General features: G+C 42.4%; 5 protein-coding genes across 8 annotated transcripts; 3 read left to right on the forward strand and 2 right to left on the reverse strand.

Annotated features, from left to right (window-relative positions):
- Positions 1-3255: 3255 nt before the first annotated feature.
- LOC115200435 (phospholipid phosphatase 1-like) lies at positions 3256-11307 on the forward strand. The gene is made up of 7 exons (XM_029763515.1): positions 3256-3389; positions 3552-3719; positions 9502-9653; positions 9818-10101; positions 10262-10319; positions 10439-10615; positions 10844-11307. The coding sequence occupies exons 1-7, from the start codon at positions 3374-3376 to the stop codon at positions 10964-10966; spliced, it is 978 nt and encodes a 325-aa protein (XP_029619375.1). The 5' UTR covers positions 3256-3373; the 3' UTR covers positions 10967-11307.
- A 10541-nt stretch (positions 11308-21848) lies between these two features.
- Positions 21849-29337, reverse strand: LOC115200436 (ATP synthase subunit alpha, mitochondrial-like). Its single transcript, XM_029763516.1, has 11 exons — positions 29185-29337; positions 28419-28497; positions 27868-28037; positions 27576-27749; positions 27164-27330; positions 23634-23934; positions 23272-23496; positions 23075-23182; positions 22811-22955; positions 22555-22705; positions 21849-22422 (listed from the first exon to the last, which is right to left on the reverse strand). Exons 1-11 carry the CDS (start codon positions 29242-29244, stop codon positions 22344-22346), a joined length of 1659 nt encoding a protein of 552 aa, XP_029619376.1. The 5' UTR covers positions 29245-29337; the 3' UTR covers positions 21849-22343.
- Positions 29338-29432: 95 nt separating this feature from the next.
- Positions 29433-38817, forward strand: LOC115200437 (E3 ubiquitin-protein ligase RNF165). 4 transcript variants are annotated; one of them, XM_029763520.1, is made up of 8 exons: positions 29433-29756; positions 34546-34892; positions 35161-35261; positions 36313-36442; positions 36713-36817; positions 37156-37251; positions 37837-37940; positions 38075-38817. In XM_029763520.1, exons 1-8 carry the CDS (start codon positions 29696-29698, stop codon positions 38190-38192), a joined length of 1062 nt encoding a protein of 353 aa, XP_029619380.1. In that variant the 5' UTR covers positions 29433-29695; the 3' UTR covers positions 38193-38817. The 4 variants fall into 4 exon arrangements, with proteins under 4 accessions (XP_029619380.1, XP_029619379.1, XP_029619378.1 ...); XM_029763518.1 differs by lacking the exon at positions 29433-29756 and having other exon boundaries at positions 34745-34867; positions 35154-35261; XM_029763517.1 differs by lacking the exon at positions 29433-29756 and having other exon boundaries at positions 34753-34867; positions 35151-35261.
- Positions 38818-43468: 4651 nt separating this feature from the next.
- On the reverse strand, positions 43469-44798 carry LOC115199641 (lipoxygenase homology domain-containing protein 1-like). Its single transcript, XM_029761958.1, has 3 exons — positions 44575-44798; positions 44296-44473; positions 43469-44040 (listed from the first exon to the last, which is right to left on the reverse strand). Exons 2-3 carry the CDS (start codon positions 44365-44367, stop codon positions 43849-43851), a joined length of 264 nt encoding a protein of 87 aa, XP_029617818.1. The 5' UTR covers positions 44368-44473; positions 44575-44798; the 3' UTR covers positions 43469-43848.
- A 5631-nt stretch (positions 44799-50429) lies between these two features.
- LOC115200439 (60S ribosomal protein L37) lies at positions 50430-56640 on the forward strand. Its single transcript, XM_029763521.1, has 4 exons — positions 50430-50537; positions 51051-51186; positions 51541-51625; positions 56537-56640. The coding sequence occupies exons 1-4, from the start codon at positions 50535-50537 to the stop codon at positions 56601-56603; spliced, it is 291 nt and encodes a 96-aa protein (XP_029619381.1). The 5' UTR covers positions 50430-50534; the 3' UTR covers positions 56604-56640.
- The last annotated feature ends 4308 nt before the right edge of the window (positions 56641-60948 follow it).

Genomic DNA, 60948 nt, shown 5'->3' on the forward strand with positions numbered 1-60948 from the left:
CAATTAATGAACATGCACAGGTTAAGACACTAACAGCAGGTAGGCAATTAAGGTCACAGTTATGAAAACTTCAGGACACTAAAGAGGCCTTTCTACTGACTCTGAAAAACACCAAAAGAAAGATGCCCAGGGTCCCTGCTCATCTGCGTGAACGTGTGTGTGTGAGAGCGAGAGAGAGAGAGAGAGAGACACCTAAGACAGTGCTACAGAGAGACAGGACGGACAGCTGATCGTCCTCGCCGTGGCAGACCATGAGTAACAACACCTGCACAGGATCAGTACATCTGAACATCCCACCTGCGGGACAGGTACAGGATGGCAACAACAACTGCCCGAGTTACACCAGGAATGCACAATCCCTCCATCTGTCCTCAGACTGTCCGCCATAGGCTGGGAGAGTCTGGACTGATGGCTTGTAGGCCTGTTGTAATTAAAATAAAATAAAAATGTCACCTTTATTTAACTAGGCAAGTCAGTTAAGAACAAATTATTATTTACAAGGACGGCCTACCCCGGCCAAACCCAGACATTTTGTGTGCTGCCCTATGGGACTCCCAATCACGGCCAGATGTGATGCAGCCTGGATTCAAACCAGGTACTGCAGTGACACCTCTTGCACTGAGATGCAGTGTCTTAGACCAGTGCGCCACTCAGGAGCCCAAGGCAGGTCCTCACCAGACATCACCGGTAACAACGTCGCTTATGGGCACAAATCCACCGTTGCTGGACCAGACAGGACTGGCGAAATGTGCTCTTCACTGACGAGTCGCGGTTTTGTCTCACCAGGTGTGATGGTAAAATTTGCGTTTATCGTCGAAGGAATGAGCGTTACACCAAAGCCTATACTCTGGAGTGGGATCGATTTGCAGGTGGAGGGTCCGTCGTGGTCTGGGGCGGCGTGTCAAAGCATCATCAGACTGAGCTTGTTGTCATTGCAGGCAATCTCAACGCTGTGCGTTACAGGGAAGACATCCTCCTCCCTCATGTGGTACCCTTCCTGCAGGCTCATCCTGACATGACCCTCCAGCATGACAATGCCACCAGCCATACTGCTCGTTCTGTGCGTGATTTCCTGCAAGACAGGAATGTCAGTGTTCTGCCATGGCCAGCGAAGAGCCCAGATATCAATCCCATTGAGCACATCTGGGACCTGTTGGATTGGAGGGTGAGGGCTAGGGCTATTCCCAACAGAAATGTCCGGGAACTTGCAGGTGCCTTGGTGGAAGAATGGGGTAACATCTCACAGCAAGAACTGGCAAATCTGGTGCAGTCCATGAGGAGGAGATGCACTGCAGTACTTAATGCAGCTGGTGGCCACACCAGATACTGACTGTTACTTTTGATTTTGACCCCCCCCCCCCCCCCCCCTTTGTTCTGGGACACATTATTCAATTTATGTTAGTCACATGTCTGTGGAACTTGTTCAGTTTATGTCTCAGTTGAATCTTGTTATGTTCATACAAATATTTACACATGTTAAGTTTGCTGAAAATAAACGCAGTTGACAGTGAGAGGACATTTTTTTTTTTTTAGTTTATAAGCAGACAATGAAAGCTCTTACAATATTCAATGATTACATTTCTCTAAAACAGGCTATAGGCTACATGTACACCACCAAGTCAGAACCGTAGGCAAAGAGTGAGTGAGGCACATGGGCACATGGGCAACTAACAGTGTACAACAGAACATACACTTAGTATTGCTTTCTTAGCTATCTCCCTGGCTTATTACATAATTTATGCAGCAGCATACAAGGCATTTTTGGACTCACTTGAACAGGAAGGGGGCGCGGAGGTCCATTGTGGGCAAATTTTGGCATCAAAGTCTGGCATTCTCTAGATTTATGGTGCTTTCAAGACATCTGGAAAGTCGTAAAAGAACAAGGTTGAATCATGATGATTTCAGTGATCATCAGGTCAGAGCTCAAGAAAGAGGCCCGAGTTCCAGATATACAACTTCGAGTTGGATGACGATCAAAATGTATTTTCCCAGTCAGAGCTAGTTTTTTTCAGAGTTTTCATGTATCTTAAACTCACTGAAGTCAGATTTCCCAGTTCTGAGTTTACAGTTGTTTTGAGTGCAGCAGAAGTCATGCTGGATTGACAGCCTGGCCAATATTGAATGTTTATGTTTTCAATCTTGGAAAAGAGACCCTTAAACCCAGACTTGGAACCACAAACCCACTCCGCTGTATAGCAGGCTAGTGATCGCTTTGCAAACCACTCATTGTTGAATTTGCGATTTCCAATGTTTATGTCCAATGGCCGATGAGCACCGATACGTTTTATCAATAATTTCGCTTCATTATTTATCTTCATATGACAAGGATTAAAAAGCATTTGTCAGTAGATTGTCGACTTCATTCATAATGATGAATGCAAGCTTGCTAGCTAAGATTTTGATAGTATGAGACCAATCAAAGCTATTGTAGATATAACGTGAATTGATGTAATTTTATCTGTGGCCAATGACCTTGAGCCTTCTTGGATGGGCACTTCTAATGTAACTCTATGGCAGCATCCAATAGGCTTGAATTTTCGAACTCTATCCTTAGATTTGGCGGTGATGTAGTGTCCCCACGAGTGACAGAATACTGAGCCAATCCCGTCGCAACTAGAGAACATTACCCAATCACGGCGCAACCAGAGAACATTACCAACACCTACACTCCGTATTTTCCGCTGGCTGGCCCATCACCACAGAAAGCACTGAGCTAGGCTGAAACACCTGCATTTTGGAGTTGACTTACTCAAGAAAGCAAAAAAGAGACTAAGTTTGTATGCAGCTTTATTATTTGTTATTTTTTTTACATTGTTTGCAAACTGATATGTGACACATATTAACGTCAAAATAGCATGCAAAACAGGGAAAAAAGGTGGGGCACTGTCACATTCCAATGCTAAAACCGGGGGGACAAAAGCGCAATTTCAGAATGTGGGGGGGGACATTTCCCCCCTCCCCAGTGAAACTTGCGTCCCTGTAAAAATGGATGGAAAAAAATGTACACCCCTGTTATCATCATCCTTCTATTAAGAATTGGTTAACATAATCAGAGTAAATGAATTGATCATGTTGGGTGCTGTTCCATTGAACACTTTTCACACCCTCTAGCCGTGGAGTTTCCAATAATAGCAACAGTGACGTAACCTTAACTTTCCTATAGCAAAGGGGAGGGGATGGAGCGAGTCGAGCATCGGGCGACGGCTGTCGTATTTCACTAGCAAGCACACGATAGGCTCTTCACCTGACTCCGCCGCCCATCATTATCACAACTGGAAGCCTGCCTGTGTTATTTCCGGAGCATCGTACGAGACGGGCCAGAAGATTATGAGCGCCTTTCGCTGAAAAAATCAGTTTATTATGAAGTTGGGCTATGACAATTTTAAAGGGTAAGGGATTGAAAACATAAAGGGTTTAGGAGTAGTTTATAAACTAGACTGTATACGGATTCCCCTGGGTTAACAGAAACAGTTTTGTTTGACCTATTTTTTTGGTTTAGGCTAAGACCTACAATATTAAAAACGACGTTTTTAATTGTTTTCTACAAATAGCCAGGCATGTTCGACAGATAGACTGTCTCTCATCTCGCCGGAAGAAAGCCGACAGCAGCCGAACGCTCACGAGTTTACGGATTTGTCAGACAGAAGTCCCGAGACGCAACATGTTTGAAACTGGCAGAATCCCACTCGTCCTTCTCGACCTTACCTGCCTTATCCTCGGTATGTAGCCTACGTACTATACAGTTGTTGTTGACAGTGTCATGGCCTATAGTTCCCTTTTCTTTGAGAAGTTATTCTGCACTAGCCAACTGCAGCCTAAACACCAGTCCCATCTCTTTATTACAACTGTATTGCAAATATGCTTTGCTAAGTTTGTGAATGAATGGGTGTCCTATTTTGCGGCTGATTCATTCCATTGCTCATCCACCAGAGATAGGCAACACAGCTGTGGTCAGTACCACTGTTATAATAGCATACAAGACAACACACAGTAAGACTATAATATAATAACCAGGAGTTTTTCTTTACCATGTCATGACCAGGAAATATCTTTGTGCTCTAGTTTTAGCTAGGCTTATAACCTAACATATCATGCAGAGGAAAGTCACCACTTCTGTTTTTCTGGGGAAACGATACCAATAACCTATATTGTATGAGATCATTCAGACCAGCACAGTTTATTTGAATATAACCTTCTGGTTGTGTATTAAACAAGCGAGTCAGAGGGGTTCAGTTATTACATTTAACCAGTAGTTCCCCTCAGTAATCCCTTATTGATGTCACCTGTTAAATCCACTTTTGTCGGTGTAGATGAAGGGGAGGAGGCAGGTATCCTAGTTAGAGCGTTGGGCTAGTAACCAAAAGGTTGCAGGATCGAATCCACAAGCTGACAAGGTAAAAAATCTGTCGTTCTGCCCCTGAACAAGGCAGGGGCACCCACTGTTCCCTGGTGGGCAGTCATTGCAAATAAGAATTTGATCTTAACTGACTTGCCTAGTTAAATAAAGTAAAAAAAACAAGGATTTTTAAGCCTTGAGACATGGATTGTGTGTGTGCCATTCAGAGGATGAATGGGCAAGACAAGTGCCTTTGAACATGGTATGGCGCCAGGTGCACTGGTTTGAGTGTGTCAAGAACTGCAACGCTGCTGGGTTTTTCACACTCAAAAGTTTCCCGTGTGTATCATGAATGGTCCACCACCCAAAGGACATCCAGCCAAAACTTGACACAACTGTGGGAAGCATTGGAGTCAACAGGGGCCAGCATCCCTGTGGAATGCTTTCGATGCCCTGTAGAGTCCATGCCCTGCAAATTTAGCCTGTTCTAAGGGAAAAAGGGTTTGTGACCAAAACATTTTTTGGGGGAATGTTTTGTACACTCAGTGTCTGTCTAAAGTGAGTGATTCTCAAATTGGGGTACATTTCTGTGTCCCTCGACTGCAAAGATGGAGTCTTCAGGGGTGGACTTAGTGATTTGGAGGCCTCAGGCAGAAGCCTGCCTTTCATTGAGGATGTGTATCCTACCACGGAGGAGTTTTGAAATCTTCCACACCCCCTTAGAATCAGGTTTTGTTTTGTCAGAGGATAAAAACATGCACACATTTTAAAACAATATACTACTTATTACAGTTCCTGTGCATTGTTTCACATTATATGGTTGCAAACGTGACTTTCATTTAAATGAAGCTGCAGCAATGAGAAAAGTAAAGGAAGAAGATTACATTTGAACAGAAAAATGACCCACAATGTCTTCAGAATGTATTCAGACCCCTTAATGACCGACGGTGGCATCAGAAAGTATTCAGACCCCTTAATGACCTACGGTGTCTTCAGAATGTATTCAGACCCCTTAATGACCGACGGTGGCATCAGAAAGTATTCAGACCCCTTAATGACCTACGGTGTCTTCAGAATGTATTCAGACCCCTTAATGACCGACGGTGGCATCAGAAAGTATTCAGACCCCTTAATGACCTACAGTGGCTTCAGAATGTATTCAGACCCCTTAGTGACCTACAGTGGCTTCAGAAAGAATTCAGACCCCTTAATGACCTACAGTGGCTTCAGAATGTATTCAGACCCCTTAATGACCTACGGTGGCTTCAGAAAGTATTCAGACCCCTTAATGACCTACAGTGGCTTCAGAATGTATTCAGACCCCTTAATGACCGACGGTGGCATCAGAAAGTATTCAGACCCCTTAATGACCTACGGTGTCTTCAGAATGTATTCAGACCCCTTAATGACCGACGGTGGCATCAGAATGTATTCAGACCCCTTAATGACTTACAGTGGCTTCAGAATGTATTCAGACCCCTTAATGACCTACGGTGGCTTCAGAAAGTATTCAGACCCCTTTTAATGACCTACAGTGGCTTCAGAAAGTATTCAGACCCCTTAATGACCTACAGTGACTTAATGACCTACAGTGGCTTCAGAAAGTATTCAGACCCCTTACTGACCTACAGTGGCTTCAGAATGTATTCAGACCCCTTAATGACCTACGGTGGCTTCAGAATGTATTCAGACCCCTTAGTGACCTACAGTGGCTTCAGAAAGTATTCAGACCCCTTAATGACCTACAGTGGCTTCAGAATATATTCAGACCCCTTAATGACCTACGGTGGCTTCAGAATGTATTCAGACCCCTTGACTTTTTAAACATTTTGTTGTGTTACAACCTGAATTAAAAATGGATTAAATTGAGATGTTGTGCCACTGGCCTACACACAATACCCCATAATGTCAAAGTGGAATTATGTTTTTACAAATTAATTAAAAATGAAAACCAGAAATGTCTTGAGTCAATAAGTATTCAACCAATTGTTATGGCACGCCTAAATAAGTTAATGAGTAAAAGTATGCTTAACAAGTAACATAATAAGTTGCATGGACTCACTCTGTGCGCAATAATAGTGTTTAACATGATTTTTGAATGACTACCTCGTCTGTGTACCCCACACATACTATTATCTGTAAGGTCCCTCAGTTGAGCAGTGAATTTCAAACACAGATTCAACCAAAAAGACCAGGGAGGTTTCCATCGCCTTACAAAGAAAGGCACCGATTGGTAGATGGGTACAAAAAAAGGAGACATTGAATATCCCTTTGAGCAAGGGGAAGTTATTAATTACATTTTGGATTGTGTCAATACACCCAGTCACTACAAATATACAGGCATCCTTCCTAACTCAGTTGCCAGAGAGGAAGGAAACCACTCAGGGATTTCACCATGAGGCCAATAGTGACTTTAAAACAGTTACAGTTTAATGGCTGTGAACAACATTGTAGTTAATCCACTTTACTAACCTAATTGCCAGAGTGAAAAGAAGGAATCCTGTACAAAATAAAAAATATTCCAAAACATGCATCCTGTTTGCAATAAGGCACTAAAGTAAAACTGCTAAAAATGTGGCAAAGAAATGTACTTTATGTTCTGAATACAAAGTGCTATGTTTGGGGCAAATCCAACACAACACATCGTTGAGTACCACTCTTCATATTTTCAAGCATGGTGGTGGCTGCATCATGTTATGGGTATGCTTGTCATCGGCATGGACAAGGGAGTTTTTTTTATGATGAAAAGAAACGGAATACAGCTAAGCACAGGCAAAATCCTAGAGGAAAACCTGGTTTGGTCTGCTTTCCAACAGACACTGGGAGAGAAATTCACCTTTCAGCAGGACAATAACCTAAAACACAAGGCCAAATATACAATGAAGTTGTTTATCAAGATGACATTGAATGTTCCTGAGTGGCATAGTTACAGCTTTGACTTAAATCGTCTTGACAATCTATGGCAAGACTTGAGAATGTCTGTCTAGCAATGATCAACAACCAACTTGACAGAGCTTGAAGAATTTTTAAAATAACAATGTGCAAATATTGTACAATCAAGGTGGACTTACGTAATCAAGAATTATTAGTGTTTTATTTTTCATTCATTTTTTTTCTTCCACTTTGACATGACAGAGTATTTTGTGTAGTTCATTGACAAAAAATTACAATTAAATCCAGCATAGCATCTGTGGGCTTCAAGTGGAAAAATTATGCTTTTTAACATTTTTATTATGTCCAGCTCACAAAGTGTGGCCTGAGGCAACGTGTGGCCTGAGGCAATTGCCTCTTCCGCCTAGTGGTAAGTCCGCAACTGGTGTTGATCTAAACTCGGTTTGGATCTGGGTCTTGATACTCTGGGTAAGGGTCTTGGTCACATGTAATGGTTTTCGACAAGACCATTGTTTTTGTAGTCTCTGAACTCATGTGGTCAACACTGAGTACGATGTCTTGACAAGACTTGTCAGAGTTATGTGACTAAGTAGTTGTGAGTCAACACAAAAGTGGCAGGGAACCTTGCTTTTTAAAATATGGAAGCAGGAGGGAGAACATTTCTTATTTTGGGGATGTTTTAAGATAGATGGCCATCTCTGCTCAATGACATAAACAAACTTGTTTCTCTCATAATATAGTAGTGTCATGCTGTCATTCGTTACACAAAATCACATAATCACAAAATCCTGCAACATCTTTAGTTACACAGAAAAAATTAGCAAAAACAGATAACAACTCAAACCTCTTAAAACCCGTGTTTTGGTGATTACCCTTTTGCCACATCCCTATATTTCACATCATGGTCCTTAGAATGAAGCTAAAAGGATGGTAAGTGTGTGCCTACGAGTGACTTGGAGTTAGCGGCTAGTGTAGCACTTTTAAAACCCTTTGAGCAATGTTCTATGCTGAAGTTGTTCTGGATCTTTTTTCACTCTTTGTGATCAATTAGATGCAGTCAGAAGGTTTAACAAAGGATGACATATGGTGTCCATACTCCCCAACATAACAGGACAAGCTCTAATCAAAGACCTGTGACTGCTAGTTATCTCATTTTGGCTGGAATCTGCCAACGGAGTGCGACGCAGTGGAATGTGCCCTACTGGCCAGAATCTGGCCAGAGGGTGGAATAGATAGCTAATTGAAGCACTCCTATTCACGTAGACTCTAATGCTTAGAACAATTGCTGGTTGTGTAACCTGCGTGATTCAAACAGCAAATGTAGTATCTGTGAAGTTTGGAAGTGGGAATAGAAGGATATTTTAAGAAACAGCAAACCTATTTTGAACTTACAACAAACTCTGTTAAAGATAGAAGCTGATGAAGTGCGCTGTGCTATGGAAACAGTGGGCCGTACGAGTGGATGTCGCCTTCTGCAGTGTGCAAATGAATGATACAAGAGAGAGGGCTTACCTTGAGAGATAGAAAGAGATATCAGGACATGGAATTCTACTGCTACTCTTTTGAACTTATTTTTCAGCATTTGCTTTCATTGTCTGCATTCCCCACTCCTGGGCCACAGCAGCACCCCTGCTGACTCTTCTATATCTTTCTGTTAGTGTTGTTGAGAATGCCAGGCTTCTGACATTGGTTACCAATGGGTAATATCCCATTGGTGTCACATTGGATAGTTCATTTCTCTTGGTAAAGGCCTGATGTTGTGGACAGTGAATAAGAGGAGCGAGATAGAAATCAGATGAGAGCAGAGCAGTGTGAGAAAGTGATCCTAACTGTTAGAGGTCAGTTAGACTGTGTACCTGAGTGAGTCTGACTGACATTATTAGAAGCATTTAGACATCCATGCCAGCATCTCCATGACAACTCTGTCAAATCATGTTATCGTTGAAGTGCTGTTCACTCACATCCTGGACTCTATTAGTTATTTAGGAGACTCTACCTCCTTCATTATATTGACTTTTACCTTCATTTGTTAACTTGGCCATGGCTGGGCTATGTGGTAAGGTGAGAGGGAGGGAGAGAAATGGACTAACCAAATCAAGTGAAAACATGAACAAGCACGCTTTATTTGGTTATTGTTTTGTATCAGGTTTTGCCTAGCAAATTCATTTCTCCTGTGACTTTTGATAAAAACATTTGGTCAAAAGCTTGTTGTACAGAATTACAAAAGTTAGTTTGAACAAGGAGACTATTGCTGATTATCTTTCTCTCTCCAGTGGGACTTCCCTTTGCGATCCTCACCCCTCAGCACAATCCCTTCAAAAGGGGTTTCTTCTGTAATGATGAGTCCATCAGATACCCCCTGAAAGAGGACACCATATCCTATCAGTTACTGGGGGGAGTCATGATCCCTTTCACACTGATTGTGGTAAGTCATTACCTCTGCCCTGTTCTCAGATATTCTCTTCAAAATGTCATCAACATATCAGGCATGTGTGTTTTAAAGGTTTGTGGTAAAACTGCAATTATATGAGAGAATATGTTAACATATTCAATTGACCTCAGTTAAAGATGACTTTCTTGCTGTTACAGGTAGTCAGTGGTGAGTGCCTTGGCGTCTATATGACTCGTGTCAAAACCAAATCGTCCTTGGGGACTAACTACGTGGCGCGCATTTATAAAGCAGTGGCCTGCTTCCTATTCGGGGCTGCTGCTAGCCAATCACTGACGGATATTGCCAAGTACTCGATTGGTCGACTGCGGCCCCACTTCCTGGCTGTGTGTAAGCCTGTGTGGGACCGTATCAACTGCAGGGCCGGAGGCTACATCGAGAACTTCACCTGTACCGGGGACAAGGACATGGTAGATGAGGCCAGGTACAGTAAGGGCTCCGAGGGTTATATCTCAAAGCCTTGGATACATCCCAAGAGAAGGCATTGCTACAAAATCAAAATGGAAAAACTCTAAACTGGGAAATGCAAGCTGTTTGCCATGCTGTAGCTTCCCCTAACCTCTTTTGTCTTTTTGTTTTTACAGACTTTCCTTCTTTTCTGGTCACTCATCTTTTTCTATGTACTGTATGCTGTTCCTTGCAGTAAGTATAGTAGATAATTGTTACATACAGTACATACAGGGAGGCTACAACAGTTCCTTCGTCCCTGAGCAATATCTCCCTTTCATGATGTTGATGGTGTCCTTCTTTTCCTCTTGTAGCTGTACGTCCAGGCCAGACTGCAGACAGAGTGGGCCAGGCTCCTCAGACCCACCATACAGTTCTTCCTGATTGCAATGTCCGTCTACGTGGGACTGTCGCGCATCTCTGACTACAAACACCACTGGAGTGACGTACTTACTGGCCTCCTGCAGGGGGCGATAGTCGCAATACTCACAGTGGGTAGCTAGCTATAGGCTATGCTTTAATACAGCAATGAACACGCTACCACCAAGGGCACTGGCATAATTAGGATAAAAACATAAAGGAATTAGCAAACAAACCTTTTATTCTCATTCCCATAGAGACAACATCACACACATTCATGGTTGTATCACCATAAGTCGTTTTCTCAGTTTCTGTCTCCATTGTATAAAAAAAGAATGTCCTCTGCTCTACCAACACAGGTGTTCTATGCGTCCGACTTCTTCAAGAGGCCTGTTGATCCAGTAGAGATACAAGAGGAGACGTCCGAAACCAGTCTCCAGGACAACCCAGATAATGAGAACCAATATGGAAGCACAGAGTGAAGCTTTGGCAACAACATGGACTTACTGTAGCAGACAACGCATGGAGGACTAGTAGCATGCTAAGCTAGCTACTACTACCTGCCATCCGCTACGGAGGACTATGGTTATTTATTTCAATGCATTGCAGTTCATTGGCTGTTGTGGTGGTCACTTTGCCTGAGCCTTGAAGACAGCTGCTAGCCCTCTCAGAGACAATGATCTTGCCTAGGCTGTCTCCTTTGGTTGGGTGTGTTGAGCTAATGATCCGTGGATTGGGTTTCTGGTCTTTGTGCATTTACGCTGCGAGGTCTGAGTTTGTTGGAGCTGTTGTGTTTGCGTTGGTTTGAAGCTTTTGTTTGAAATGAATGAAATCCCAGTTGTTACAGTGAGCAGAGTGTCCATGTGTGCAGCAGTGGAGGCTGCTGAGGGGAGGATGGCTCATTATAATGGCTGGAATGGTTTTCATGTGTTTGATACCATTCCCTTCACTCCATTCCAGCCATTCTAATGAGCCATCCTCCCCTCAGCAGCCTCCATTGGTGTGCAGCCAGGCCAATAATACATTTTACACCTGTGAGCCCTTACTGTCCCAAAGCTTAAATGAAAGCCAGGAGACTTATTGAAATCTGAAATGATGTACTATGTACTGTATATATTTTTTAATACTGCCTTAGCCAGATTGTTGCTGCTACTTGCTCAAAGCTCCCTGCAAACTCCTAACAAATGTGTCCAATAGTAGAAATCATGATGGCAACTACACAAATTAACTTTTTTACAGTTTGTTGTATCTTTTTTGATGTACTGTTGTAAAAACTCTTTCTGTGATCTGAGATAAAGAAAGATGGCATTCCATTTGGCTTCTTTGGTATGAGGAAAAGTGCTGTGTCTGAGACACATTTTGTAAACTGTAGAAATATGTGCATTGTTTTTGTGAGATCATCAGGGACAGAAACTACCCATACAGAAAGGCCAAACCCATACCTGTCAAATAGCCTGGGTAGGCTGCTTTTTGTTATTTATTCAACCTTTAATTAACCAGGATGTCCCATTGACATAAAGGGTCTCTTTTTGAAATGAGAGTTAAGTGGGGCCTCTGGGCCGCAGAGGCTCAGGAGGGAAGGCAGGGTGAGGTCTGAACACAAGGAACATATTCCTAATGACTGCTCAAAAGCCACAATGCAGACTAGAGTCGTAGGCTACTCACTGGAAATATTTGTGTTCTGTCTCTCTCAGTTGTTCAACCCTTTTCCCAATGTGGGTGTGTCCTCACCTGTCAGCCACACACATGTAAACTATGGACATGCAAATGAGAACGAAATCACATTCTTATGTAACTTGCACCATAATTCACCTTAGTCCTTTAAGTAACATCTGCTGTCGGTGCTTAGTTGCTGTCCAGTAAAAACGTGTTTTACGTAAATTACCGCTCAACCAGTGAGGTACTACCATTTTTACTGTCTGTATAAGCAATAGGCTTTCAGTATGGCCTGCTCTCTGCAATTATTACCTGTTGAGTACTCAGAGAAGGACATTATAGCATGGTTTGGATAACAGCATGATCACCTGCTAGGAATCAATTTTAACAATGTCTTCATGCCATGTCTAATTACAGAGCGTTATAAGGTTGAGGGATTTCTGCTTTAGGTCTCTCCTCTACCCTGTACATGACTTTCAAGTCCCATTACTTTTCCTGGCCCTGTGATCTGACCAGGAAACACTCTGGGCCCTAAAGGAGGCCCAGATTTTCTCCATTGTGATTTTGCTCTGAAAAGAGATCACTTGTATTTTGTGTGACAGTAGGAGCCACTTGGTTCCTTCCAGCCTACCAGGCATGTTATATTCCTCTGTGAATCAATATGTTCTATTCCTCTGTGAATCAATATGTTCTAAAGGACTACTTTGGTCTCTAACCAAAGTAGAGCTTAATACTAAAGATTAATGGGGGACCTGTCCAGAGAATGACAACTTACAAACACATGATTTTAATAATATTGAAAAGATATTATTACATTTTTCTGATTCAATGTTGTCATGAGACTACAAAGGGAAATATACTGCATACAACATCTAAGATATTGAATAGAAGGAAACGTCATGTTCATCGTGTAATGTTCATGTGAAATGATCACATGACAAATACATTTATGTTCATGTGACTTTTGCATATGGAAAGTGACTATAAAAGCTGGTATAGTTTAGTTGATTTAATAGAAGGTCAAAACAGCTGATCTCATGCCTCAGTGCATGTCTGAGAAAGATCTAGGATGAAATACAACACTACTATATCTCTCTAGAAGATGAACCAGTTAAGTTTTAAGTGTTCCATGTATTACATGGTATAACACATTAATTACATGGTTAATAAAGTATGTGTGAAATGTGCAAAGTGGTATAAATATGCTGTTTTTATTACTGGACTAATTGAAATCCCAGGTGCAGGGTACTAAATGCAAAAAACCATACATTTCCACTGGCTTTTTGTATTTTATGTTGGACTCACTCATGGTAAATTTTGATTCGATTTTTTTATATATACCCAGCATCACCTTAGTACGAAATGCAGCTATGTCTGACACCGGGATGCCTCTTTTGGTTTTTCCTTCGTCACACATTGTTGTTCTGACCCGGATAATAGTGGTACACACGGCTGGGAACGAGACTATTTTGACCCAGACAATAGTCCTCTTTGACAGAAGCCCCATTCAAACTGTCACATGTTGCTCTCTCCCTCTTGCCAAGCAATGAGTGATGCTTTGGGTGATGCATTCTACAACGGAAGTGTTCAAATGAATCAACTAGGGACATTCTCTAAAATACTTAATGTTTAGAACAGTTTGAGGGCAAAAGTAAATAATAAAATACCAGACATTTTTCATGTTTGCTGTATAGATGATATTGCCTGCACTCCTGAAGTGAAGTCAACCAGAAGATCAACTACATGTTGATACAAGAGTAGCTAAGATGGGGAGAAGTATGACTCTGCTCTGCATTCTTAACAACACCATCAACAAGGCAGGTCCTACAGACCCTAGTTTTGTCGCACCTGGACTACTGTTCAGTCGTGTGGTCAAGTGCCACAAAGAGGGACCTCAATATTACTACAGGGAGGCACAGCTGGCCCTTAAATGTACACAGAGAGCTAACATTAATAATATGCATGTCAATCTCCCATGGCTCAAAGCAGAGGAGAATTTGACTTCATCACTACTTGTTTTTGTAAGAAGTGTTGACATGCTGAATGCACCGAGCTGTCTGTTTAAACTACTAGCACACAGCTCGGACACCCATGCATACCCCACAAGACAAGCCACCAGAGGTCTCCTCACAATCCCCAAGTCCAAAACAGACTATGGGATGCGCACAGTACTACATAGAGCCATGATTACATGGAACACTATTCCACATCAGAATACTGATTCAAGCAGTAGAATCAGATTGAAAAAAGCAGCTAGTAGGGATCCCTAATAAATACAAATACAAAACTACCACTTAGTCTGGCTACCTGTCTTTTTAGCTAACATTCCACTCCTATAATTTACTAAATGACAGGAGTGGCACTGGAAAGGAGTGGAATGTTAGCCAGGCTAACTACCACCCTCTGGTGGAGAAAAGTAGCATTGCAGTAGGTGGTTATACAGAGGCAAATCAAATTTATTTTTCCCATACACATGGTTAGCAGGTGTTAATGCAAGTGTAGCGAAATGCTTGTGCTTCTAGTTCCGACCATGCAATAATATCTAACAAGTAATCTACCAATTCCACAACAACTACATGTTAGCTTGTTAGCACCGGCCTTCTAACTGTCTGAATCGCCGTGTCCCCAGTCAGCCCAACCAATCACTGGACCCATATGTTCACTTGGCTAAGCATGCCTCTCTCTAATATCAATATGCCTCGTCCATTACTGTGCTGGTTAGTGATTACTGTCTTATATCACTGTAGAGCCTCTAGCCCTGCTCAATATGCCTTAACCAACCATGTTGTTCCACCTCCTACATATGCGATGACATCACCTGGTTTAAACGTCTCTAGAGACTATATCTCTCTCATCATTACTCAATGCCTAGGTTTACCTCCAATGTACTCACATCCTACCTTACCTTTGTCTGTACACTATGCCTTGAATCTATGCTATCATGCCCAGAAACCTGCTCCTTTTACTCTCTGTTCCGAACGTGCTAGACGGCCAGTTTGTATAGCCTTTAGCCGTACCTTTATCCTACTTCTCCTCTGTTCCTCTGGTGATGTGGAGGTTAATCCAGGTCCTGAGGTGCCTAGCTCCACTCCCACTCCCCAGGTGCTCTCATTTGTTGACTTCTGTAACCGTAAAAGCCTTGGTTTCATGCATGTTAACATTAGAAGCCTACTCCCTAAGTTTGTTTTACTCACTGCTTTAGCACACTCTGCCAACCCGGATGTCTTAGCCGGGTCTGAATCCTGGCTTAGGAAAACCACCAAAAACCCGGAATTCTCCATTGCTAACTATAACATTTTCCGCCAAGATAGAACTGCCAAAGGGAGCGGTGTTGCTATCTACTGCAAAGATAGCCTGCAGAGTTCTGTATTACTATCCAAGTCTGTACCCAAACAATTCGAGCTTCTACTTCTAAAAATGCACCTTTCCAGAAACAAGTCTCTCACTGTTGCCGCTTGCTATAGACCTCCCTCTGCCCCCAGCTGTGCCCTCGATACCATATGTGAATTGATTGCCCCCCATCTATCTTCTGAGCTCGTGCTACTAGGTGACCTAAACTGGGACATGCTTAACACCCCGGCCATCCTACAATCTAAGCTTGATGCCCTCAATCTCACACAAATTATCAATGAACCTACCAGGTACAATCCCAAATCCGTAAACACGGGCACCCTCATAGATGTCATCCTAACTAACTCACCCTCCAAATACACCTCTGTTGTTTTCAATCAAGATCTCAGCGATCACTGCCTCATTGCCTGCATCCGTAATGGGTCTGCGACCAAACGACCACCCCTCATCACTGTCAAACGCTCCCTAAAACACTTCTACGAGCAGGCCTTTCTAATCGACATGGCCGGTGTATCCTGGAATGACATTGACCCCTACCCCGGTAAACTGCCCGGCACCCTCCACAGCAACCCGCCAAAGATCCCACCATTTCTCCTTCACCCAAATCCAGATAGCTGATGTCCTGAAAAAGCTGCAAAATCTGGACCCATACAAATCAGCCAGGCTAGACAATCTGGACCCTCTCTTTCTAAAATTATCTGCCGAAATTGTTGCAACCCCTTTTACTAGCTTGTTCAACCTCTCTTTCGTATCGTCTAAGATTCCCAAAGATTGGAAAGCTGCCGCGGTCATCCCCCTCTTCAAAGGGGGTGACACTCTAGACCCAAACGGCTACAGACCTATATCTATCCTACCCTGTCTTTCTAAGGTCTTTGAAAGCCAAGTTAACAAACAGATTTCCGACCATTTCGAATCCCACCGTACCTTCTCCGCTATGCAATCTGGTTTCAGAGCTGGTCATGGGTGCACCTCAGCCACGCTCAAGGTCCTAAACGACATCATAACCGCCATGGATAAGAGACATTACTGTGCAGCCGTCTTCATCGACCTGGCCAAGGCTTTCGACTCTGTCAATCACCACATTCTTATTGGCAGACTCGACAGCCTTGGTTTCTCAAATGATTGCCTCGCCTGGTTAACCAACTACTTCTCTGATAGAGTTCAGTGTGTCAAATCGGAGGGCCTGTTGTCCGGACCTCTGGCAGTCTCTATGGGGGTGCCACAGGGTTCAATTCTCGGGCCAACTCTCTTCTCTGTATACATCAATGATGTCGCTCTTGCTGCTGGTGATTCTCTGATCCACCTCTACGCAGACGACACCATTCTGTATACTTCTGGCCCCTCTTTGGACACTGTGTTAACTAACCTCCAGACGAGCTTCAATGCCATACAACTCTCCTTCCGTGGCCTCCAACTGCTCTTAAACGCAGGTAAAACTAAATGCATGCTATTCAATCGATCACTGCCCGCACCTGCTCGCCCGTCTAGCATCACTACTCTGGGCGGCTCTGACTTAGAATATGTGGACAACTACAAATACCTAGGTGTCTGGTTAGACTGTAAACTCTCCTTCAAGGCTCACATTAAGCATCTCCAATCCAAAATTAAATCTAGAATCGGCTTCCTATATCGCAACAAAGCATCCTTCACTCATGCTGCCAAACATACACTCGTAAAACTGACCATCCTACCGATCCTCGACTTCGGTGATGTCATCTATAAAATAGCCTCCAACACTCTACTCAACAAACTGGATGCAGTCTATCACAGTGCCATCCGTTTTGTCACCAAAGCCCCATACACTACCCACCATTGCGACCTGTACGCTCTCGTTGGTTGGCCCTCGCTTCATACTCATCGCCAAACCCACTGGCTACAGGTTATCTACAAGTCTCTGCTAGGTAAAGCCCCGCCTTATCTCAGCTCACTGGTCACCATAGCAGCACCCACCCGTAGCACGCGCTCCTGCAGGTATATCTCACTGGTCACCCCCAAAGCCAATTCCTCCTTTGGTCGTCTTTCCTTCCAGTACTCTGCTGCCAATGACTGGAACGAACTGCAAAAATCTCTGAAGCTGGAGACTCATATCTCCCTCACTAGCTTTAAGCACCAGCTGTCAGAGCAGCTCACAGATCACTGCACCTGTACATAGCCCATCTGTAAACAGCCCATCTATCTACCTACCTCATCCCCATACTGTATTTATTTATTTATCTTGCTCCTTTGCACCCCAGTATCTCTACTTGCACATTCATCTTCTGCACACCTACCATTCCAGTGTTTAATTGCTATATTGTAATTACTTCGCCACCATGGCCTATTTATTGTCTTAACTTACCTCATTTGCACTCACTGTATATATACACTTTTTGTTTTCTTTTGTTCTACTGTATTATTGACTGTATGTTTTGTTTATTCCATGTGTAACTATGTGTTGTTGTATGTGTCGAATTGCTACGCTTTATCTTGGCCAGGTCGCAGTTGCAAATGAGAACTTGTTCTCAACTAGCCTACCTGGTTAAATAAAGGTGAAATAATAAAATAAAAAAAATAAAAGTACACACAAGTGTAAAGGAATGAATACGAATTTGTACATAAAAATATATAAATGAGTGATGGCCGAACGGCATAGGCAAGATGTAATAGATGGTATGGAGTACAGTATATACATATGAGATGAGTATTGTAGGGTATGAAAACATATAAAGCAGCATTGTTTAAGGTGGCTAGTGATACATTACAGCAGGGTGGTATAGGGTACAGTATATACATATGAGATGAGTAATGTAGGTTATGAAAACATTATATAAAGTGGCATTGTTTAAAGTGACTAGTGATTCATCTAATACATCAAGATGGCAAGATGCAGTAGATGGTATAGCGTACAGTATATACATATGAGATGAAAAATGTAGGTTATGTAAACATTATCTAATATAAATAACAAAGTGGCAAGTGATAAATTGATCAAATCAATTTTCCAATTATTAAAGTAGCTTGAGATGAGTCAGTATGTTGGCAGCAGCCACTCAATGTTAATGATGGATGTTTAACAGTCTGATCGCCTTGAGATAGAAGCTGTTTTTCAGTCTCTCGGTTCCAGCTTTGATGCACCTGTACTGACCTCGCCTTATGGATGTTAGCGGGGTGAACAGGCAGTGGCTCGGGTGGTTGCTGTCCTTGATGATCTTTTTGGCCTTCCTGTGACATCGGATGGTGTAGGTGTCCTGGAGGGCAGGTAGTTTGCACCCGGTGATGCGCTGTGCAGACCTCACTACCCTCTGGAGAGCCTTCCGGTTATGGGCGGAGCAGTTGCCGTACCAGGCGGTGATACAGCCCGACAGGATGTTCTCGATTGTGCACCTGTAAAGGTTTGTGAGTTTTTTTGTGACAAGCCGAATTTCTTCAGCCTCCTGAGGTTGAAGAGGCGCTGCTGCGCCTTCTTCACCACGCTGTCTGTGTGGGTGGACCATTTCAGTTTGTCCGTGATGTGTACGCCGTGGAACTTAAAACTCTCCAACCTCTCCACTACTGTCCCGTCAATGTAGATAGGGGGCTGCTCCCTCTGCTGTTTCCTGAAGTCCACGATCATCTCCTTTGTTTTGTTGACATTGAGTACGAGGTTATTTTCCTGACACCACACTCCGAGGGCCCTCACCTCCTCCCTGTAGGCCGTCTCGTCGTTGTTGGTAATCAAGCCTACCACTGTAGTGTCTGCAAACTTGCTGATTGAGTTGGATGCGTGCATGGCCACGCAGTCATGGGTGAACAGGGAGTACAGGAAAGGGCTGAGAACGCACCCTTGTGGGGACCCAGTGTTGAGGATCAGCGGGGTGGAGATGTTGTTACCTACCCTCACCACCTGGGGGCGGCCCGTCAGGAAGTCCAGGACCCAGTTGCACAGGGCGGGGTCGAGACCCAGGGTCTCAAGCTTAATGACGAGATTGGAGGGTACTATGGTGTTAAATGCTGAGCTGTAATCGATGAACAGCATTCTTACATAGGTAATCCTCTTGTCCAGATGGGTTAGGGCAGTGTGCAGTGTGATGGCGATGACCTCAGCAAAGGATTTGACAGATTCCATGTTCAAGAGTAAAACTGCATCTTATTCAAAACATTTGGAATGCAAGGTCAAATAAGAGTAATACAGTTCTCACAATGTGCTGACTAGGACTTGCCATGTTGAATGAATCAAAATGAAAGCAGAGCCGTATTGGTCCAGATTAATGTGCAAAGAGCTGTACTAGATATGGGAAATGTGATAGCAAGAGCTTTACAATAAATGTGGATACCTTTACTTCCATTGTATCAAACAAGTAACACCCACCATTCCTGCTTTACAGAAATGTTTACACATGAGCCCTGACAGGAACTACTCAATAGACATTGCAGCAACGGTATTTAACCCTTGTGTGGTGTACGGGTCTGTGGGACCCATTTTCAATGTTTACTAAAAGAGAAATGATACAATGAATGAGACTCATTGGCCTTGTAAAATAACACATTTTCATTGAGTGTACACTGTGCACCCCCATACACATTTATATTACATATGTGGTGTTCGGGTCCACTGGACCCGAGTGTAAAAAAAGTGTGGAAAAGTGTGTCTGTAGGTGAAAACAAGGAAAAATTCAACAAAAAGGTTTACTGTATGCCTTCACTCTGTCTTCCTCCTCCCTGTGCCTGCTGTTTCAACATAGCACCAAGAACCTGTCTGTCTCCCTGCCTGTCTGCCTGTCTTCCGATTTTCTCGCACTCTTTACCCTTTGTAGTGTGTGAAACTACACATTGACTTGCGGGAACCTGCACAATGTTATTACAATACATAATTTCAATACATTATTTGTATACATTGTAAAAAATCCTATATTTTCCCACAATCTACCCCAGCCAGGTGCAAATTGGGGGAGGGACACAACAAATAAATAGCTTTGCATGTGTGGCTCCTCACCATCAGTCAGTATGGCAAAAATAGTCTCTACTCTGAGGGCCTCTTGCAGAGAGAGAAGCTAGTGTGGAAGGAGCGTCTTCTACTTTGGAGGTGAAGAATTTTCCAAATATGAGGATCATGTCGCTGTCAATTCGGAGTCTGACAGTGAGTTGGAAGAAGAGGATGAGATTGACCTTCAGCCAGACCCAGGACCAGCCCGTCAGCAGCCCTGCGCCCAACATTACTGTTGATGAGCAGCTTATGCCATTTATGGGCCGCTGCCCCTTCAGGCAGCACATACCGTCTAAACCAGCAAAATATGGAATCAAGATCTGGGCTGCCTGTGATGCTGCTTCATCATATGCGTGGAACTTGCAAATGTATACGGGGAAGCCAGATGGAGGAGCCCCTGAGAACAACCAAGGACAGGAGCTCCTCAAAAGGAAGCTGGCGATGGTAGGAACAGCACAAAAAACAAGCCAGAACTCTCACCTCAGCTGTTGAATACACGGAACAGGACCAGCAATTCCTCTAAGTTCGTGTTCCCGGCCGACACGTCCCTAGTGGCCAGGAACATCAAAAAATAAATCATAATGGATCACAATTCCACAAAAGGAGGGGTGGACAATTTAGACAAGCTGGTGACTGGCTACAGCTGCAAAAAAAAGAACCCTACGCTGGCCACTTGTGATATTTAACATCGTGGCATTGGTAAGACCTCAAATCCAGAGGAAGCAACATATCCCAAGGACCCCAGCTTCTGCAGCCATCATGAGGATGCTGGTGCCCCATCTGCCCGACCAACAGAAGCAACAACTCCAATACCAGAAGTATATGTGTGTGTCTGACTCTCCTACCTTGGCCTGCTGTAACTATGTGAGTTCAGGAATGTTACTAACATCTCACTAAGTGTTTTCATCATTCTAGATTGGAGCCGGTAGCAACAAGAAGCGCTGCGATGTGTGTGGACCCAAGGACAGAAACACACAGTACACATGCATCAAGTGAAAGAAATAGATTTGCAACAGTTAAATTCTGTCCCTCGTGTGTAGACCAGCCTTAATGCGTTTTTAATGGGGCTCATTTAATATTTCCATAAAATACTATGTAAAATTTGTTCAGTTCAAAGCAATAATCAAGTGATGAAAACTTAATTTATATTTGTTCAAGATAAACATGATTTATTCCACCCATGTCCTAAGTATAATAGATTGTTTTTGTAAACTAAAGTGCTGCTGATAAATGTGATCTAGTAGAGTTGAATGGCTAATATTAACCATGTATGCTGTCTATATTGCTGTAAGTCAACATCTAAGTATTAAGTAATTTTACATAAATTGTTTTGGCTGTATTATTTTAACCCAGTAATGTTGTGGGTCCAGACCTGCTAACATTGGGTGAATAATAACATGAACACCACACAAGGGTTCAAAGCCATAGATTTATTTTAATCAATTCTGAAATGCGCCATTGTTGACTGAATGTGCTGCATCTTTCACGAGGCGCAAGAATGACAATTCATGTCCTGTTAAATCGATATATTTTGAGACCACCATGTTTTTATTCTGACAAGATGAAAGTGAAATTCATGAACAAAGTTAAGATACTGTATTTAGGGTAGTTTCAGTATATTAAGACCCCCAGTGGGTGAAACATCACTGCAACAGAACAGAATGCAGGGATTCTCCTTTATTTCTCACATGATAATTTATACCCTTCCAAGTACAAAAACTGCTGGACCTGCACACCCTACCATAAAGTCACATTTTACCACAGCTCTCCAGGGTTGTAAAATTTTATTTCTTCTTTGGAGAAATCTGTACATGGAGGTTCTGGTCTTCAGTAGTTCACATATAATATTAGGACAACGGGGGCAGAGACCAGTAGCAAGCACACTGAAGGACCAGGAGCAGTTTCACACATTACTCAAAGCTGGACAGGAAGGTCAACACAATCTCCTTCAGTTTGGCATCAGCTGTCGGTGAGATCATGCCATCAGTCCTGGAAAGAAACAAGGGCGTCCCATCAGTTCAGATGAAGTGTATATCAACACGTTACCATTTTAACATAAACCACTGTTGACTTGTAACTCAGATCATTCTGGTAGTACTCTGGTGGTCCCATGTGTGTTACCTGATTGTGGTGAGCAGGTCCTGGTGTTGGCTGAGGATGTGCCCAAGGAAGGCCTTCTCAAACCTGGTGATCTTGGAAGGGTCCAACTTGTCCAAGTGACCTCTGACACCAGCGTAGATGACGGTCACCTGCTCCTCAATGGCCATTGGGCCTACGGGAGGGAAAGAAATACATTTAAAAAATAATAATAATAATTGTGGGCCTTGCGGACAACAAAAATGTCAAACTTTCTTAGCATACTGGTGGCGACACTCACAGTACTGTCCCTGCTTAAGCAGCTCGGTGAGACGGACGCCCCTGTTGAGCAGCTGCTGGGTGGCAGCGTCCAGGTCGGAGCCGAACTGGGCGAAAGCAGCGACCTCACGGTACTGGGCCAGCTCCAGCTTCATGGTACCAGCCACCTACACAGAAAGGACCAATTACATCATGGATTTAGGAGACCGATTCAAGTGAAAGAAAATATACTGTGGGCCAACTGATGAAATGCAAGGACAGTCTCCTTCAGATCCACAGTTCGTACCTGCTTCATGGCCTTGGTCTGGGCAGCTGATCCAACTCTGGACACAGACAGACCCACGTTGATGGCTGGCCGGATACCTTTGTAGAACAACTCAGTCTCCAAGAAGATCTGCCGGGGAGAGAGCACACCCCTGTTTAGGGATTACATTCATCTTTGACATGTTGACTGGAAATAACGTTCATCCACATCACACCCACCTGTCCGTCAGTGATTGAGATGACGTTGGTGGGGATGTAGGCAGACACATCTCCGGCTTGGGTCTCAATGACTGGCAGAGCGGTCAGGGAGCCACCGCCAAAGTTGTCGTGCATCTTGGCGGCCCTCTCCAGCAGACGGGAGTGCAGGTAGAACACATCACCGGGGTAGGCCTCACGACCGGGGGGACGACGCAGCAGCAGGGACATCTGACGGTAGGCTACAGCCTGGAGAGTAGGGAGGGGAGAGAAATCAGATGGTGAACATGGATGTAGTCACTGTGCGAGCCCAGTTCCATGATTTTTTCCTCCATGAAGTAGCATCACACTCAAGACTCCACTCAGCCCCAACTTCCCCTTCTCACCTGCTTGGACAAATCATCATAGATGATGAGGCCATGCTTGCCATTGTCCCTGAAGAACTCTCCCATGGAGCAGCCCGAGTAGGGGGCCAAGTACTGCAGGGGAGCAGCATCAGAGGCTGTAGCAGAAACCACAATGGTGTATTTCATAGCATCGGCATCAGTCAACCTCTTCACCAGCTGTGCCACAGTGGATCTCTTCTGGCCAATGGCAACGTAGATACAGTAGAGCTTCTTCTTCTCATCTTTGCCTTCGTTGAAACGTCGCTGGTTGATGATGGTGTCAATGGCAATCGCAGTTTTTCTGTTAGATTGGAAAATAAGGAATTTGTATTAGATTACTGTGCTGGTATACTTGTACTTTGGAGCATCTGGGGAATCAAATCTGAAAAGAGGCAGCAGTAGAATGGAAAGTTGACTCATATTTACATTTACATTTAAGTCATTTAGCAGACGCTCTTATCATAGCTAATAATTACTGCAATTATAAAGGCATGGTTTCTAAGTAGAATGAGAGGCAGAAGCAATTGGTTGAAATTAGAAGTCGACGGATTAATTATGGCCCACTTCCAAGTTTTCATAACAATCGGTTTTTGGACGCCAATTATGGCCGATTACATTGCATTCCACGAGGAAACTGCGTGGCAGGCTGACCACCTGTTATGCGAGTGCAGCACGGAGTCAAGGTAAGTTGCTAGCTAGCAGATTTTTTTTTTTAAAGTTCTCTCTTCACATAATCACAAGTTAACCTAGTAATATCAACCATGTGTAGTTAACTAGCTTGTCCTGCGTTGCAAATAATCAATGAAGTGCCTGTTAATTTATCATCGAATCACAGCCAACTTCGCCAAACAGGGGATGATTTAACAAAAGCACAACCGTGAAAAAAGCACAATCGTTGCATTAATGTACCTAACCATAAACATCAATGCCTTTCTTAAAATCAATACACAGAAGTAAACATTTTTAAACCTGCATATTTAGTTAAAAGAAATTCATGTTAGGCAATATTAACTAGGGAAATTGTGTCACTGCTCATTGCAAGGAGAGTCAGGGTATATTCAACAGTTTGGGCTGCCTGGCTCACTGCAAACTCATTTGCCAGAATTTTACATAATTATGACTAACATTGAAGGTTGTGCAATGTAACACAATATTTAGACTTAGGGATGCCACCCATTATATAAAATACGGAACTGTTCCGTATTTCACTGAAAGAATAAACGTTTTGTTTTCGAAATGAGTTCCCGAATTTGACCATATTACTGACCAAAGGCTCGTATTTCTGTGTTTATTATATTATAATTGGGTCTATGATTTGATAGAGCAGTCTGAGCGGTGGTAGGCAGCAGCAGGCTCGTAAGCATTCATTCAAACTTTACTGCGTTTGCCAGCAGCTCTTAGCAATGCTTGCTTCACAGCGCTGTTTATGACTTCAAGCCAATCAACTCCCGAGATTAGGCTGGCAATACTAAAGGTGCCAATTAGAACATCTCATAGTCAAAGGTATATGAAACACAAATGGTAGAGAGAGAAATAGTCGACGCGTTATAATTCCTATAATAACTACAACCTAAAACTTCTTAGCTGGGAATATTGAACCACCAGCTTTCATATGTTCTCATGTTCTGAGCAAGGAACTTACCCAATGGTAGCTTTTTTACATGGCACATATTGCACTTTTACTTTCTTCTCCAACAGTGTGTTTTTGCATTATTTAAACCAAATTGAACATGTTTCATTATTTATTTATGTATTAAGTTAAAATCAGTGTAATTGAGTATTGTTGTAATTGTCATTATTACACACAAAATAAAATACGATTAATCGGCCGAATTTTGTTTATCGGCTTTTTTCGTTCCTCCAATAATCGGTATCGCCGTTGAAAAATCATAATCGGTCGACCTCTAGTTGAAATAGTCTACTACCCTCTTGGAAAAAGCTAATTAAATTAGCATGGTGGAACATTAACACAACTGTTTATTTATTATACATTAAACATCCATATTCTTAGAGGTCGACCGATTGTGATTTTTCAACACCGATACCGATTGTTGGAGGAACGAAAAAAGCCGATAATGATTAACCGGACGATTTTTATATATTTGTAATAATGACAATTACAACAATACTGAAAGAACACTTATTTTACCTTAATATAATACATCAATAAAATAAATTTAGCCTCGATAACTAATGAAACATGTTCAATCTGGTTTAAATAATGCAAAAACAGTGTTGGGGAAGAAAGTAAAGTGCAATATGTGCCATGTAAAAAAGCTAACGTTTAAGTTCCTTGCTCAGAACATGAGAACATATGAAAGCTGTTGGTTCCTTTTAACATGAGTCTTCAATATTCCCAGTTAAGAAGTTTTAGGTTGTAGTTATTATAGGACTATTTCTCTCTATACCATTTGTATTTCATATACCTTTGACTATTGGATGTTCTTATAGGCACTATAGTATTGCCAGCCTAATCTCGGGAGTTGATAGGCTTGAAGTCATAAACAGTGCTGTGCTTCAAGTATTGCAAATAGATGCTGGCAAACGCAAGAAAGTGATGTTTGAATGAACGCTTACAAGCCTGCTGCTGCCTACCACCGCTCAGTCAGACTGCTCTATCAAATCAAAGACTTAATTATAATAAACACACAGAAATACGAGCCTTAGGTCATTAATATGGTTAAATACGGAAATTATAATTTCGAAAACTAAAATTTTATTCTTTCAGTGAAATACAGAACCGTTCAGTATTTTATTGAACGGGTGGCATCCAGAAGTGTAAATATTGCTGTTTCATTGCACAACCTTCAATGTTATATCATAATTCTGTGAAATTCAGGCAAATTAATAACGGTCTTTGTTAGGAAGAAATGATCTTCACACAGTTCACAACGAGCCAGGCAGCCCAAACTGCTGCATATACCCTGACTCTGCTTGCACTGAACGCAAGAGAAGTGACACAACTGCTCTAGTTAATATTGCCTGCTAACACAAATGTATTTTACCTAAATGTGCAGGTTTAAAAAAATATATACTTGTGTATTGATTTTAAGAAAGGCATTGATGTTTGTGGTTAGGTACATTGGTGCAACGAGAGTGCTTTTTCATGAATGCGCTTGTTAAATCATCCCGTTTGGCGAAGTAGGCTGTGATTCGATGATAAATTAACCGGCACCCCATTGATTATTTGCAACGCAGGACAGGCTAGTTAAACTAGTAATATCATCAACCATGTGTATTTAACTAGTGATTATGTTAAGATTGATTGTTTTTTATAAGATAAATGTAATGCTAGCTAGCAACTTACCTTGGCTCCTTGCTACACTCGCGTAAAAAGGTGGTCAGCCTGCCACATAGTCTCCTCATGGAGTGCAATGTAATCGGCATCCAAAAATGCAGATTACCGATTGTTATGAAAATTTGAAAATCGGCCCTGCCGATTAATTAGACGTCCTCTATTCTCAATCCCGTTAGCCCTACTAAAGGAATAGAGGTATTTTCAATGATGGCATCTGGCCATCTGTGTTTACCCAGTCTGCCGGTCACCGATGATCAGCTCACGCTGGCCACGCCCAATGGGCACCAGGCTGTCCACAGCCTTGATGCCAGTCTGCATCGGTTCCTTCACAGAGATACGGGGGATGATGCCAGGGGCCTTCAGACCCACACGCCTACGGATGCTAGACCCAAGAGGACCCTGAGGGACAGGGAAGGGTTAATGCCATTCTGATCAGACCTGATATGCCCAGGCTGTAGTCAGCCTCTAGTCACAACCCAAGGACTCGGCCTAGATCCGAAAGGATCAGACAGGAGATCCTGTTTCTTATGTGGTTTGAGTATAAAAATAAATTTCTATTTCACATTAATTCTCAATGGACAAAAGTCCTATTCTAATAATAACTGGAACTTGAAATGAACTACACTATTTATTTTTTACAACACCTTTCCATCGATGGCATTGCCCAATGCATCCACCACGCGACCCAGCAACTCTTCACCAACTGGCACGTCCACGATGGCACCAGTCCTCTTCACGATGTCGCCCTCTTTGATCAGCTTGTCATTACCGAACACCACAACACCAACATTGTCAGGCTCCAAGTTCAGAGACATACCCTGGAAAAGAGGATAGAAGACAATGTTAAAATTATGCTGACGACAGTGGTTAGATTGAACAGAAGCTCTTTCAATGCAACATGGTTCAGTTAAATTGATAAACTGCCTAGATCTGCACCTTGAGCCCTGAGGAGAACTCCACCATCTCCTCAGCCTGAACATTCCTGAGACCGTACACTCTGGCAATACCATCACCGATGGAGAGCACACGGCCAGTCTCCTCCAGATCAGCACTTGTGTCAGCCCCCAGGATCTTCTCCTCCAAGATTGAGGACACCTCAGCCGTGCCTGGGAGAAAGAAACCGCTCATCAAAATATGGACTCAACATTAACAGTCAACATAACTCCTCGTGTTCGTCAGTATAATATAGCCATAGAGGAATCCCTTTTATATGTTCGTACAGGGGGAAATAGCAGCAATAGATTAGGAGCTGAGTGTGACATTAAAAAAAATAACCCACCCCAAACAGATGTTGCCAAAAGATTACAGAGCCTTGACTATTTTACAAGGCATTTTGTAGCACTGCACCTTCAAGTCTACATCCTGATGCCCGTGCTCATTAAAATAGGTACTTGTGGCAAAACAGGATTTCTGACCCAAATAGTAAGTGTCATTAACTAAAGGTAATTCGTTGAGTCAATCATTGAGCATCCATTCGCTTTACGCACCAGTCTTTGCAGCAAGACATGGTCTGTGTGTGTGGAGGTGATTCAGTCCTACACTGGCGGCGGCAACATTCTTGGACACCTAGAATGAATGAAAGCATGGTCAGTTATTGTTCAAGACTAGTGCTATTGTACTGATGAAATGGGAAATAAATCGCAATGTATATTGGAATCGCTCGCTGCGTTACAATGAACTGAAATCAAAACATGACATATGCCCCGAGGCATTAGCCCAAACGTTGTTAGCTAGCTAGGTTGTCCGCAAAATGTCCTCTCTTTTGACAGCTGGCATTTGAATAATCCAATGCCAGTTAAACCACCACTACAAAAACGTATTTCAAAGCAAGTAACTACACTATAGTTACCTAATTATAATTGTATGAACTTGTTCTGTGCAAGGCGGAGCATTCTGTATGTAAAAGACCCTGACCTTCACAGAACTTAGCTGACTAACGGATAGCATATTCAACTAACGTTACCTAGCACAGCCATTTTACCGGACCGTAGTGTAGATGAAGTGCATTCATTGAAAGGGAAAAACTAAATTAAATGTGCAATGAATGAGTTATAAAAACAGCAATGTAACGTTATCAAATAAATATCAAGACAGCAGGTCGAGTGGCATGAGTTGCCTTGCTGGGTCATGGCGTTCTAGACGAGCGTGTGAAGGTGGAGGCCTGTAGGCCTACCCTTCATACACCCACTACATTCACATTTCAATTCGTGCAATGCAAATTGTCTTATATTCAACAACCAAATCAATACTCACAAATCCAGCCCGTCTGGGCAGGCTTCTTGCCAGAGCCGCTGCAACTCGCACTGATAACATCTCTAACGGGCGAATGTGACTTGTCCTCCACCACCTGCAAAGACCAGCTAGTTTTACTTAGAGGGTGTCCTATGTATGCGAATGACCTGAAAAAAAAGAGCTTCGTTCTTCTTCATTTTATGTCATCCGTGATGACAGCCTGTCATTTCAAATCATTACTGCCATCTACTGTAGCGGAGTTCACGTTTCAGCTGCTATGTATGAGTGGTACAATAGCGTCCACTAGCGATCATAGTGGGCCTGACATTTTGGGATGGGGATTCGGCACAACCTAGAGGCCATGTGTGGTACTTAATATTTCCTAAGCGTGAAAATACTGATCCATCGACGCTTTGTCAACGAAGCAGTTGCCTGTCAGCTCAGTGCTAGAACTGCTTGAATGTAGGTTGGAACGGACCATCTACATGGGCTATATCTCTCATCAACCCAGCGGCAAGACAAGGATCCAAGAATGGTTTTAGTGCATGTCGGATATCTGGTTCTTCCTGTATTTGGCTCAGTAAGAAATAGAGGTATTTATATATATTTATCTTTAACAATTACGTATGCCCTGTTCATCTTAATATCGCGAAAGCTGCTCGAAAATCTCTTAGGATCCATTCCAACACTAGCAAGCGACTGTGTTGTTGTCCTAGCTAGTTGGCTACCAAACAGCTGTTCCGTTCTATATAAAGCTAATGGTAGCTAACTAGGACAAAACAGTATGTTTGCCATACAAGGCTATTATGTTCTCATTCGCTTTCGAAACATTTTATTAATAATTGCACGACCATATTACACATGTTGGTAGTATGGGTCTGATCGTATATAAAAAACATAGCTGTCAATAGCTATCTGAAAAGGCTAACTAACGTTAGCTATCTAATTTATATGGACGCGCGTTGACCGATGCTATTTAGCTAACTAACGCTAGCTACCTTTTAAACGTAAAGCTATTTCTGGACATGATATTGTAGTAAGTCAGTTCTATTTCAATACATACTTATAAGCACACCCATTGAAATTAATGGCAATGGTGAAATGTCAGAGAGGAATGCGTGAAACGCGTTCAAACTTGTTTGAAGGTTAGTTAGCTGGTTGCAAAGTGCTAGCTCGGTCTCTTTGTAGGGAGAATATATTTAATCCCAGGATGTCATTTGAAGATCATCTTTACTGCTTGCCAAGAGGATTTTATGACTAATTCAATTAGCTAGCTAGCTAAAGAATGTTTGCTATATTTCAACTACTAGCTAACAAACAGGCAAAATTGTCATATTTGAAAATGTCAGGATGATCTTTAAAAACTCCTAACGTTAGCTAATTTAGCTAGCTATGTAGGTTGTTTTTCCAATCTGGTCTGAGCGTTTCGTATTCTGTATTTACAGTAAATCCGATACATATTTAGTATGATATGTTATGTATTTTGTGCAAAAGTATATGTTATGAATTATAGCTAACGTTAGCTAGGCCAGGAGGTTGGGGAATGGTTAGCTAACATGCAAAGTAGCTAGTTGTGATGAGATTCTAACTCACCGTATACGCCCACCCGACCAACCAACAAACTTTCGTTTTTTATTTAAGTAATCGTATGTCTTATTTAACCAAACGTAACATATCATACTAATTTAAGTGTCCCTGATTTACCTTTACTATGTTATGTCTCGTCTATGAGACCAGGCTGATCCACCAGTTGATTTTAGACAGTCATTTCCCATTGATTCAGTATCAAAACATACTTAATTAAGCAATAAGGCACGAGGGTGTGCGGTATATGGCCAACATACCACGGCTACGGGCTGTTCATAACCCTGACGCAACGCGGAGTGCCTGGATACAGCCCTTAGCCGTGCAGTGGTATATTGGCCGTATACCACAACCCCCCCGAGGTACCTTATTGCTATTATAAACTGGTTACCAAAGTAATTAGAGCAGTAACAAGAAATATTTTGTCATACCCATTGTATATGGTCTGATATACCACGGCTGTCAGCCAATCAGCTTTCAGGGCGTGAACCACCCAGTTTATGAAGTTGCATAAACTGTCTAGGCTACAGTGTAGTGTATTAAGTTCATACAGTGGCATCAATTATTTCACATTGTGCTTTTATTTCTGTTCTTATTTCCTGTTTCATAGTTTCGAGGCTGGCTCTACATTCTGCATTTATCAGATCTTTGTCGTCCCTCCCATTGTGTAGCTAATGATCATCTGCTGCTGCTGTGTGGTGTGGCGTGGCCTCTGCCTGTTCTCTGCATTTAGCTGTATTGAATCCCTTCTTCATTTCCTCTTTCCATCAGAAGACGACATTGGTGTATATATATATATAACAACAACAAAAATGTATCATTCAACCATAGAGTATATGTGGATAAACTAAAACAAATAGCTAACACCTATAGAATAACTTTTTGTCTTTGTTAAGTTGTTGTAGAGAACTCATTTTTAGCTCTTAAAGAGAATCAAATGTATGTCATTGTGTACCTCCCATTCAGTCTTGATTATGACAACAGCCTACTGTAAATCCCTGTAAAGTGGATACATTTTGCATGGATTCTATTTCTGCACTGCTTTACTGAACACCAGAATTTGGCTAATTTTCTTTTTTTTCCCCCATGGAAAATGCATTGTACAAAGGTAGCTAAATAATAGTATATTTTTGCTCCAATTGGCATTTTTTTTACATGTACAATTACATGTAAAGCTTATGCATTGTCATATTTCATTGAATATGATCACACACACAATTATAATTATCTGAGTGATTTCAAAATGGACAACACCAACATTTTATAAATACTGGTACACTTCACCTCTGCCCAACAACCTGTCCTAACCACCTCCATTTGTGTAACCCTTTTGTTCTTCTTGAAAATGTAAATCTTTGAAACACTGAATTATCAGGCCTTTTGCTCACTAAAGCCAAAACCAAATCGCAATGCTATAAGTGTAGATACTCTCACTGGTTGTTCACTTCCCAATGAGCCTCCCCACTAACAAAAGTACAAAATGCTATCCATTTCACAGGGATGCTTATCTCCTGCACTGCTACAGTAAACCTTCTAGCAGAGTAATAACGTATTTTATTGTTTGGTTGTGGTCTCTCTTTACCTTTTTGTTCTGGTAATGGTACTTTCAATGCATGGTCACATTATGATTCATATGATTTTGTTTTTTTTACATTGAATAGTAAATTCCAATGTAATCTTTCTGTAGTAAAGATGTAGCCAACCACATCTGCTCATTAGATGCTGCTTCTGTTCTTATTAACCCTATATGGAGCATGGTGGGCCTTGCCTTCAGTCAATGTTGTTTATTTTTGTTGCATGGTGTTTATATTATCATTATTACAACAACAAAAACACAAATTCCACAAACTAATATTTTTCAATAAAGAATATAGTATTTTTCCTAACCTTCAGTGTGCTTCTTGCTGATTTCCATTTATTGTCTTTAGCCCTCCCCTCGTCCCTACCTGCCCCCTTCCACCCCACCCACCTCTCCTGCTGTGACAAAGATAGACAATTTCAATGCTTTTATCATCACAAGGCCTGAATGAGTCTATCCCCTGTCATTCATGGTGATTGTACCACTGAGACAATTGAAAGTGCAGTGTGCCACAGTTGATCCTTGGATCAAATGCTTCTCTATTAGGATTTAACCATTCTGATTAGTGACTGGTTAGGAGCTGAATGTGACCAAAAATACCCCACCTCATTCAGATGTTTCTGAAAGATTACAGAGCCTTGACTCTTTTACAAGGCATTTTGTAGCACTGCACCTTCAAGTCTTCTCCAACTTAATGACCCAAATGCAATGTAGACTTTGCCTTTTTCTCAGTTGTAGGGCTTTCACCTGTTTTCATCTGAATGTGTTATCCACTCTACCACCAACACTTTAGCATGTTCTTCATGTTAGAAAAGGTGAAGGTGACTTTCACAAAGGCCTAGACATAGGTCTGTCCCACATTGTTTGTGCGAGGCTGCGTATAGCTCAGTGCATAGATTCAGTTTACATTTGTTTGATGTTCTTTTTCCAGGACTTCTCTTGCTGCCCGAGTCCAAAATGCATTTTACCGCAATGGAAAACATGTCACTGACTACGAAATCTCGTCCTATAAATTGTGTTCTCCCCTTTCAAACATATTTTGTCATATTGCCATCAATGTCACAATGCAGCCTACGCCACCTTCATGCTAATTGCAATCCATTCCCATTCCTATCAATAATCAATGTTATTTCCATTAGAATTGTCAGCCCTATATAGTATGGAGACAGTGTACTGTAACTGTAGTGCACTGTACTAGTCTCTGATTCAACAGCAGCCTGTTCTCTTCAGCTGCCAAATAGCTGTGGTTGGAAGAGGGGGAAAGTACTGTCAAGCTATTTCCTCTGCACCAACGAATCTACACATGGGAAAAGTTTGGGTAGCAGTGTGTGTCAGTGAGAGTAAGATACAGGCCTAGGCAGTATTTGAATTGATTTCTTGAAGGAGGTAGACAAATATGTTGTAGGCTTTATGTAGCCTTGGCCAGGACTCGTGCTCATAGATATTTCACATCTTGGCATTTGCTGTTAGATATTTCTGGGTAGTGATGTATAAACAGACACATCATTGATGTTGTGCTATATAATGTTACCCACAGTTCAACAAGTGAAACAGTTATCAGAAAAAGGACACACTCATAGCAATGCTATCACATTGTTAAAATCCTCAGTGATTATAAAGGATGAACAGTTTGTGTCATAAAAAAAGAAACATCTTGAAGTTGCAGAACATTTCTGGCAGCACTTCTATCAAAGGGATTCAAGGTCATTCAGATTTTACAGAACACTTCTGGCAGCACTTCTATCAAAGGGATTCAAGGTCATTCAGATTTTACAGAACACATCTGGCAGCACTTCTATCAAAGGGATTCAAGGTCATTCAGATATATTACCGGTACCCCTAGATTTTAAAACTAGATTAATTTGAAAAGCACTCTGTTACACAATTTAAATGCACAATCCTGGGCACGCACATTGCCGAAGAGTCAGATGCCCAGAGGTGAGAATCCAACCAGAAGGTCAAATGTCACATGATGCCATAATAGACCGTGTTTGGAAATATTAACATTTTCCATGCAGGTTTGAATGTGTTACTTCACCATATCTCCCTATCCCCTGATGTAAGTTTCACCATAGGTAAGAGTTAGGGCTTTTGTAAAGATCCTCCTACAGAAACACAATTACATCACAGAAACACACACTCCATGTCACAAACACAATACATTCTAACCTACCGTTTCTCTCTCTCAGGTGTCTGACTCCCTCTCATTGTTTCCACAGGATCCCACTTTAACCGGCAGCAGCAGCAGCATAGCCATGCTACCTCTTGCCGGCACTTCCAGCTAGGCCCCCAGGCCCAGCTGCCCATTGACTTCCCAATGCCCCACGCAGGTCAGCCCCAGTCGGGCATCAACCCCCACCTGGCTCCCCCTGGCCACCAACATTCTCCCCAGCTCCATACGCCCCTCAACCCCCTACCCCCCACACCCCAGTTCCAGGACCTCTCTGCCCCCCCTTTCCTACCTCAGGCCTTACACCAGCAGTACCTCCTCCAGCAGCAGATCCTAGAGACCCAGCACCGGCGCATCATGCCACCTTCCAGGTATGGGGACCTGGTTTCTGGCTATGCACGGCACTCCCATAGTAACTTGGGTACCTCCATAAGCTATAGAAAAGTCAAGGTTTGTATGAACAACTACAGTATATTTGAAATGTAATAATATGAATGTGCCCCTGGTAAAGGGGTAGTTCAGTTTGGCATGTGTTTTCACATTTCAAAAGTGCTTTAAAGTTGAGTCAAAATTTCTATTGGATCTGCAGATCCACACAACATATGGCATGGAATATGATGTGCACAGAAACCTTTTTTGGTTGTCCTCTGTCAGCAGACACCAGCCCCACAGACTGCGGCCGGGTTACGAGTTTGCTGCCGCCCTCCACATCTCCCCACAGCCTGCGGCCCAGCAGCCTCGCTACCTGGCTGAAGGCACAGACTGGTAAGACGCCAGCTTGCACTCATACAATAATGTGGCTTCATTGTTAAAGAGATACTTTGGAATTTTGGCAAATATGCCCTTTATCTACTTCCCCAGAGTCAGATGAACTTGTGATTTGTATACCATTTATGTCCAGTATGAAGGAAGTTAGAGGTAGCATTCTAGCAGATGCCCATAGACTTCCAGTCATTGCGTTAACTCTAGTTAGCATTGGGTAGCAAAACGATCTCTAACTTCCTTCATACTGGACACAGAGACATAAAAATGGCATCCAAGAGTGAATCTGACTCCGGGGAAGTTGACAAAATACTGAGGTATCCATTTAAGTCTCATACATTACTCCTGGACTGTGGATAATCTTAATTTTCGAATTTGAGTCACCCGTTCCCACAGGTATGATGTATTATTTGTCACATGCGCCGAATACAACAGGTGTAGACCTTGCAGTGAAATGCTTACTTACAAGCCCTTAACCAACAATACAGTTTTAAGAAAAATAACTGTTAAGTAAAAAATAAAGAGCAGCAGTAAAATTACAGTAGCAAGGCTATATAAAGGGGCTACGTGCGGGTCAGTCGACGTAATTGAGGTAATATGTACATGTAGGTAGAGATAAAGTGACTATACATAGATAATAAACAGAGAATAGCAGCAGCGTAAAAGAGGGGGGGGACAATGCAAATAGTCTGGGTAGCCCTTTGATTAGCTGTTCAGGAGTCTTATGTCTTGGGGGTAGAAGCTGTTAAGAAGCCTTTTGGACCTAGACTTGGCTCTCTGGTACCGCTTGCCGTGCGGGAGCAGAGAGAATGACTAGGGTGGCTGGAGTCTTTGATCATTTTTAGGGCCTTCCTCTGACACCGCCTGGTACAGAGGTCCTGGATGGCAGGAAGCTTGGCCCCAGTGATGTACTGGGCCATACGTACTACCCTGTGTAGGGAATCCAAGGACAATCCAAGGCAATCCAAGGACAATCAATGTTAATGATTTTTGTTGGGTCTTTGTGTAACTGGTTCCTCTTTTATCTCTCCTCCTATGTTGTGTGGTTGGTCAGGGATTTGAGTGTGGACGCGGGGCTCCCTCCTCCTCAGTACCACGTCCGCCCACTGCCCCAGCACTACCATCACTACCTGACATCTCCCAGGATGCATCACTTCCCCAGGAACAATGCTTCCACCCAAGTGGTGAGATCATCACAACTCTTTTTGCCATAATATTTAAATGAACAGAATGTACATTTACAATTAAAGCGATGTTCAATGATCTGTGCAATCATGGCATCCATATTTGTTGTACCACCTGTAGTATTTGATTTGGTCTTTACACCATAGATCATTTTAGAGACTGGGTTCAGGGATGGCTGGCATCTGTATGAAATTCAAAGATGTTTTCTCAGAGTTGAGGAGAATGTATTCAGATTACTCCCTTACCGTCTCTCTGTATGTTCTCTCCAGGTTGTCCATGAGATCAGAAACTACCCGTATCCTCAGTTACACCTGCTGGCCCTGCAGGGCCTCAACCCCTCCCGCCACGCATCCGCTGTGAGAGAGAGCTATGAGGTACTGTTATCCCTGTCACACTCTCACCCCGACACACACACACACTCTGGTATTCACACGGCTGTCCTCACGCCTCTGTCCCTACCTCCAATGCTGTGGACATCCTCATGTGGGACTGCTCTTCTCTTTTCCACGAGTTCTGTTCTCCAGATGCTTCTGAATCGAAAAGCTATTATTTTATTTTGCTTTGTTCATTTGTTGTTTTTATCGGACTGAAATAAGAGCCAGTATTAATTCAAGTGTCTTGACCTAAAATAACCCTTGAAATCCTACTGCTAAGGTAGAGACAAATGCTTGTTCCAGATGGTTAACAGTCTCTCCCCATGTGTTGCCTGTAGGAGCTACTGCAGCTGGAGGACAGGTTGGGCAGTGTGAACCGAGGGGCTGTCCAGACCACTATTGAAAGGTTTACCTACCCTCACAAATACAAGAAGGTAAGAATATACCCTCAGGTCATGTCTGTAACGGATGTACTGAGGCAGAACATTGAATAAAGCGCCATAGAATAGAATGACACGGTTGAACATTGCCGTCTCATTTTAGGTCATTGTTAGCCACATAATCTCTCCAAAGAATCCTGTCTCCTTGCAGTCCAAACGGACTTGTTATTTACACAACAGTCAGATGGTTTGGAGTGTACCCAATTTAAGACCACGGATGACTCCTCTTGCAGGTGAAAGGACAAATGATTATAAAGCTGTGTGAGTCTTGTGAGAATTATTTGAATATACTGAAGGAATCATAGGCATGCATGACATTTTAGTGATTCATTGAGACTGGAACCTGAAGCACACCTTTTAATTGTGGCAGCAGTATTTGCAGTATATATAAGGGAGATGGCACTAAACTGGGTTTGTCAGTGCATACCTAGTCATGTATCTGAACTACAGTATTTGGACTTCAAGCATCTTTCTCTTTTCATGTGAACTATCAAAACTTAGCGAATTAAATTGAGTTACATTTGAAAATATGCATATTGCTTTTTGTAATGAATTTTATGTGTATATTTTATTTTCCAGAGGATACCTCAGGACCTTAAGCTAGGGCTGGAGGATGAGGAATTGGATACAGATGAGAAGTGTACCATCTGTCTATCAATGCTGGAGGATGGAGAGGATGTCAGGTGGGTCTAGTCACAATGCTAATGACAATGTTATTGTCATGGGACATTTGGTGCCAAAACAGACTACAGTTTGCAGATCTCTGTATCTATGGTAATTCATATTAACACTCTTCATCCTCTTCCTCCACCACCAGGAGATTACCCTGCATGCACCTCTTCCACCAGGCGTGTGTGGACCAGTGGCTGGCCACCAGTAGGAAATGCCCCATATGCAGGGTGGACATTGAGACCCAGCTGGCACCAGACAGCTGATGCCTCCTCTCCCTGCCCCCATCTTGTAAAACCCCACCTCATCCCTAGGGGGAGCTCTGCCAAACGTCCCCCTTCCCATCTGCATCACATATGAGCCTGCCTTCTGAGCCAGCTGAAGAAGACAATGAACGGGAGGGGAGGTGAGAGGGATTAACAAAGCACACTGATCCAAACAATAGAGAAACAAAAGAGGCCGATGGATGGATGGGTGGATGGATGAAGAAGAGTGACAGAAGGGTGCCAGAATGTATGGACAGATTTGCAGGGCCTTGATGAGTCTCCATCAGGGTTTTGCACCGTAGCATTAGCTTCTCCATACACTCAGAGATGAGATCCTCCATCAACCCCCCTAGCGAGCGTGTGTGTTGTGTTGTTGGGTTTTTGTATATAGGCCTATTCTCTACCGCTGATGTGTACTGGTCTCACTCCCTCTTGATGAAACCCAAAACGCTGAGCTCTAGCTACAGCACATCTGTGCGAAACATAACAAAATAGGAAATCAGCAGTGGGATGTTTCTTGAAATGAGCTTCTGTGGCCTAATACATATGGCGTTATGGAGTGTAGTAGTCTTGTTATTGATCACCAGTATTTAACAGGGTGACAGTGTGGTGTAGCAAGCAAAAATCCCACTTTAAGAAATAAGGTGGGGAAAAAATACAAAAGGGGGAAGTACTCCTCTTTAAAAGAGGGTAATAGGCGTACAGGCAGGCTTTAGGCAATGAGGAAGTGCTAGCTATGTACAAAGGCCAATCAATAGGTGGATTTCCAGTACAGTAGATCTCTGCTATCACAGTGGATGCTAGAGATGCTAACCAGGCATGGCTTCAGTGGTTTGTATTGTGCTGTATTGGGGCCTCTATACCCTAGAACTGAGGCCCCAGATATGCATGCTGTATGGCAGGCTTGGGCTGTCTTGTGATTGTGGAGCAGTAGGAAGTCTGCACAGGATGACGTTTATTGTCATGAGTCTTGTCCTGGAGGAAGAACTCAGCGATTTCCACTAGACGGAACAGCTGCAAAGTCAGAATTGGCTATATTGTAAAAATTCATTAAACAATTTTAGGTTAGGGTTAGCAGTGTGGTTAGGTTTAAAATCAGATTATATGACTTTGTGGCTGTGCCAGCTAGTGACCACTCTGCAGAGCTACCTCCAGAACAAGATTCATTACAGGGGGGAAAAACGGAAAAGTCCGCAGTATCTCTGCATGTGAACCGTACACGGTATGACTCTCTCCCTCATCCATGGAGCAGGATGAAGTTTCCCTTAGATGCTGATCTTAGGTCAGTGTTGAGTCTCCCCTCCTAATAATTACGATTAGAATTGATGGAGAGGAACGCTGATTATAGAACTGTGTCTATGGGCAACTTCTACTCACAGCCTCATCCATAGCACGATCTTTAAGGCTGGCATTGGCTGGAGGAAGCAGTGTCTGTGTATTGTCTTTAGAGTGAATACAATGTAGTTATTTTCTAACATACACTACCATTCAAAAGTTTGGGGCCACTTAGAAATGTCCTTGTTTTTGAAAGAAAAGCACATTTTTTTGTCCATTAAAATAACATAACATTTATCAGAAATACAGTGTGTTAATGTTGTAAATGACTATTGTAGCTGGAAACGGCAGATTTTTTAAAATGGAATATCTACAGAGGCCCATTATCAGCAACCATCACTCCTGTGTTTCAATGGCACGTTGTGTTAGCTAATCCAAGTTTGTAATCGAACCCACAAATGCTGATGCTCCAGATACTCAACTAGTCTAAAGAAGGCCAGTTTTATTGCTTCTTTAATCAGGACAACCGTTTTCAGCTGTGTTAACATAATTGCAAAATTGTTTTCTGATGATCAACTAGTCTTTTAAAATGATAAACTTGGATTAGCTAACACAACGTGTCACTGGAACACAGGAGTGATGGTTGCTGATAATGGGCCTCTGTGCACCTATGTACGTAGATATTCCATAAAAAACCTGCCGTTTCCAGCTACAATAGTCATTTATAACATTAACAATGTCTACACTTATTTCTGATACATTTTATGTTATTTTAATGGACAATTTTTTTTTGCTTTTCTTCCAAAAACAAGGACATTTCTAAGTGACCCCAAACTGTTGAATGATAGTGTATACCAGGACCTTATTGCCTACAGAACAAGCCCATGTGATTTATACAGTACATAGCAAACAACCTCCATTGTCTTTCGGTTCCCTTCCTTTCAATCTCAGTTGCTCCCGTTTTTCGATACAAGAATACAGCTGGTGTTCCAGGGAGAGATCCAACTCGTAAGCCTTTGTTCTGGAATGTGTAAGATGGTCCCCCATGATGGTAGTCGTATGGTATTGCTAGAACAACTGTAAACTGTTCAGTGATGGAAGCTGTTTTCCCTATATCGTGCATGAATCATGTTGGTGTAGTTCACTTGAAAGAGGGTTAAAGGGAGAAAAAGCCATTTATTTAAAAATACCAAACAATTATTCTTAGTATTTAGATTTATTTTATTTGTTATTAGTCCTTTCTTCATTTCAGTTTTCTATCAATTTGTTTCGAGCACTCATGCTAATTTGGACATTGGACCAAGTCCTTGTCCATTTCTTACCATTTTGAAGAAATGGCTGCAATGCTGCAGAAAACATTTATTGTTGCAATAATCTAGCTTGTTTTGTTAATGCACTATATGGCGTTGTCTGAAATAGACTTGGTGGTGTGGGGTCTCCTTGTTCTAGCTTAGCTTGTGTTCGTTTACACGTATCTTCATGCTTCCTTGTGTACTGTTGGTGGTTGACTTGACTGTGTGTTGCGTTTTTTATTTCCCTTTGTCCAAACCCCTCCTTCCAAAAAAACTACAGACAGACAAGGAGGGTTGCTACTTCACATAGGATGCTCTGAGTTGAAATATGCCTTAAGTATTTCACAATAATTTGTGGTGGCATATTTAATGTATTTTCTCTCATGATTCTGTAATTGAATAAATCTGTTTATTTAGAAATAACACAAAATGTTGGGGGATACCTCATTATGCATAGGTTGGTGGGGATGCTTTGCATGGAAGTTGTGTTTTTCAGAAGAAAAATTGTCATTGGAAGGGTGACTAGGTGTAACAGGCTCTGTCTATAGCCAACGTGGTGCTGTTGATCTCCATTCCATTCCATTTAGAAGATTCCCACACTCTGCTTTAATCTAGTTAACAGACTGACCAGGTGCAAATGTTTCAGCATGTAAACCTCCGTCATTGCACTCCTAGCATGGCTAAACCCCTCACTGGCATAGAGGATGATGATATGATACTTTTTCTTTTTCATATTTATCCCGGATCATTACCAGTTTCACAGTTTGTTTGACCTCGTTTGTATATTTCACCATATTATATCTGGATATTCGGTGTCTCCAGTCAGAGCATACGTTTCTCTGTCCAGCTATGTTAACTCTTCCCATATGAATTAATAACTGCATTATTAGGTACTTTGTATTGCTGGCAAATGCTGTGTTTGTGTGGTTAGGTTAGGAAGGTGGCTAACATGATAAACTTGAGCTATTGATCTTATGTTTTTCTGGTTTGATACTCTAGGTAGTAGTTTTACACCTGGGTATAATAAGCCAACCACCTGTTTTCTGTGTGCTTTTTCTTAATAATAACAATGTATTCATCTTACATATATCTCATTGGAATGAAGCTGACTGGTCTTATTCATTTTTTCCTGCTGTCACTGACCTTACTTCCTGGTCAGGTCACATGGTCAGGAAAAAACTCCTGGCCTTATGGTTGTCTCTAGTTACCACAGCCACAAGGTCAAAATTGGCTATATCATAAAAATGTATGAAAACAAAAATTATATTTTTGGTCTTAATTTAAGGTTTGGCAGTGTGGACCGGGTAAAGTTTAGAATCACATTTTAAAAGATAAATTGTAGAAACAGGAAAAAGTCTCTGCACACTTCCAGTCAGATGCAAATGTGTTTTAATTTGAGCTAAGCTTTCGGTCAGTCGACCATCATCAGAACATGAGAAATTGTAGAAGTAGACAGAGTTTATGACTTTGGATGTGGTAAATAGTGACAACCTGGCCTTACCTTTGTCCTCAGCAGACTGTATACTGGGTTGTTACTGCAGAGGAAAACTGTATAGTATAATAACTCAAGCTGGTGAAGGGGAATGAACAGTAGAATCCAAAAGCACAAGCTTTCTAATGCATGTCCTCCTCAGGTTTTCATATGTGCACATGGGTGAAGCTGTACATGTGTTTAATATGAGGCTGTATTTTCTTGAATATTACAGATATGTTTCTTTGTTGCTGATAAACTGTTGTTTAAACTAACCTGCCAGTGATTAAAGGGAAGTGGCCATCTTTGTACAACACACTGCTGTTTTGCTGTAACTGCGCAATGTTTTATGAGCTGGAGTATTTTATAGACACTAGAAGTATTTACCAATAATATGAAAAGCAATAGCTACATTATAATGAAGAATAACATGGATCAGTGAATGCTGTGGAAAATCTTTAGGTTCACTTTTGATGGATTTTGTACTGTATTTATTACTAATGAGGATGCAAAAAGTTGCATAGCTTAACCCAAACTGTTCTGTCTCCTGTTTTATTTATTGTCTGATTGTATATGATCTTTTTCTATGTGTTTTTCAAATAAACTCCCTAAAATGCTGAAAAGACCTGGTTAAGGATAACATTTTTCCAAAAAATAACTTCTCTACCTAGAGAGTTTTCATCTGTATTTTTCGTAGCTGTCTACATACCACCACAGACGAGGCTGGCAGTTAAACCGCATTCAATGAGCTGTATTCCGCCGTAAGCAAACTGGAAAATGCTCATGCAGAGACGGTGCTCCTAGTGGCCGGGGACTTTAATGCAGGGAAACTTAAATCAGTTATACCTAATTTCTATCAGCATGTTAAATGCGCAACCAGAGGGAAAAAAATTCTAGACCAACTTTACTCCACGCACAAAGACGCGTACAAAGCTCTCATTCGCCCTCCATTTGGCAAATCTGACCATAACTCTATCCTCCTGATTCCTGCTAACAAGCAAAATTTAAGCAGGAAGCACCAGTGACTCGGTCTATAAAAAAGTGGTCAGATGAAGCAGATGCTAAACTACAGGACTGTTTTGCTTTCACAGACTGGAATATGTTCCGTGATTCTTCCGATGGCATTGAGGAGTACACCACATCAGTCACTGGCTTTATCAATAAGTGCATCGAGGATGTCGTCCCCACAGTGTTTGTACGTACATACCCTAACCAGAAGCCATAGATTACAGGCAACATTCGCACTGAGCTGAAGGGTAGAGCTGCCGCTTTCAAGGAGCGGGGGAGCAGACAATTGTTGTTCAATGGTAAACGGTCTGAGTGGTATCCCACTGGGCATAAACTGGTTGAATCAACATTGTTTCCACATCACTTCACCCCAACATTGAATCAACTTGTGAAACTAATTGGATTAGCAAAAAGTCATCAATGTTAGGGCATTTTGTCTTTTTTTGCCCAACTTTTAACCTAAATCCAATGACATGGTGAATTTTGGGAGGGATTACATGTTGAATTCACGTTAGTTGTCAAACCAATGTAAATCAAAGCGAGGCATTGAACTGACAACTGTGCCCAGTGGGACATCTTCATTCATATAACATCTTTGGTCATGTCATCACTAGCCTACATCAGGGTCAGAGGTGATCTCATTGGTCTTGTCACTGAAGTCCAGGATCTCGTTGTTGGCACAGGCCAGCTCTCTCATGATCGGCCCGTCGTCGACATGCTTGGCCAGCCAGTGGTCACATGGGAAACGGAAATTCTGGTCCATGGTCTCATCTATCACATTGATGTACTCCAGGTGCCAGGACTTGAGAGAAACACAGGTTAGAATGGATTATCTTCTTGCCTCTATACCAATCATCACCAATTAGCTAGTTCAAGACTTAGTTTTGTTTTCCCTTGCTGGAAATCCTGTGTACAGAACTGCAGTTGTGAATAAATCAATCAATGAAAATTGAGAAAGCTCCTCGTGTGTCCTGTCAGTCCATTTAGCCACTGTTACACCACCATCACCGTTAGTGATGAAACTAAGTGGCATGGCATATGAAAACCTGCTCCTTACCCTTGTTGTCGGGCCACACGTGGATCTTGGACTACTCTCCCAGGATGAGGATGTCTGGGAAGCGGAACACATCTTTCGACTTCTGCTCAAACTTGTATCTGCTACCGCCCTCCTTCAGTGCCAGCGTACCAGTGTCCACGTAATCCCCAAATACTCTGGAACAAGTTGGCATTGGTGCCTGGAACAAAGGTGGATAGGGGAGATTAAAGATTAAAGGTAGAACTAGGGGGTGCCTGGTGGGTGCTGGAGTTTTTCCCATGTGGAGCTGTTGTGACCCACCTTTGATGTCGCTTGTCTGGACCTGGATGATGTAGGTGGTCTTCTCCACCAATAGGACAAACATACCACCAAATTATTATTATCTCATCCACCACCGCTGCCAGCTCACAGAGCTTAGTCCTTTTGGGCCCTTTGGTCTTCGACAGCCAGTTCTCATAGGTAAACACAGACACTCGGACTCCTGAGTGACGCAGCAGTCTAAGGCACTGCATCTCAGTGCAAGAGGCGTCACTACAGTCCCTGGTTCCCTGGTCTCTCGTCTGGCCGTGATTGGGAGTCCCACAAGGAGGCGCACAATTGGCCCAATGTCGTCCAGATTTGGCAGGGGTAGGCTGTCATCGTAAATAAGAATTTGTTCTTAACTGACTTGCCTGGTTAAATAAATAAAACATCCTCTGTAGTCAGGTTACACATCAGGATCTAGGTGACACACGTATCCCAGACATTTACATTGTTATTTTAGTAAATTAGCAGACTCAGAGCAACTAACAATAACTGTTTTGAGATAAGGAGGCTGCAAATGAACACATAATACAGTATAAGCATGGTAAGTTTGAATCCCAACACTGTTGAGGAACCAGTCGGAGGGACTGCCAGAGCCGTCAATGCAAACAGAGGAGCGATGTCATCTATCTCCATGTGCCCTCTTGACCTCTCTCAAACATTCGGGGAGGGATACATGGCTGTCATTCTGGATAGAAAAGGACAAGGACTCCCCCAAGGTTTGAATAATGGTGGTGTCAATAACAAACTAGGGTAGTGTACCCCATAAAATCCTAATGTGTACATCCCCCAATGTTTGCCCCTTAATGTTGGTGCAGCCCAATTCGAGTCAATCCAGACAACATTGGCTGCAGGTAGCCTAGCGGTTAAGAGCGTTGGGCCAGTAACCAAAAGGTTGGTGGTTTGAATCCCTGAGCCAACGCGGTGAAAAATTGAATTGCTCCTGTAATTTGCTCTGGATAAGAGCATCTGCCAAATGACTAAAATGTGAAGACTATAGGCACTCTACTGAATGACAGTGTTACAGTTTTCATCAATCTACACACAATACCCCACAATGACAAAGCAAAAAATGTTTTTTATAAAACAATTCAAATGTATAAAAAAATTAAAAGCTGAAATATCACATTTGTATAAGTATTCAGACACTTTACTCAGTACTTTGTTGAAGCACCTTTGGCAGGGATTACAGCCTCGAGTCTTCTTGGGTATGACGCTACAAGCTTGGCACAACTGTATTTGGGGAGTTCTCTCATCCTTCTCTGCAGATCCTCTCAAGCTTAGTCAGGTTGGATGGGGAGCGTTGCTGCACAGCTATTTTCAGGTCTCTCCAGAGATGTTTGATCGAGTTCAAGTCTATGGCTGGGCCATCGCTGGGCCACTCGATTAGACTTGTCGTGAAGCCACTCCTGCGTTGTCTTGGCTGTGTGCTTAGGGTCATTGTTCTGTTGGAAGGTGAACCTTCGCCCCATTCTGAGGTCCCGAACGCAGGTTTTCATCAAGGATCTCTCTTTACTCTGCTCAGTTCATCTTTCCCTTGATCCTGACTAGTCTTCCAGTCCCTGCCGCTGAAAAACATGCCCACAGCATGATGCTGCCACCCCCATTCTTCACTGTAGGGATGGTGCCAGGTTTCCTTCAGACGTGATGCTTAGCATTCAGGACAAATAGTTCAATCTTGGTATCATCAGACCAGAGAATCTTGTTCCTCATGGTCTGAGAGTCCTTTAGGTGCCTTTAGGCAAACTCCAAGCGGGCTGTCTTGTGCCTTTTAATGAGGAGTGTCTTCCGTCTGGCCACTCTACCATAAAGGCCCCTGATTGGTGGAGTGCTGGAGAGATGGTTGGGCTTCTGGAAGGTTCTCCCATCTCCACAGAGGAAGTCTGGAGCTCTGTCAAAGTGACCATAAGTTTCTTGGTCACCTCCCTGACCAAGGCCCTTCTCCCCCGAGGCTTGGTGGTTCCAAGCGTCTTCCATTTAAGAATGATGGAGGCCACTGTGATCTTGGGGACCTTCAGTGCTGCAGAATTGTTTTTGGTACCCTTCCCCAGATCTGTGCCTCGACACAATCCTGTCTCGGAGCTCTACGGACAATTCCTTCGACTTCTTGGCTTGGTTTTGCTCTGACATGCACTGTCAAGTGTGGGACCTTATATAGAAAGATGTGTGCCTTTCCAAATCATGTCCAATTAATTGAATTTACCACAGGTTGACTCCAATCAAGTTGTAGAAACATCTCAAGGATTATCAATGGAAACACGATGCACTTGAGCTCAATTTCGAGTCTCATAGCAAAGGGTGTGAAAACTTATGTAAATAAGGTATTTCTGTTTTTATTATTTTATACATTTGCAAAAAAATCTAAAAACCTGTTTTCACTTTGTCATTATGGGGTATTGTGTGTAGATTGATGAGAGATTTAAAAATATATGTATAAAAAATAGAATAAGGCTGTAACGTAACAAAATGTGGAAAAAGTCAAGGGGTCTGAATACTTTCAGAATGCACTGAAGATGATCTGGAGGGGAAATATGCTTCTATGTATCCTGTATTGAAGTCCCATTGAGATAGTAGAATCCATTTCAAGGAAGCCCTCACCATGAAGGAGCATCACAAGCACAAGTATGTGGACAATCTGAAAGCTCCTCTCAGTAATATAGTGGTATTTAGTGTGTTATTGCCCTAACAAACTCACCTTCCGGATGATGTTGGTGTCTAGTATGTTGAACAGTCTGTGATGAGACCATTGCCTCTGTCCTTGGCCAACCAGCACTTACATTGGAAGATGTACTTGATGCCTTCTGTCGGCATGGCAACCGACAGCTCATCCACCAACCAGCAGCTCTCTGGGGTGGCGCTATTATCACCCAGCCGTGGGAGAGAAAAAGAGAGAGTGAGAGCTAGACTACCACAAAAGCTCTTCTTTCTCTCCGGCAAAAGTCTAAACTGGATCCTTGGGACGTACCAACTCTGACATCACTCTATTGAAGTAAGGGTTAAGGTTAGGGTAAGGGCTATGGTTAGGGTTTAGGGTAGGGACGTCCCAAGGAATCCGGATAGCACTAACCGTCCTGTCACATCCGCTCTGTCTTGATGTTGTTGGGTCCCTTTACATCCCGACTGTGAAACAACCTAAGATAGACAGTGCTACTGTACCTTGACATAGTAGGTTCTCTCGATGCGTTTGTCCTCGTTCTTCTTGGAGAGCCAACACACACAGGAACATACACCTCCTCTGTTTCCACGTCCACCACCTCTACCTGGTCCAGCACAAGTTGGCTCCCATCCAGTTTGAGTTGTCGTGGCGGATACGGATCATAAACACCTGGCCGAGATCCACCCTCTCGATGGAGAACTTATTCACCAGGGCGAGACAAATAGGAAAGGGACACATGTAGTGAAGTAAAATCAACCTGACTGCTCTTAATCACTATGATGGACTGAGAGAGGCTTTAGGGAATTCAGAAACGGACACACTTAGCATTAATTAGTTAACCTTGTGAAATTACACGGTTTTAGCAATACTGTACTGTCTTTGGTTTTAGTATTCCATGAAACGACACGGTAAACTACATGGTATCTTTGTAACTTAATGTAAAGTGTGACCAAATAATAACACACTTTGTCTTTCAAACTTGTTGCTGTTGCTCTGACTTGCTGAGTTTGCATTCCCGTGTCTCCCAGGTCTCCGTAGATGGTGAGAAACACTTTTCTGTCGGCCCCTCCTCCGTACGTTTCACCCGTTCTGACAACGCAGTGAACCACCAGCGCCGGCAGGATGGGGCCAGAGCTGCACAAACTCCTGGGTAGAGCAGACTGCAGGGCGGCTGGGGCAGCCTTCTCCTGCTATAGTTACCCACCTGAAACAGCCACTAACCTCATAAACAATTATTACCACTGGGTTGTCACCTGACCAGAAGAGAAAGCCCATGTGAAAATCGAGAACATACCAGAAAATTCTGTCACCCTGCCATTGCTTTGGTAAACACATTGAGGGATGCGGCTGGAGAAATGTACAGTAACCACTCTCAAATTCATAGACAGAGCTATGGATGCAAGGACTGACCATCCATGATATAAACATTATACTTTTAATGTTTTGAGACAGTGTTTGTTTACAATTACTTTGTTTACAAACAATGGACTGAAACAAGCTTATCTTTTGGGTTCTGATGACATTTAAGTTATAATAAGAGTCAACAGGTATATCATTAATTTATTTTGACTCCCTTATGACCATTAAAAAACATGATGTCCTAAATCTTTCCATCAACTTCCATGTTGTCATGATGAAAGGCCTGAAACAGATGCTTAAAGACAAAAGTAAACAAACGCTAGGCACAAGCATGGGAGAGAAAAAGTATACTGTAAATGTGTCCTCCTTTCTCTGGACAGAGTTGTAGCAGTGGCCTCGACAGGCTGCTAGCGGTCGCTGTTGTTCCTGTCTCTCGAGGCTAAGTTGGCAGCTGACATGAATGCTGATTGGCTGAAAGCCGTGGTATATTTAAGCAATAAGGCACGACGGGTGTGGAATATGGCCAATATACCATGGCTAAGGGCTGTTCTTCAGCACGACGCAACGCAGAGTGCCTGGATACAGCCCTTAGCCGTGGTATACTGGCCATATACAGTTGAAGTCGGAAGTTTACATACACTTAGGTTGGAGTCATTAAAACTCGTTTTCAACCACTCCACAAATTTCTTGTTAACAAACTATAGTTTTGGCAAGTCGGTTAGGACATCTACTTTGTGCATGACACAAGCCGTCATACAGCTCAGGAAGGAGACGAGTTCTGTCTCCTAGAGATGAACGTATTTGGTGTGAAAAGTGCAAATCAATCCCAGAACAACAGCAAAGGACCTTGTGAAGATGCTGGAGGAAACAGGTACAAAAGTATCTATATCCACAGTAAAACGAGTTCTATATCGACATAACCTGAAAGGCCGCTCAGCAAGGGAGAAGTCACTGCTCCAAAACCGCCATAAATAAAACAGACTATGGTTTGCAACTGCACATGGGGACAAAGATCATACTTTTTGGAGTAATGTCCTCTGGTCTGATGAAACAAAAATAGAACTGTTTGGCCATAATGACCATCGTTATGTTTGGAGGAAAAAGGGGGAGGCTTGCAAGCCGAAAAACACCATCCCAACCGTGAAGCACGGGGGTGGCAGCATCATGTTGTGGGGGTGCTTTGCTGCAGGAGGGACTGGTGCACTTCACAAAATAGATGGCATCATTAGCAAGGAAAATTATGCGGATATATTGAAGCAACATCTCCAGACATCAGTCAGGAAGTTAAAGCTTGGTCGCAAATGGGTCTTCCAAATGGACAATGACCCCAAGCATACTTCCAAAGTTGTGGAAAAATGGCTTAAGGACAACAAAGTCAAGGTATTGGAGTGGCCATCACAAAGCCCTGACCTCAATACCATAGAAAATTTGTGGGCAGAATTGGGAAAAACTGAGTTTAAATGTATTTGGCTAAGGTGTATGTAAACTTCCGACTTCAACTGTACAACAAACCCCTGAAGTGTTCTTTTTGCTATTATAAACTGGTTATCAACGTAATTAGAGCCATAAAAATCTATGTTTTGTCATACCCGTGGTATAAATCTGATATACCACAGCTTTCAGCCAATCAGAATTCAGGGCTCCAACCACCCAGTTTATAACAGACCTATACCAAGGGTATGACCAAACATATATTTTTACTGCTCTAATTATGTTGGTAACCCGTTTATAATACAATACAACTTGTATAACAGAATATGCTACTTACATTTAAACATACAGTATTAATTTAGTGACTTCAATTGCTAGTGAAAGGAACAAATATTGGCTGCTCTTGTGTCGCTACAGCATACCAGAGTGCTGCACCGGAAGATGTACGGACTGAATTTACTGCAACTCAATACCCTTTTCCGTCCTCTATCGTGTCTACTTCGGCAAGAAGATGGTAAGCGCGGATGCAGTGTAACCTGAAAATCTGAAATCATCCGCTTTAATGAACGTTCTCATTTGATCAACTACATGTTTGTTGTGAAGATGAAAGCATTGAATTACGGCAGACCTCAGTATTTCATGGTGTTAGTTTCATAATCGCTCCAAACCCGATTAATGAACTGTAACGTAACAAACACTGAACGTTAGCTACTGTATGTCGCAGACGCTAGAAGTAGATGGGTATCTTCCAAATAATGTTCAATCAGCATTTCAAATTGACTGCTATTATTTTGGTCCCCATAAAGGAAACGATTTTGACAATAGCATTCATTAGTATGTCCATGTCATCCTGCAAAACAAGGAAAGTGGCTAGTTTTCTCAGGTGGAACCAGCTAGCATCATTCAACATTAGCCTGTTAACGGTAGCATGTAGTTAACGTATACAGCCATCGTTTGTGATGTATTGTTATGAATGAACTGTCAATTCTAATTGGTCACCATAAATGTGTTTGCACCTGTTTCACAGACGAAGGGAACGTCATCATTTGGTAAACGTCGCAACAAGACGCATGCCCTATGTCGTCGGTGCGGCTCCAAGGCATACCACCTTCAAAAGTCTTCCTGCGGAAAGTGTGGCTACCCCGAAAAGCGCAAGAGAAAGTGTGAGTGGCTCGTGCTGTTTTCTTGGCAGATAGTTTAGTAAAATTTGTTCAGTCAATTTGATCAGTCAGTGCAGTCCATTCATGTTACCAATAGGGACCATCATCAGTGACGCTAGCTAGATGGATGGATGCTGCCAGGGATCTTACCAGAGCTCAACCTGTCAAAAGTTTCCAGTGATGCAAATGTCAAACAAGCTGAAATATTCCAGATGTCCTCACATGCAATAGTGACTTTTTGCACTTCCAGACTTTTGTTTTGTGGGAGTTTGGTCAAGCTGACCTTGTTGTCATGCTGATGTATGTGTCTGTACAGCGGTTTTGCTCTTCATTGATTCTATCCTTAAACTTTTGCAGATAACTGGAGTGCCAAGGCCAAGAGACGCAACACCACCGGGTCTGGCCGTATCAGACACCTGAGGGTTGTCTACCGCAGATTCAGGTGAGTCCAACATCCTCCCTGCAATGAATTTCAGGGCTGATTTGCATAATACATCAGGTGCAAACAGAAGAAAATGTTTCCTCGGAATACAAAGATGAGCTGTTCTTTAGGCAGGAGTATGTACCTCTATTTCTCCAAAGCTTGCTTTTTTTGTCTGTTGAATGTGAAATTGGTATCATTTTTAACTGCAGAGAAGCACCTATTTTGCCCCTCTTTTCTGACCTGCGGAATCAGTTGAGATGAATCTGGTCTGTCCTTAATTGGCCCTATGTAATGTAACCAGTATGATATCGCTAGCTAGTTTTGCCAAGGTGGATTAGGTTGCTCTGCACAGATGCTTTTCAGTGCTGGGTTGAACCCTCTTAGTTTTGTTGGTGTTGAGATATGATTGTCTTACGATACACCAGGAAGGAAGGTGATGGGATGTTGGTTTTATTTGGAGTTGGTGACTGTTAAACTACTCATGAAATGTTTTTCTGCATGATAAATGGTGTGTCACTGCCATGATTTGACAAGTGCCCATTGCTGTGAGTGACTGAAGTGCTTGCTGACTAATCATTTTACTTTTGATATCGTGAATGCCATTTAACTTGCAGTGCATTCAGAAAGTATTCAGACCCCTTGACTTGTTCTACATTTTGTTACATTTTGTTGCAGCTAGGGATGCACCAATATGACTTTTTTGGCCGATACCGATAACCAATATTTTCCTTGCCAAATAAAAAGATATCGATTACAGATATTTTACATTTTAGTGGCCATTTAAGCATTCTAGTACAGTTAAATAGTTAACACACATGGATGCAGCGGTCTAAGGCACTGCATCTCAATGCAAGAGGCGTCACTACAGACCAAGGTTCGAATCCAGGATGTATCACATCTGGCCATGATTGGGAGTCCCATTGGGCGGCGCACAATTGGCCCAGCGTCGTCCGGGGTAGACTGTCATTGTAAATAAGAATTTGTTCTTAACTGACTTGCCTAGTTAAATAAATAAAGGTTACACACACCACACTGACCAAAAGGTTATTTTGTTGGCATTTACGTACATCCCCATTACCAGTAAAACATCATCAAAACCTATTTCTTTCACTTGCTGTGCTGTTTTGTTGTTCATTTGTTCAGTCTCAACCAGGATTTCATCATACATGTCAAGCAGTGAAGTTTCAGCTCTGTCTGTCCGTAGCCTCTCTTCCTCGGTGCGCACTGTCACTGTGTCTGTTTCCATCTTGTCCAGCTGTGTATGTTAACATTTCACGTGAACTCTGTTTCTTGTCTGCATCGAGCATGGTGGCGACACAGTAAAGAGGCTCAGAGAGAATGCCACCGAATCGCTTGTTCACAGCCTGGAGTACTTTTTAAGTTTTAACCCCACGGTTTGTGTGGGCAGTTTTGTTGAGCAGGCGTTTCACTGCCATGACAGAGGGTATCACGTCTGCTGCAGACGCAGTTGATGAGCTTATTTCTCCAGTCAGTTGTTCAAATGGCGCTAGGAGTGTGTTCATGTTTCCAAGTTTCAAACATGTTCTCAAATGCCATTGAAATGGCAGCAGTGGTATGAGAACCAGCACATTCTTGAGCATGCAACACGGCCCTCCTCAGTATGAAATCCTCGTCGACCCACTGTGCTGTCAGACTCGGCATACTCATGGGGCTGACATCGCTGGTCCAAGTGTCAGTTGTGACGCCCATAGCAAGTAGCATAAGGAATTCCATGATCTTTTGCTGTCAACCGATTTCGCCTTTGAGTTGTCTCGCTGAAATGTTCCTACTCTTTCAAATGACTGCTCAACTTGAACTTGTTTAGTTGTTGGAAGTGTGTGCTTAGTATTTTTCTACTGTTGTGCTGTATTTTTCGTGGCGTCATTACGTCATCTACTTACGTTATATATGTATCCACGTCAGCTTTGATATCGGTTTTGCACATAGGCGCTAAACACAAAATCAGGCTGATGCCGATGTTGGCATTTTTAGCTAATATCGTCCGATTCGGATATGCTCACCGATATATCATGCGTCCCTAATTGCAGCCTTATTCTATATAAGGTCCCTCAGTTGACAGTGCATGTCAGAGCAAAAACCAAGCCATGAGGTTGAAGGAATTGACCGTAGGGCTCCGAGACAGGATTGTGTCGAGGCACAGATCTGGGGAAGGGTACCAAAAAAGGTCTTTAGCATTTAAGGTCCCCAAGAACAGTGTCCTCCATCATTCTTAAATGGAAGAAGTTTGGAACCACCAAGACCCTTCGTAGAGCTGGCTGCCCGGCCAAACTGAGCAATCAGGGTAGAAGGGTCTTGGTCAGGGAGCAAAGTACAGAGAGATCCTTGATAAAACCTGTTCTAGAGCGCTCAGGACCTCAGAATGGGGTGAAGGTTCACCTTCCAACAGAACAACGACCCTAAGCACACAGCCAAGACAACGCAGGAGTGGCTTCACGACATGTCTCTGAATATCCTTGAGTGGCCCAGCCAGAGCCCGGACTTGAACCCGATCTAACATCTCTGGAGAGACCTGAAAATAGCTGTACAGTGATGCTCCCCATCAGCAGAGAAGAATGGGAGAAACCCCCCAAATACAGGTGTGCCAACCTTGTAGCGTCATACCCAAGAAGACTTGAGGCTATAATTGCTGCCAAAGGTGCTTTAACAAAGTACTGAGTAAAGGGTCTGAATACAAATGTAAATGTGATATTTCATTTTTTTTTTAAATTTACATTTGCAAACATTTCTCAACATGTTTTTGCTTTGTCATTATGTAGTATTGTGTGTAGATTGATGGGAAAAAAACAATTTGAATTAATTTTAGAATAAGACTGTTGTGTTACAAAATGTGGAAAAAGTCTAGGGGTCTGAATACTTTCCTGAATGCACTGTACCTGGCACGAGTAGATGTTGCTATGTATGTTGTAGTGAAAGACCAGACTCTCATCACATTTCTCAGACCTAAGACTTGATGTTAGATTCATTTCAAGTTTTGTCACGTACACGAGTACAGTGAAATGCCTTTCTTGCAAGCTCTTTCCCAACAATGCACTAATCAATATCAGTAGGAAAAATATTATACTATAAAATGAATAGAACAACTTGGCAAGTCAGTTAAGAACAAATTCTTATTTACAATGACTGCCTACCCCGGCCAAACTCTCCCCTAATCCGGATGAAACTGGGCCAATTGTGCGCCGCCCTATGGGACTCCCGATCACGGCCAGTTGTGATACAGCCCGGGATCGAACCAGGTTCTGTAGTGACGCCTTAGACCGCTGCGCGACTTGGGGGAAAGGAATATTACAATCTTCCTAGCATGTGGTACATGTTCGTAATGGATGGGGTTACCTACCTGTAAAACATTTGAGACCTAGTAAGGGGCACTGTGTGTGTACACTGAACAAAAATATAAACGCAACAATTTAAAAGATTTTACTGAGTTACAGTTCATATAAGGAAAGCAGTCAATTTAAATACATTCATTAGGCCCTAATCTATGGATTTCACATGACTGGGAATACAGATATACATCTGTTGGTCACAGATACCTTAAAAAAAGGTTAGGGTCGTGGATCAGAAAACCAGTCAGTATCTGGTGTGACCACCATTTGCCTCATGCAGCACGACACATCGCCTTCGCATAGAGTTGATCAGGCTGTTGATTGTGGCCAGTGGAATGTTGTCCCACTCCTCTTCAATGGCTGTGTGAAGTTGCTGGATATTGATGGGAACTGGATCACGCTGTCGTACACGTCGATCCAGAGCATCCCAAACATGCTCAATGGGTGACATGTCTGGAGAGTATGCAGGCCATGGAAGAACTGGGAAATTTTCAGCGTCCAGGAATTGTGTACAGATCTTTGTGACATGGAGCCATGCATTATCATCCTGAAACATGACGTGATGGCGACAGGAATGGCACGACAATGGGCCTCGAGATCTCATCACGGTATCTCAGTGCATTCAACTTGTCATCGATTAAAATGCAGTTGTGTTCGTTTTCCGTAGCTTATGCCTGCCCATACCATAACCCCACGGCCACCATGGGGCTCTTTGTTCTGCCGTCTGCCCGGTACAGTTGAAATCAGGATTAATCCGTGAAGCGCACACTTCTCCAGCATGCCCGTGGCCATCGAAGGTGAGGACAACGAACATGCAGATGAGTTAACCTGAGACGTTTTTTGACAGTTTGCAAATTCTTCGGTTATGCAAACTCGGTTTCATCAGTTTCTCCAAAACAACGTTGGATGCGGCTTATGGTAGAGAAAAATATTAAATTCTCTGGCAACAGCTCTGGTGAACATTTCTTAAGTCAGCATGCCGATTGCATGCTTCCTCAACTTGAGACATCTGTGGCATTGTGTTGTGACAAAACTGCACATTTTAGTGTGGTCGTTTATTGTCCCCACCACAAGGTTGCTACCATGTTGTCATGTTCTGTTGCTGCCATGCTATGTTTTCTTAGGTCTCTCTTTATGTAGTGTTGTCTCTATTTTTGTAATGTCTGTTTTGTCTTATTTTTGTGTTTTTATTTTTAATCCCAGCCCCTGTCCCCGCAGGTGGCCTTTTTCCTTTTGGTAGGCCGTCATTGTTAACCAGAATTTCTTCTAAACTGACTTGCCAAATTAAATAAAAAGTAAAGGTGCACCTGTGTAATGATCATGCTGTTTAATCAACTTCTTGATATGCCACTCCTGTCAGGTGGATGGATTATTTTAGCAAAGGAGAAATGCTCACTAACAGGGATGTAAACAAATTTGAGCAAAAAGTATGCTTTTTTGTGCATATGGGAAATTTCCGATATCTTTGATTTCAGCTCATGAAACATGGGACCAACACTTCATGTTGTGTTTTCCATATTTTGTTCAGTATAGTTTACAATTCATTGTCATCCTTCCTCAATGTGTTTTCTCTGGTCTTTTCCAGGAATGGATTCCGTGAGGGAACTGTCCCCAAGCCCAAGAGAGCAGCAGTGGCTGCCTCCAGCTCTTAGACTCTGAGTCTGAAATAAAGTCATCATAAAATGACAACTTCATCGCCTCTCGTCCTCTTTGGTCAGTTATAAGTTATACAATGAAGATAAACAACATTGAAATGTTATCTCTGACAATAACCCTAGCAGAAACCAGTAAGTCATAGGACTTTCAGTTGTATCACTAGAACTTGTTTGATGGAAGGGTTTTTCTGCAACCAGCAGAGGGACACATTTCTCCATGGTTCTTTGTTTCTAGAAGCTCCACAAAACAAACAAAAACATCTGAAATAATCCACTGTTATACTAAACATTTTTCTGCCTTTTGAAGTATAACAGTCAAAGGCAGAAAAATGTTTAGGGAGTCACAGTATTGTGATTTGACAAAGGAGACACGAAGGACTGAAAAAACATTAGATATTTAGCAGTTCAGTCAAGAAATATATTTCCCACAACTCAAACTACTAGATGAGATGTGAAAATGACATGGGTCTCAGTGACTCCATGGAGAGAGACTAACTGCTATGGTAACCAGTAGTCGGATTCAATACATTTTATTAAAAATCACTACTTTTGTCAGGAAATTCAAAGGGTTTCACTACGGCTGCTATCCAGACGGTGATCCTTGTGGTTAACCAAACATTATGCTGTGTCCGTTTTCAATAGGCCCAAACCTATACATCCTCTATAGCAAGGATGGGCAGCTCCTGTCCTAGTGTAAAGGTAGAGTTGAAGTCAGAAGTTTACATACACCTTAGCCAAATACATTTAAACTCAGTTTTTCACAATTCCTGACCTTTAATCCTAGTAAAAATTCCCTGTCTTAGGTCAGTTAGGATCACCACTTTATTTTAAGAATGTGAAATGTCAGAATAATAGTAGAGAGAATGATTTATTTCAGCTTTTATTTCTTTCATCACATTCCCAGTGGGTCAGAAGTTTACATGCATTCAATTAGTATTTGGTAGCATTGCCTTTAAATTGTTTAACTTGGGTCAAACGTTTCGGGTACCCTTCCACAAGCTTCCCACAATAAGTTGGGTGAATTTTGGCCCATTCCTCCTGACAGAGCTGGTGTAACTGGGTCAGGTTTGTAGGCCTCCTTGCTCGCACATGCTTTTTCAGTTCTGCCCACAAATGTTCTATGGGATTGAGGTCAGGGCTTTGTGATGGCCACTCCAATACCTTGACTTTGTTGTCCTTAAGCCATTTTGCCACAACTTTGGAAGTATGCTTGGGGTCATTGTCCAGTTGGAATACCCATTTGCGACCAAGCTTTAACTTCCTAACTGTCTTTTGATGTTGCTTCAATATATCCACCAAATTTTCCTTTCTCGTGATGCTGTCTATTTTGTTAAGTTTTTTATTTTTTTATTTCACCTTTATTTAACCAGGTAGGCAAGTTGAGAACAAGTTCTCATTTACAATTGCGACCTGGCCAAGATAAAGCAAAGCAGTTCGACAACATACAACAACACAGAGTTACACATGGAGTAAACAACATACAGTCAATAATACAGTAGAAAAAAATAAGACTATATACAATGTGAGCAAATGATGTGAGATAAGGGAGGTAAAGGCAAAAAAATGCCATGGTGGCAAAGTAAATAAAGTATAGCAAGAAAAACACTGGAATGGTAGATTTGTAGTTTGAAGAAAGTTCAAAGTTCAAATATAAATAATATGGTGCAAAGGAGCAAAATAAATAAAATAAATAAATACAGTAGGGGAAGAGGTAGTAGTTTGGGCTAAATTATAGATGGGCTATGTACAGGTGCAGTGATCTGTGAGTGCACCAGTCCCTCCTGCAGCAAAGCACCCCCACAACATGATGCTGCCACTCCCGTGCTTCACGGTTGGGATGGTGTTCTTCGGCTTGCGAGCATCCCCCTTTTTCCTTCAAACATAACGATGGTCATTATGGCCAAACAGTTCTATTTTTGTTTCATCAGACCAGAGGATATTTCTCCAAAAAGTACCATCTTTGTCTCCATGTGCAGTTGCAAACTGTAGTCTGGCTTTTTTATGGAGGTTTTGGAACAGTGGCTTCTTCCTTGCTGCGCGGTCTTTCAGGTTATGTCAATATAGGACTCGTTTTACTGTGGATATAGATACTTTTGTACCTGTTTCCTCCAGCATCTTCACAAGGTCCTTTGCTGTTGTTTGGGATTGATTTGAACTTTTTGCACCAAAGTACATTCATCTCTAGGAGACCGAACGCGTCTCCTTCCTGAGCGGTTTGACGGCGGCGTGGTCCCATGGTGTTTATACTTGCGTACTATTGTTTGTACAGATGAACGTGGTACCTTCAGGTGTTTGGAAATTGCTCCCAAGGATGAACCAGCCTTGTGGAGGTCTACAATTTTTTTTCTTCAGGTCTTGGCAGATTTTTTAAAGATTTTCCCATGATGTCAAGCAAAGAGGCACAGAGTTTGAAGGTAGGCCTTGAAATACATCCACAGGTACACCTACAATTGACTCAAATGATGTTAATTAGCCTATCAGAAGCTTTTAAGGCCATGACATTATTTTCTGGAATTTTCCAAGCTGTTTAAAGGCACAGTCAACTTAGTGTATGTAAACTTCTGACCCTCTGGAATGTGATACAGTGAATTATATTATTATATTATTATTGGAAAAATTACTTGTCATGCACAAAGTAGATGTCCTAACCGACTTGCCAAAACTATAGTTTGTTAACAAGAAATTTGTGGAGTGGTTGATAAAACGAGTTTTAATGACTCCAACCTAAGAGTATGTAAACTTCCGACTTCAACTGTAGGTGGTAGTGGAGTGTTATTACATTTGAACATTTCCATGTGACTGTTTTGGAGACGCTTGACAGAAAATGTCGAATTGGAATATGGGTCCCTGATATTAGTAGCTGACCCCGTATAAGGTGGGAGTGGTGTTTTGCTTTACAGTGAAAGTTCTCTCCATCTTTTCCAGTTTCCCATTAGCCCATGGCATAGTAGATCTCCAATTTAATTGGATTTCCATGGCTGTATATGCTTGTTTTCTATCAGAATCCAGAAGGAGCTTCATCATAACAAAGTAGCTGGTCGTCTTTACAGTGAAGACTCTAAAAAGACATTCAAAATAAACACTGGTTAGTCCATACAGGATGTAGAGGCGGAAATGAAGATAGTTTATCACAGCAGGAAAGGAGAAGAACGTGTCAGTCATGTCGGCCAGATAGGGTTTAAGGTTTGGGTAAAAACCCTTGATAGTGACAGCTATGACAGTTGATGATGTGGTTTCTCAGGTCAGGGTAAATTGTTTAATTATTCTGGAACATTTTCAAACTAGAGGTCACGGGTGAGGAGAGCTTATGATAAGCATCATGATGGCGTGTGTCAGCACTTAGGAGGAACTTTACCTGCGTTTGTTTTTCTTACTGACAGTGTTGCAAGGAGACAACACTTTTTAAAAGACTAAACTTGATACGAAGTGCATAAAATGTGAGGGATTTTACTCCAGTGTAGTCTGTTGGTGTTGATGGATTCTGGGTTCTGACTCCTAAACCTGGAATAGTGTTAATTATCAGGTATCCTATTGAAATATTGAGTGCTATAGTCTAGGAGGGTCTACCTACACCACAAGTTCAAGTCTGTAGGAGGAATGTATATGGTGGCGGGCAATTAAGCTTGGAATGTACTGAGTGAAGGGGTGGAGAGATGGGGTTTAGTGAGGAAGGCGGCCGAGGTCGGGCCACGTTAAGGGAGAAGGAAGGAGAGGAGGAGATTCCACCCCAAATTGGGGTGTATATATACTATCACTGGTGGAACGATGTCTTTGTCTTATGCAGCTGTATGACCCAATGGGTGATTTAAACTTGGTTTGAGCTTTATTAAGTGTCTTGAGTTTTATTAGGTTAATTTAGAACCTAACAGTATGTCAGCATCAACTAAGTACAAAAGGTAGCTGGACTTCAGAGGTCCCTTTGTAGAAGGGTTATATAGCCTACCAATGGATCCATATCAAACAGCCTGATATGTCCAAACTCATGACGGGTTCTGACTTCTAAACTTGAAATGTCCGGTTACGTTAAGGGAGAAGGCAGTTTAATACCCGCATCACTTAACTTCCTGCCTAGCAATACAGATGTATTGTTTAGAAGGAAGGAGGATACTTCACCTAAATTGGGGTGTATATACTTGTGCTGGTGGGAACATGTCTTTGTCTGACCATTTGGGTGAATAAACTTAGTTTGAGCTTTACTAATCGTCCGTGAGTTTCTACTCGGTTCATTTAGAACCTAACACATGTTTTTTTATTTAGGCTACTCCTTTAGTTTCCACTCTGCTTCAAGTGTTCTGGGAGTGTTTACACAACCGAATGGTTTACAACTCAAGAGTTCTACCCC

The sequence above is a fragment of the Salmo trutta genome, chromosome 9, assembly GCF_901001165.1.
Source record: "Salmo trutta chromosome 9, fSalTru1.1, whole genome shotgun sequence".
In the NCBI taxonomy this organism is placed as follows: domain Eukaryota; kingdom Metazoa; phylum Chordata; class Actinopteri; order Salmoniformes; family Salmonidae; genus Salmo; species Salmo trutta.

Excerpts from the sequence above, each read along its gene's own strand:
- LOC115200435 (XM_029763515.1), top strand. Across the intron at positions 3,720-9,501 it reads CCTTACCTGCCTTATCCTCG|TGGGACTTCCCTTTGCGATC; the intron begins GTATGTAGCCTA and ends TTCTCTCTCCAG. Across the intron at positions 10,102-10,261 it reads GACATGGTAGATGAGGCCAG|ACTTTCCTTCTTTTCTGGTC; the intron begins GTACAGTAAGGG and ends TTGTTTTTACAG.
- LOC115200436 (XM_029763516.1), bottom strand. The coding sequence starts at position 29,244 with ATGTTATCAGTGCGAGTTGCAGCGGCTCTGGCAAGAAGCCTGCCCAGA. Across the intron at positions 22,956-23,074 it reads AGACCAAGGCCATGAAGCAG|GTGGCTGGTACCATGAAGCT; the intron begins GTACGAACTGTG and ends CTTTCTGTGTAG. Across the intron at positions 22,423-22,554 it reads GACCTGCTCACCACAATCAG|GACTGATGGCATGATCTCAC; the intron begins GTAACACACATG and ends GTTTCTTTCCAG.
- LOC115200437 (XM_029763520.1), top strand. The coding sequence starts at position 29,696 with ATGGTTTTAGTGCATGTCGGATATCTGGTTCTTCCTGTATTTGGCTCA. Across the intron at positions 36,443-36,712 it reads ACAATGCTTCCACCCAAGTG|GTTGTCCATGAGATCAGAAA; the intron begins GTGAGATCATCA and ends TGTTCTCTCCAG. Across the intron at positions 37,941-38,074 it reads GAGGATGGAGAGGATGTCAG|GAGATTACCCTGCATGCACC; the intron begins GTGGGTCTAGTC and ends CTCCACCACCAG.
- LOC115199641 (XM_029761958.1), bottom strand. The coding sequence starts at position 44,367 with ATGTGTTCCGCTTCCCAGACATCCTCATCCTGGGAGAGTAGTCCAAGA. Across the intron at positions 44,041-44,295 it reads CGTGTGGCCCGACAACAAGG|TCCTGGCACCTGGAGTACAT; the intron begins GTAAGGAGCAGG and ends GTTTCTCTCAAG.
- LOC115200439 (XM_029763521.1), top strand. Across the intron at positions 51,187-51,540 it reads CGAAAAGCGCAAGAGAAAGT|ATAACTGGAGTGCCAAGGCC; the intron begins GTGAGTGGCTCG and ends AAACTTTTGCAG. Across the intron at positions 51,626-56,536 it reads GTTGTCTACCGCAGATTCAG|GAATGGATTCCGTGAGGGAA; the intron begins GTGAGTCCAACA and ends GGTCTTTTCCAG.